The following is a 60,340-nucleotide window of genomic DNA, read 5'->3' on the forward strand; positions in this document are numbered from 1 at the left end:
ATTAATTATTTCAAAAGGGAAAATAATGAAGATGAGACACGACTCCACAAAAATATTTCAAAGCCAAAAGCTAATGCAGAAATAAAAGCAACAGTATTAAAAAATGATCTTTTCTTAAATATTGTATTTAATTATATAAATAATCGAAAATCTAATTGCATGTCTATGAAACCAAGCGGACTTAATGTGTAAATCAAGAATGCATCACAGGTAAAGAATTCAAGCCAGGAAGAACTTAAATATTGCGAATAAATTCCCCTTAGAAACTAATAGGGACTTTTATTTTGGTAAATCTCATTATCACTATAGGGCTTTATTGAATTTTTATTTTAATTACTTTAATTATTTTATTTACTTCAGTTTCCTGTATTTCAGCTGAAAAAGAGCCACAGGAACGAGAGAAAAGGAGCTTAATTTGATAGTTTAATGAGCAGCTGATGCGTCTAGAAAAATGATTGTGTTTAATTTCAATTAAATCCCTTTAGCACAACTTAATGCCCGTGATTTCTTCAAAAAAAAATTTTTTAAGAGTGAAATTGTGACAAATATTAAATTTAAAGCCCTTTCGCCTCTGTTTTAGTACTCTTTATGCTCTTTATTGCGGGCATTAGACTATCAAATAAATTCGAGTTCAACGATATCGTAATACCATTAAAGACATAACTCTCCGGGTATGTATTGCAGATTACGTGCTGTCTTTAGGGATTACTCAATTTCCCTTTCTGGTTCCTCCGAAAATTGCACAAAGAATTAGCAAAATCCTACTTTTTTAGATCACATTTGTTTAAAAAATTAGGTTTAAATATTTCATGAAAGAATGAAAATTATTTTATATTCATTGCAACAATAAAATCGATTTTTGAAAAATAAAAATAAAAAAAGTTAATTTTTTAAAAAATTAGAACAAAATCGCGTGGCAATTAAATAAGTATAATTGCAAATATTGTTTTTTCTTTAAATTTTAAAATCGTGTTAAAATCAAGTTTTGTGCAATAAAATTTTCTAGAGTTATGACGTAAAAAGGCAAAATTCTCATTCTTTGATATATATTCAAAGTTTCGTAGCTCTAGGTCAAACTGTTCATCGACACATATATTTTACTTTATTATTAGTAGAGATAAAGATATTGTAATAATAAAGTTAAAAATATACATAAGTCATGTCACTGACTCTCCGACCCTCCCGAAGATACACGCATAATAAATACTGAATGATCGGATCGCCGCAACAGCAACATTGGCGGGAACTGTAGTTGAGTCCTAAAGGCCCTCACCGGCCACGTTATAACCCTTCCCGAAGGGAGGAGTCAGACCCCCACCTTTTTATGTACCTTCCAGGGTGGCGAGATCTAACCACCGTGCCAGAATCATCTCATCCTCTTTTCGAGGTGTCCCACTAAGGGATAAAAATAAGTCTTAATTAAAATTTAATAAAAAAATCTTTTTAGCACACTTAAGGATGTAGATTTCTGAAAACGACTTTTTGAAAATTTACTTTGCTAAGTCATGGTATATCATTAAAAAAAAAAGAAGAAGAAAAAAAAGGGCAGAGTGAGAAAGAGAAGGAGAATAGTTATATTTCAAGGTTGAAAATTTATTCTGAGACATATTGACCTCAGAGTTTTCAATTAAAGTTTTTAATCCTGATTTATCCGCTAGGTAACTATTTCAATTTTGAACTTTGGATTTCCGGTCTACGATAAGAATTTTCAACCCGGAATCTAGAGTGAGGTAACTATTTCCAACAAACGATTTTAAATATGTTTTTATCTTCGATAAGTTATTTTTTTTAAAGGTAATTGTAAAACACGCCGTCATTTGCATGAAAAAAAAGCAGCAACAAATGCATCGTCATAGAGACCCAATGACATTGATTACAGAGCAGATAGCGAAAAAAGAATACCAGTGCTTTAGCACTTCTACACTATAAGATCAGCATTTCTCACAATTGCATCTACGCATTTGCTTTGTAAGCACTTTTGCCTCAGTAGAGAGGTGTGATATCTGTAAATTCATGCGGTCACGTGATATATTTGCTCCAATCTGCTTTTGAAATCATTTACTCAGTTTTATTATTATTATTATTTTCTCCCATACAAAGAAAACATATTGCATTTCGCAAAAAAATTTGACCTTGAGACTTGACGAATCTCCATGTTTCAAACCTCTACTAATCCAAAAAATTCACTTCTAAAATTGTATTTGTCGACTTATTGCTCTATGAACATGGTAGCTTAAGAATTTAATAAGCTGTAGGCATGAAATTTGGTAATTCGCAGATATCTATCAAATTATGTCCATCTGCGAGAAGTCCGTACGTTCGTACATATCAGCACTACAGCTGAAAACTTCAAATGACTAGATAGATGAAATTGAGAATACAAATTTATCATTGTAGAGTTGTATCACATTTAGGATCTAATTCCTGAAAACGTCTGTCGATCTGTGTTATAAATGAAGACAATAATTCAAAGATGCAGTCACTTGAATAAATGAATTATGGTATGTAGTCTTGCTGCCAACATTGCATATTTGCATGAAGTTTTAGATCAAAGTGGTGGAAAGGAAGCCTCACAACATCCATATTCATTTTTTCTCCCTTCATAATACTATACTCCAACATAATGCACAAGACTAGAGATTGGAAGGGTGAATATTCACCTTGGTTAAAAAAAAAAAGAAAAAAAAGAAAAAAGATTATATATATGAGGGTCATTTTAAAGATATGAAGTTACTACCATGAGTTGAGAGAGGCTCCATACAAAACTTAATATCAACATTTTCCTTTTAATTTTGAGTTTAATTTTGAGTTTAATTCCCAAGCTCAATTTGGTAAACTTTTCAACAGCGGAACGGCTCTGATTTCTCGAGCCCCTCTCCCCCCGAACAGTCACTACACAATTAATGCCCGTTTTGAAGCTAGATGAGAGCATTTTTTTTTTTTTTTTTTTCAAGAACCTCATAATTTTGAACCATGATCGAACGACGAGGACAACATCTGGGTTAAAAAAAAAAAGAATTTAATGAAATGTAATGTCGGGTATTCACAACCACTGCGCGCTCCTCCAATGGAGTGATGGCAATCTAAAGTTATTTGTTAATATGAAAATCTAAAGAACTGGCATTGAAGTGGGATGGAATATTGGTTATTCAATCCGCCGAGTTTCCATCAGTCTCGGATAGGGCATTCAGAGAATGCAATTAGGGAGAGTCATTCTTGGAACATGAGAAAAGGGAAATTGCTGTGTACTGTAAGAATGCCAAATACTTAGGAGATGCGATCAGCCTAAAGCCACGTTCCAACGACCTGTGCGCGTCTGAGGATAGGCATACTTTCCCCTCTCTTGGGGTTTTCCGGGGTTCTTTGATGTCTGTTCAGTATACCGACAATTAGCAGGAAACTCCGGACCTACGTCCACAGGCGAGGACGGTCATACAATGGGTCAGTTGACAGATTTATGACCAAATCCGTAAGGCCACGGGTCGTCGGAATGCGGCTTATCAAGATCCTACACCGTGTTTATGTTTATGCACCACGTCTATGGATTCGTATTTCGAACCCACGTTCTTGCCAATAGTAACAAAGACCCCGTGACATGTGGAAAAGATTCAAAAATGCGGATTATCTGTAAAATATTACAGAGATCTTTCAATATCAAATTAGATTTCGGAAAATACAATATTGCGCATGATCTTTGACACTGCTCTCTTTGCAATGATAATAGAATATTTTTTCCGTTAAATAACAATATATCTTCCATTAACTCTATTGATATATTTATCGCTTACTTTTAAACCCTTGTGTCGGGAGTAGTTCCCCTTCCTAACCCTAAAAGGCAGCGCATTCCTGTTGTCTTAAAAGTTATACAGAAAAGATTTCTTGTTTGCTGGCAGTCAAGAAAAGTAGACGTTCACGTGGAGTGTGAGCGATGAGTAACTCGCGAGGAAAAGCTGAGCAAATTTATTTTAACGATCACGCGGAAAGCCAGCAAGTTTCTTGTGAAATTAGTAATTTATGAAGAAAGTAAGTTTTATTGTTTTGAAGAAATATTCGTAACCGTGATATGAAATTGCTTATCGGAAAATGTATAAAAATAAGGAGTGTCTCGATGTGAATAAATGGATGACTCGTCACGAAAACTATTTTCAGATTTTCATTGCGTAGAATCTTCCTATTTTTTATTTATTTATTTTTGCAAACAGAAGCACAGGGTATGTGCTCATGAACAGTTCAGAAATACTTCGTTAGGGAAATATCTCCTATATTCGACACCTTGTTTTACGTATTTAATCTCCTAATTAGATGATACTCCCTAGTTGAGAAATTTATTGTTATTGCAATCCCAATGTTAACATAAAGGGTTCTTGAGATACTGGAGCATTTCTAAGTGATTTTTGTGCTTTAAATTATTTAATATTTCCACTTAACTCCAGATTTAAATACTAAAGATTCAGTAATTTGCTGTACGTGTCATTTTCAGCGAAGGAGTTAATGTGGTAATTCAATGATTCTTGTAATATGCATACGATCTGAAAGAACGAAATGGTATACTCACAAAAAGCTGTAAATTTTTTTATCGGTGTTGTTCGCATTCTATTAATATTTTTTTTTTTTTTACTCACTTTTATTTAACTTGGATTGTCTCATGTTTTAAAGATGGAATTTTATAATCCAATTTTCATTCACATCTTCATGCACTGAAATTATAAAACATTTTGTATCTGTATGTTCTAAATGAGAACACCCTACTGCATTATTTTCAGATATTAATTTTCAGTTAATTGATTTGAATTTTGTTTACATACAGGTGGGACTAACTAGAAGAAAATTTGACTAATATTCATCTCAAGATTTCATAATATTTTTGATACTGAATTGTGAATTAAAAAAACGGGATAGATTTAAAATTAATATTATATATATATATATATATATATATATATATATATATATATATATATATATATATATATATATATATATATATATATATATATATATATATTTCTTTAAAAGGCTCTAGCAAAAATGTATTTAAAAAGTTCCTTTCAATAAATTTATTTTGAAAATTAAAGTAAAAATTTCACATAAACGCTCTTCTTATTTTATCAGATGTTACATTTTTGTCAATTATTTTTTGCATTTCTTTAATTAAATAACTTCTTTAATTTGTTTTTGGTCAATACGTCATGCATTTATCTCCAGTTTAGCACACGTATTTAATAATATGGCATATGGGACGAAATATGGCACTTTTAACTTTTTACTTCAATTATTATTTTTTAAATGTTTTAAGCGAAATGAATAAATATTTTCATTTATCCATTTTTTCTCCACGAATATATTTTTATAATAATTATTTGAAGAAAACGATTTTTTTTTTTTAATTCCGCTCTAAAAACCTTATGATCATGATTTTTTTAAAATCAATTAATCTTTTCTAATTACTTTACTTCGAGCAATCTCAAATTTTTTCATTAAAGTAACCTTTTACCTTTTATAATAATATTGACTATTTTAAGAGTTATCAGCTTAATGTGTGTTTTCATTCCTTTATTATTATTATTCTTTTGAGAATATGTCTTTATTTTTGTTTAAATCAAACGTCTTTTTCTAATCCTGCTTTAGTATAATAATTTTTTTAATTTAATTAATTCTTCCAAATTTACATTAAATTTAATGTGTGCGATGTCAAATTTTCTCATTAAAATTCATTTCACAGTTTTTACTTCAACTATTATCTATTTTGAAAGTTCCACTCTACATATATCTTCATTTTCAGATTCCTCTGCTTTTCCCGCCTTCTATAACATGTTTTTTCTTATTATTATTATTTTACGCGAACATTTTTTTTTTCATCCCTGTACTACCTTATGAGCAGGAGTTAAAAAAATGGATTATTCCTTTTTTTTTTAATCTCGTGTGTAATATCAGCAGCGCCATTTTTTTACCAAAACAAACTTTCTCTTTTTATTTGAATTATTAACAGCTTTGAAAGTTATTTATACATTCCTCTAAACTCCTCACCACAGTATACTTTTATTATTTTAAGCAAACGATTTTTTAAATCCTGCAGTACGTTATGATCAAGATTTAAACAAAAAAAAATCCATTGTTCCCTTTTAATTTATCTCATATTTATTATATGAAATGTCAAATTTTCTCATTAAAAAGAGATTTCACATTTTCATCGCACTTTTCGGCGAATTATTGACACTGAAATAATTTAGATATGAGATTCCAGGGTCAAAACGCGACTATCACTCTCGAAGAATAATTTACGACAAGATGACACACGCACGTATCCGGGCGTTTATTTTGTATACCTCACAACGGTCAAAAGGAAACAGGTAGTAGAGGGAGTGCGTAACGAACTCCACACAAAACACCGGAAAAGACGCCAAACCAACCGTACGCATTACCCCAAAATGCACCGGATTACATTCTATTTAGTATCACATCCAGTTTTATCTCAGCTCGCAGTTGTTTACCTTCTCCTGCCTCGGAACAGGACGAAACAAAAGATAATACCGTAAGTTGAGTGGTCCAGCGCAAAGTGCAAAATATTATCGTCTGCTGTTCCGAATGACTCATTCGAATTATAGAAAAAGAATTTATCTGTTAGAATAAGAACAGCAAAAGAATCGGATTCCTTCTTGAGGGTAATTACGATTGACATTTGTTGGGGGATTAGCCTGAAGGAAAAACCGCCCCCCACCCAAGATCCTATTTTTGGGGGTGATTTTGTCCTATTGGTGGAGAACGGGCGTTGCTAATGTGAGGCAGATTGTGCGTTCTCCTCTTCTAACCGCGAGGTTTTTATCACCAAACGATATACTATGTCAACAAGCGAGGAAAGGAAGGAAAGACTGTAGTAGAAGTTTGTGGTTCTGAATATTGCGGGCTCATTGTAGAAAAGGAATTCTGAGGAAATGTTTTGGGGTTTGTGTCTGCAGTTTATCGTTTGGACTTATGTGACGGCACGTGCAAATATTCTGATTGATTCCGATGGAGGATACAAGAATGTGGTTGTTGCAATTGACTCAAAAATTCCAGAATCGAAAATATCAAATCATCTGAAAGAACTAGAGGTAAATTTAAAATTATTTTATTTTAGAAATTTATTTGCTAAGTGTATTTCTTTATTCTATTCTGTTTTATTCTATTGATATTTTTATTTACTGTTTCAATAAGCATTCTTTAATAATAATGATAATGAAAAATATAGAAGTATTGATTTGCTTGATATTGAACCTGTGTGGTCTCTCTCACTTATATAAGGCCAAAATCTAATTATTGTTTGATTCAAATCCGAAACTTTCATTTATAACAACACCGCACCATATAAAATATAGTTCTATAATAAAAATTAAGCATAATTTGTATATTACATCAAAAGAAAATACACACTAAAAAATTTAAATAATTTTTTCAGCACCCAAGTAAATTTTGTGTGTCATTGCTTTAAATAAAACGTAGAAGAGATGCTATGGTATATTTTCTACGGTTGAAAAATTTCAACCGTAGAAAAAAGAAAATAAAGAAACGTAGAAATTTCAACCGTTCTAACTTATAGGCTTGTCTGAACTTTTAAAAGATGATTTTAGTAACTTTCTTCCAAATTTCATGTTGATTTCTTGAAGATTTCAAAAATTACTTATGGTTCACACGAATATTTAGCGTTATAAACGCGCGCATTTGAGAAAGTTAAATTTAAAAGATCTTTACTCAAAAGGAATTATGAGGCAGCGTTTTATTTGTCGACAGTTAGATGTTTCAATTTTAGTACTTAGTTAATATTTTATTGTATCGTTATGTACACATAATTCATTCAGAAATTATTGTTTATGAAGATTAAATTAAATTAATGTTAAGAAGAAAACTGTTTATTAGATTTTTGCTTAGATCTGCTATTGTTCTCTTTTCTTTACCAATTAGATGACCGCTTTTACTTCGGGAATGCTTTTATTCAAATAAACGTTTCAGAAAATCTGATTTATTTATGGGTTCACAGTAATTTTTGTCTAGAATTATAATGCCTAAGAATTATTTTTAGTTATTTTATTTTGCTTAGTTGTTTTTTTATATATATTTTTAATTTTAGAAGTAAGATTATTCCATGTACAGGAATGTCGGAAATCGTCGCCACAACGAATATCAACATCGAAATCTTAAACATCAAATTTTTAATAAAAATTTTGTAGTTTAATTTTTTACATTTCCAATTATATATAATTATTATTAAAGAACCTCAACAATCACCAGCGAGTTGAACTGCATCGGTCGAGATAACTGAAACATAATACCGATGTCAGATTTGGTTACAAAATTCTGTGCAGCTAAGAATGTTTAGCTTTTATAAATATTTGCAAAATAGATTTGAAAACATTCGCAAATTTCTATACGAAAAGGCATCCATTTTTGGAAGTTATTTTCAACTATAAAGAAAATAAGTATTCTGCCTGATCTAAAATTACTAATATTCGTCATGAATCAGTTTTGAAATATATAATAGTAGGAAGGAATACAGACATAATAGAAATGTCGAAAGTAAAGAAGAAAGCATTAGTTTTGCAATTATTTTAGAGCATTTTTATGTTGTTTTCGAAATCCGTTTCTAATTTCTGAATTATACATAAACGTGGATCTTGCTTATATGACCCAAGCTATTATTAAGTTTGACATTTTCGATGTGCGACATACTGTCAAAAAGGGAAGAAAAAGTTGTATAAATAAAGGTAACAAAATCTTAGAAATATTTTTAACGAAAATTTAATATGAATTGAAACACTTTTTAAATATCTATATTAATAGACATTTCTTTGCCTGTTGAAACAGCTTCGAGGTCGTTTTAGCTGTCAAAAATAGTTTTGATTTCAAAATCACGAATGGTCAATTGAAAAATTGATTTGAGGAAGTTAGTAAGTGACTCAAAATATCAATGTTGATTTTATATTGAAGAAATTACAATCAAAACTTGTACTACGGTGAGGCTTTCATAAAACATGACTAAATAAACGGATTGCATAATGCGAATTTTTGATTTACGTTGATTTCACTCGACTGTAGATACGAATTATCAAAGACTCATTCATTTCAACTCGGAATGAATTTTAACCATTTATATAAAAACATTGAATAAATTTTATATAGTTTATATTTTTGTATTTTCTCGTTCTTTAATATTCTTTAATGATAACTATTAATCTAATTTTTAAAAAAACACTGCCCCCTTTGTTTTCTTATTCCTGATGCAAAATTGAAATCAAGGATAGTTTCGGGCAAAATAGCCAAAGAAAAAGCATATATCTAAAAAAAAAAAAAAACAGCTCATCATTATTGTAATTATATCTGTTACAGTAATATAATTAACTATTAAAAGGTATGGAAACCTGCTGTCTATGAATCGGTCAAGTAAGTTTTGTTTTCCGAGCCTATAAATACTTAGAACACAAAATATTTTATCTAAAGGTAGAGCTTCGCTGTCAAATTCGTCCATGAACATCTTAATACAGTGGCGTAACGAAAGTAAATAGTGTCCAGAAAATATACCCCCCCCCCTGCCATCTTTGTTCGTCCAGTAAGGGTAAATGTCATTTTTTCGTTCCTTCATCGTATTCAAATTCAAAAATTGGCCTGTTTGTTTTAAGGTTTTGTCCTCATGGTGCCTCTTCAGATATGCATGGACATGTTTAATTCCCTTGCTCGTCTTCGTCGATACATCACATTGCTGCATCGTTTTAGACTTTAAATCCATACCACATTTGGGATCAAATTTATCAAAGAATTAACCGTCTGTCGGTCCGTCCATTCGTGTTCATGAGTATATGTATGTTAAATTTGTTATCCGTTTTAACCCGAAAATTGTATAACTGCATAAAATTTTATTCCTATCAGAAGAAAGGAAAGAGTCCAAAACACGTATGTTTTACACATATAGAATCAGATTGAACCGTATAGGGAATGCAAGGCCGTGGTGGCCTGCGGTAAGGTCTCAGCTTCGGAATCGGAGGGTTTCAGGCCCAATTCCATCGAAGACCCAATTCCATCGAAGAACTGCGGTGTAAGCTGATGTGGCGCATGTTAAATCCGTTTGGACCAAACGTCCTCCCGCTGGTGCGATGTGGAAGTTTGGAGAAGGGAGTGCCAGCTCGGATGCCTTCCTCGTCATCTGACTGTGATTCAAAATTACGAGGTCTGTCCCAAAATAGCCGTAATGCTGCTTTAAAAAGGGAAGTTAATATAACTAAACTATAGCAAATGCAAATTTCGAGGTCATTTTTTTCTATCACCATTTTACAAAACCAGCTATATTTTTTTATTTTAAGTTATATTTTTAGTAAGTTTATTTTTTCAGCTATAAAAAGTATCCAACTATCCAAAGTAAAACTCGCTATTCTTTTATTCGTATACCATCACAAATGTTTCATTTGTTTTAATAAATGTTGCTCATACTAACATTCATATATTAACATACGTTAAGTGTATATTATAGTCTATGTATTTTCTGTAGGCGGTTTAAGGTCAAATTTTCTACTGCGTTACTAGTACCAGACAACCAATAATGAGGTAGAAAATGTGACCTTGAACCGCCTACAGAAAATACAGACTATAATAGAAAATTGAACATTTTGTGTTAGCATACGTCAAATCGCACAAAAATCATTCCAGCTGGTTGTCTATCGGAAGTCAGTACAAATAGAGATAAATCAAATAATCAAACTATTACAAATCAAGGATTTAAACAAATGTTTCATTTTTTTTTTTTTCTGAAAAGAGACTTTTTCCAAGAAAGGAGGGAAAAAAAGGAAATTTTTTTGCTTCCAGTGTAGAATTCCAGCATTCGTCATTCGAACAATTGTCAAAATGTAGTTAGAATGATTTATCCACCACACCTTGGGTTGGAATAGAATCCCGGCTTCCTGGAACGACACGTCCAACCCTTTAACTGATCCGATTTATTGAATAACGCCTCCCTGGTAGGAAGTTGCTTTATTTTCTTGTCATTCCGATTGAGGGTTGTCATTTTGAAACGGAAGATATTCCCCACCCCTGTGTGGTGGGTGGTTTTGCTCCTGTGTGGTCATCTCTTTTGTGTAAACTTTCCCAGGACATCTCAAAGTAAGATGAACGATGTATTTCCGTGAAATCTGAGCTAGGGAATAGTTTCGATTGCATATCATGGAATAATTTTGCAATTCTCAATTTCTAATGCTTTTAGCAACCAGCTGATTTGTCGAAAAATTGATTTAATTTTACGTTAACCTTTTATATATTATGTTCAGAATTCTCTCAAAGCATATTTAAACAGAAAATTGTACCGGATATTTAAATCGTCTTTTAATTGTTGATATGAATCTCCGAAAGGGAATCGAGTCCCATGACGTCATAGGGCAATTAAAAAATTTAGTATTCGTGCAATCCATTTTATATTGCCCGCTTCTTTTGCTAAGATGTCATTTAACTTTCTTATTCTACAAAATCTCTCTTCCACAAATCTTTCAGCAGTAGAAGAAAAATCTTGAGTTTAAATATTTGATGATTCGATGGAAAGGGTTTGTATTTTATTGCAAGGATGTATGTACTATCAAAAATTACGCAAAATAATTTTTTTTTTAAAAAATGCAAAAACTAGGAAAAATGTACGAAATTTAAATTGATAGCAAAAATACAATTTTTCAAATTTTGAAATAGAGTTAAAATTATATTTTTGCAATAATATTTTTGGTAGTTATTAAAAAAAGACGCCAAAATCTCACGTGATTTTTTAATTAAAATTTCATTAATATTTTAAAAATCGTTTTGAGTTATATATTCACATTCTTTAAAGTATTTGTGTTACAGAATACAAAATACACATATTATTTTTTATTAGTAGAGATTTATTAAGTCTATTATAATTAAAATATATTCTTACTGCCTTTTTTTTTTTAAATTGATGTTTTCATTTTTAATTTTAAACCGATGTTTTCTTAATATGAATTTTTGAATGAATCATATTTCTATCATGATTCCGTCAGCTTTGAATTAGTTTAGTTCCAACATTGATGCAAATGTGCAAAGATGATTGATTTTCATAATAATAATAAACGTAATGTCTATGACTTTCATAATATTATTAATAATAATAGGCCAAAATATGAAACTCTTTTTAACATTTAATCTCCAAAATATATGCTTATATGCGACTGAAATAGCATTATTAAATGTGTGGTTTAATACAATTAATATTTAAAAGATCCATGGGACTAAAAATATTTTCTTTTCAAAACGATGCTTTAATGAGATTTAGATATCTTTGAAATGCGTCTTAATTTTTGAGGAAATTATATAAAAACTATAATAAAGATTTCAGTTAAACATTTAAATAAAATTTCGTATACATCTTATGTATAGATACTTGAAAGTCGATTTTAATTTTCATGAAATTCTAATGCAGATTCCTTGTATGAGCATACACGTATTTCTAAAAAGTTCACATTAAAAGTGTAATTATAAAATAATGCCTTGTTTTATTTCAATTGCACTTTTATGTGATAACATGGAGGAAAACAAGAAAAATGTAACACTTCTTTTTGAATGTTTTAAAATTTAAAAAGAAAATATAAACTTTTAAATATTTTTAAAAATAATAAATTTTACTTTAAGCTATTTTAAAAGGTAGTTAACGCATTTATATTAGAAAAATGCTTTAAAAAATGTCGTAACTATAGGTTAATAATTTATAAAAATCCCTGAACGATTATCAAAACTTGTGTACAGTACATTTTCTGTACCAGTGGCAAAAACTTTACCATTGTTGTACTAGGTACCATTTTAACTGGCATCATAATTCAGCAACCCCACTTCAACCCCAAAGCAAACGGAACACCTTCTAAGTATATCCCGTGTCGCACACATGGTCGTTCTCGAGCACCCCCTCTCCAGATGTCCCAAAAGGAAGAAAAGAGAAGGGATGGAGGGGGAAAAGGGGAAGAAATGAAGTGCATTTGTCATTTGGGGGTTGAGGAAGGGGCAGATGATAAAAATACTTGTTTGTAGAGAAACGCCACGTGGTAACCGGCACGTGACTCTTCATCATCGCTGAGTTCATCAAGACTCGTAATTGAAGAAGCCGACTCAATGACGAAAAAAAAAGGGGGGGGGGGAGCAGGTGTAGAAGCTTCATCATGAGATCGTTAGGAGGGCTAGCTTGTTTGGGAGACATCATGCTGTGTTGGGTTGTGCTTACAACAAATGAAATGCGAGAAAATATGGTTGTAATTATTTTTTCTTGGGTGGTGAATTGTTTAGATAGGTTAGTAGTGAGAGTTTTTCATGGCAACCTTGATGAAGGTGACCTTGCAATGGAAGGACAGGGGGAGGGAAAGAACTAACCATATAGCTAATTATCTCTGCTAATAACAGAGAAGAATGTGTCTTGATTCTTTTACCAGACTGTTTAACGAAGAACTATTAAATCTGACACAATTATATTTTGGACAGAGAAAATGTGCACCCCCAAGTGATTTTTTTTAGATATTTATTAGTATTTTATTTAATTAAAAACTAAGCGAGTTTTTGACGTTTTTAGATGATTATTTCCGAAAGTACCACACGAAAATAATTTCTACATCCCTTGAATATTTTCTTTAAAAAATTATCTTTTTAATGGTATTAATATGTGTAATTCTTTCTTGAAATTAAATTTTTTAAATATTTTTTTTTTCATAAATGTCTATATATTTCATTCATTTATCAAATATTTAATTTATGTATATTGATTTATCAAATATGATTTTCTTCTTTTAAAGAAAGATTTTGCTTACATGAAGAATAATAGTATAGTGGGAGTTCATTTAATAATTAGCATTAGTACAGATTAATGGCATTATGAGAATTACTGCTAAAAATGAGAGCAAGTGTAAGGTTAATATTGAGGCTCTAAATAACAAATTTATTGTCTATTAACTCTTTGCACTCGGATGGTGACTCTCGCTCACCATTCAAGACGTTGCATCATTTTGACGTTTTATTTATTTAATTTTGATTGTTAAAAATACCTGCCGAATAGTAAAAAGATGCGAATTAATTAACCGGGAGAATTCAACTTAAAACAAGTACAGTAGACTCCCGATTATCCGCGCCTGCCGCACAAAGTTTTTTTTTTTTTTTTTTTTTTTTTACTAATTTCTTCAAAAAGGTGCAGTTTTACATTTATGCTTTTTTAATTACATAATACATTACAGTATTAAAACAGTACATATATATTAATTTTTCTGTGTATTCTTGACGCCTCTCGTAAATATAAAGCACTTTTCTGTTTTCTTTAACAAAATGCATTTTAGGTTAGTTTTGAGTGATATACTAAAATATTAAGCGTTAGTTAAACATTTCCTGCTGTTTATTTTACGTTTCATTGTACATAAAACGATTTTTCAAAGTTGGAATGACTGTTTTCTCTTTTGCTATACTCGTTTTTAACTTTTTTCGGATTATCCGCGATTTTTGTTATCCGCGGCGGCCGCGCCACCCAATTCCGCGGATAATCAGGAGTGTACTGTATATATATTTATATTTCGGAGCAATAAACAGGTCTTTGTGAACCGCGGTGGCCTGGTGGTAAGGTCTCGGCTTCGGAACCGGAAGGTTTCAGGTTCGTGACCCGATTCCATCGAAGAACCGTCGGGTCTGTTGCACGTTAAATCCGTCATCACCAAACGTCTTCCCGCTGGTGTGGTGTGGAGAGGGGGTGCCAGCTCAGGTGTCGTCCTCGTTATCTGACCGCGGTCCAAAATAGCCCTAGTGTTGCTTCAAACGGGACGTTAATCTAACCAAACCAACAGGTCTTTGTAGTAGGTGCATCGAATTATTTTCAAAATTAATTAATTATGCATAGGATTAATGAGGCATTAATAGGCTGAAAAATGCATTTTTAAGGGAATCATGAACAGAATGAAAGTAATGCTTAAAATAATTAATTGAAACTCAAAAGTATTACTGGCGAACCAGCTGCTAGGGCTAAGGTGACCAATTTGCAATTTAATATAAAATGATAGAACAAATTATGTGTGGCTATCGTTTTTTTAATATTTGTATCTTTTAGACAAATAATCAAGATCCGAATGATTAACAATTTTCCATAATCCAAGATATAAAAACATAAGAAATAATTAATAAATAAAAAATGATAAAATAAATTTAATTCATTTCTTCTATGAAGAAAAACAAACAATATCCAGTGCAATAGTGTTCTTTAAACTGTGATTGTCGGACTGTCAAATAATAAAAAGGAATAACTGCTTAGTTGTCCGCAACTTTAACCCTATGAGCTCTGACCACCCGACGCTTTGCGGCGGTTAAATGAGTTTAATGAGCGCTCGTCGAAAGATAACTTTCACCTCTTAATCTCATTTTACCGCCACAAAATCAGAACCCTGTCGAACGGGGCGGTCAGGGCTCATAGGGTTAAAAAAAAGTTTTTAAAATAATTACAGGATTATTTAATTTTCAAGTTCCTGTATTCAAAACTGTTCAAATTAAAATCAAGTATATTTTAAATTTTAGAGCATTATTCCTATAATATTCGTAATTAATTTTTGTTAATTTTATAATTCTTAGAAAAAGTGATGACTTGTAAAGTTTTTTAAAAAATATTTGTTCCAATTAATTAATTAGCATTTAAATAAAAATGCTTGGGACTTTTTTAAAGAAATTATTTAAAAGCATCAAAATTTGAATTTAAGACGCTAGACAATTTTCTGCAAATGCAACTCATTATTGTAAATTCCGAAACAGCCGAAAATTCATGACCGGCTGTTTCAGCATTTCAGTAGGCGGGTCTGGTGGACGTAAAATCCGTCGGGGCTGATCGTCTTCTTGCTGGTGTGGCACAGAAAGCTCAGGTGTCGTCCTCGTCATCTGACCGCTGTTCAAAATTACGAGATCCATCCCTAAATAGCCGTCGTGTTGCTTAAAAAAACAGAACTGAACTGAACTTATCATTTCAGATTCAAAAAGGTTTCAAATACTTTGTTGAGGAAGTCTTGAACATTAAGTTATCTATAAGAATTTGAACAGAAATTGAACTCTGTTTAACATTGCCGGCGAACAAACTCTTATCCAAAGGTGGCTAGCTGATAAATAAAGGGAAGGCGTAAATCATAGCATGACTTAACTCTATTGCAAAGTAACTTTCAAACCTAAAGATAGAAGGCATTAAAATAGAATACCCTATGTTGTACTTTAGAACGCAAACATGTCTTTAATGAGATAAGGCTTTTTGCTCCCTCCCAGTCAGCTCGTAGAACTGAGTTATTTTCTAATAATTCCCTCATTCTAACTGTTTTGAGCCTCTTCACGACGTGCGAGTTTTTCATCGTCACTCAACGCATAACAGGAATTTTTTTTGTGTGCGCGTTAAAAAAACGTATACAAACGCAGCGAAATTATCTTTTTTTATATATATATAATGAAAATATTTCATTGCGTGAAGACATTTAAATTGTTTTGGAAAGCGAGCGGGAAGAAGAGGGAAAAAGTTAATGGTTGCCGAACATAGTAAATAAACGAGAATACTGAAAACAATAATTATCATCTTTCTCTCCCATCTCGCTTCTATTTTGGTGAAATTAAAACCAACTGACGCATGCGCTAAAGTGCGAAGAATGTATTAGGATATGCCATGAGGGGGAGGGGGGGATAATTCTTTCCATGTTACTGCGCAACTAAAATTGGTGTGAAATATAGTTAGGGGGGGGAATTGATGTTTGATATTTCCAACTCTCGCATAGAGTTTAAAACACGTAATAAGTAATAAAAATCAATTAATTTTTGGTCATTTTTTAAATGTTTTAAAATTTCTTATTGTAAAACTGAGTTTAGCGGCGATCCTACGACCGGAGAATCTTCAGACGGACCACGCATTCCCCCTTCGACCCCCTCTTGCGGTTTACTGGGATGCTTTGATGCCTGTCTAATTTATCGACAAATTGTCGGTAAACCGGACAAACATCAAAGCACCCCAGAAAACCACAAGAGGGGTCGAGGAGGGAACGCGTGCCTCATCTGCCGTCTGGACAGGTCATAGGAACGCCGCTTTAGTTAGACAATGTGTTAAAAGCAATAAGATTTATTTTATCAAAATTAGCCTACATTACGTTACAGTTATGGAACTTATTTTTTCAATTTACAGTAAATAAAGAAAAAGCATAACGTTTATACTTTTTAGACCTAAATAGCCTTCTGTTATTCATAAAAATGTAATTATTATAATTCATTAATGAAATTATATATTAAGATTACGATGATATCAGAAACTTAAACTGCATATTGAATAAATTTCCCGTGTTTAATTTTTAATTTTTATTTGTTTTATTCCAGTAAAATATGCGACCAAAAGTTACAGACACGAGATAAAGTTACTTGCCTTTAGACAAAGTTCCTCTGAATGAATTGGATTTAAAATTTGATGAAAATCTATAAAATTTAGTGTAAAAAGACACTTAAAAATTTTTCATCCATCTAGCTTAAACCTCTTTTGAATCATCGTGTTCACAGACAGTTGTAATTCTAAAAGTGTTTTTCGAACTCGGGAGGTCTGTAATGTTGGAAATTCGTGAAATTCTTGAGTTCGAATAACGAGTTTTAACGCTTACAATACTTTCTCTTGGTGTAGGAGAAGGTAAAAATAACTTTTTAGACTAAATGGTTTAACATTCTTTAAGTTGTACGGGAGAATGTTAATAGAGGAGGGGGAAGGGATCGAGAATGGAAAAACATTTTCCGAATATCTGGTTTAATATTTATATATAAAACATATTTTTTAGCAGTTTCGTGGCTGAAGAGGGAAGACACTTTTGAACATTTTAAAACTTCGTTTTATTCCACATCGGGAGGTTTAATTTATGTACAAGAAGGAGGATGAAACTAACGTCCGTTCACAAGCGATTCAAGAGGAGAAGAGAGAGAAATATTTCCTTCAGTGGTTTTATTATGAGATTCTGATAGGGATTTCGTGTCGATTTAGGATAGGGAATTTAGGTATTTGAAAAAGAATGTTGCAAACAGTAAGAATTTTTATCCCTTTATTCAGAGCGTGGGAACCCGCTGATTTCAGCAGTTTTCAAAGCGCTTGTAGGGTTAATTAAATAAAAGAAGTGGACTTGAATCAGGAAATAAGAGAACGTTTTAGAATGACGTTAATATGGACTAAATTAAAATAAAAATTTTGAAATTAATTAGGATATAAATTAGATAAAGAGATATCACTATATATATGTAATGATATTTTAAACTTTAATTTCAATTTAATTAATTTTCAAGGTTTTATCTTAATTTAGCCCATAGTAACTTCATTCTAAAATATTCTCTTATTTCGTGATCCAATTCCACTTTCGCTACGTAATTAATTCAAGAGAAGCCATGTAAAATTGCTGAATCGGCTAAAAGCCTAACTTTTCCACACTCCGCGTGAAATGACAGAATACCGCTGACGAGACGAATTCTTTTTTGAAACCTCCCTATGTTTCCTTTACCTCGTCGACGCGTGTAACGAAAATCCCTATCGAAATCTCATTATATATTAGCACTATAAAGAAATATTTTCCCTATCAAATTCTGTGGTTATATAAGACCAGGGATAAAATGTTCGAGAGCTTTTTTCCTCATTTCCTTTCTGTGTCGTTCTGTGTGCTCATCGCTTGTAGATATGGCTGCTTTTTCAAAATGAAATAAAACGACGTCACGAAATCAAAAGTATCTTCACTGTCTTCAAACTGCATTCTGCTTCACATAAAATAATGCTTGCTTATATATTATTATCACGACGTTTATTAAAGTGCATTTTCCGCTCAAAATTTTATGTTGCAAGACCGAAAACAGCAAGTTCGAGATAACTTGCTATCGTATTCGGAAAATGTACACGGATACAAAACAGTTCTAAGAAATACGAGATATATTTCTATTGAAACAATTTTACAAACATGACGATTACAACCTGAAAGAGACATTTCCTGTTCTTATATCTGGAAAACTAACATTTTCATTGAATTAGATAAATGAAAATGGTAGCAATAACAAAAATATCCCGAAACGGTGAATGGAGCACTTTTATGCCTAGCAAAATTGGGGAGAAAGCGAATGTTAATTGAATGCTATAGTGAAACAAAAAGTACAATGGAGAAGACTGAGTGAGCTGCTAACTAGCCATTCGACAAAAAATGAGTTTTATGAGGCCATTGTATCCCTTTTGCCAAATGGGGGGGAGGGGGAGGGAGAAAAAACAACAACAACTAGGTATTGTTTAGTGAATGAGGTCGGTAACATCCACATATACTAGGTCGTCAAACTTTAGAGAAAAATGGGCCAAATTAATAATTTAAACATTAACTGGAGATAATAAATTAATCCGAAAATCGCTTTTTTATATTATAAATTTGGAGAAAAAAATATGCCAATATTAATAAGAAAAGATAAAGTAACATTGAATGTAGAGTAAGTAACATTGGAAAATAGCTGGAATCGAAATTTTCTCGCACACTCTAATAGAAATGTCATTCCCTCCCCCTTCCCCTCCCTGGGTGGTAAGGTCTGGGCTTCAGAACCGGAAGGTTTCAGGCTAGAGACCCGATTCCACCGAAGAACTGTCGTGTAAGTGGGTCTGGTTCACGCTGAATCCGTCGGGGCCAAACGTCCACATCCCGCATGTAGTGTGGAAGTTTGGAGAGGAGGATGCCAGCTCATGTGTCGTCCTCGTCATCTGACCGGGATTCAAAATTACGAGGCCCGTTCTAAAATAGCGCTGGTGTTGCTTTAAAACGGGACATTAACCCTTTCTAGGGCCGTGGGAAGTATGCTTCCCACCAAATTTATCAATCTTTGTATGAATTTATGTAGGTTGGCATAAGTTCTGACAAAGACAGAAACTTAGATGCTTCAGTTCTTTATCTTACACAAAATGATGTGTCTTGACTTGTTACTTAATTATTAATTAGCCAAATTAATTAATTAATCAAATTAAATTTATTTAATAAGTTAAATAAATCCCTTTTCTTATTCTAATTTCAAGCCTAAAAATATTTTAACATAATATGACTAGAAAAAAATGGCCCTTTAAAGGGTTAATACAAATTAACTAACTCCATCTCCCCCACATAAAAGTTTCTGACCTTAGTACTGACCACTATTACTGAATTCTTATCTTCAGTCCTACACATGATCACTTTAAGCTTCGTTGTACAGACAAGAAAACCCAATGCATCGTTGCTGTCTAATTGACAATCAATTGACTTCAAATTTTACACAGAATTATAATTTTAGTAATAATATAACAAACCAATTTTAATTTTCAAATCGTAGCGTTTTTGAATTATTATGTTTACTTGAATGCATATCAACAGATTCACAGAACTATTTGATGGATTTGGCTTAAATTTTGATACTTATTTACACTTTAGGTGCTCAAAACTATGCAGCAAATTTTATCAATCTTGTAACTTTTTATAGACATCGTGCTCTCTTGCACTCTGATAAACAGTCACATAAACTTTCTAGAAATGGATTTCATTCAAAATTAGACAAAAATTCTAGAATTTTGATGCAAAGATTGCATACCAAATTTCATCCGTTTAATTCAAAGCTATTTCGTATTTTCGTATTCAGATATAGAGAGAGAAAATTCCAAAATACATATTTTTTGGAATCAGGGAGATCTGAACAATGTAAATTCGAAAAAAATCTCGAAGTTCGATTTTTTTTTGACAAATTTTTTCGTTGCATATTTTGCATTTGAAAGTAAAAACATCGAGGATGTTTTTTGGCATCGATTTAGTCAGCGTGAATAACAGCGATCTATTATCTAGACAAATTTCTGATTTCTGCTGGGTTATTTTCATTTGGTTCCTAAATATACAGATGTTATAACTGCTTGAGGACGCAGATTTTAAAAATTTTGTTAAATAATGTTAAAAATTTTGGTATGCTATCCTGATTTTCAAACAGTTATCAATGAAATATCTGTCAATAAAATTTAGAATAGTATCTGGTGCAAGCTTATAAGCCAGTTAACAGCTACGCTGCACGAGCAATTGCTTTTGTATCCTGGTCATGTTACTCGGCTGCGAACCACAAGGCCCCAGGTTCTATCCTCGCTCATTCCGATCCACCACATATCTTCTTATGGATAAATTATACGTTTTGTTACATTCTTTTGCACAAAATATACAAAAAGAAAGTATTGTAATCGTTAAAAAAATGTAGTTATTTTGCTTTTTGACAAATATCCACATTTCGAACTTTTCCGTAACTGAAAAACACATTTTTAGAATTCTATCTTTTTGTGAACATAACACTCAAAAACACTTAAGTTTTGTGGATGAAATTTGTTATATAGTTGTGGGGGAAAGGCAATGACGAGCATTAATATTTAAAATGTATTAAGAAACGACATATAAGTTAATACAGGGACAAAACATTACTTATCTAACATAAAAAAATCATTGTTCACATTTTAAAAAAGACATTGATAGAGAAATTCATAAAATTATCTACTTTGCATTGTATAAATGAATATTTTTAAAATGAACTAAACATTGTTAAATGCAGACTTAATTCATTCAAAAATTATTTAAGCTTTTCTAACTGATCATTCATAAATGATTCCATTTATTTGGAAATACAGGCCAAAGATAATGAATCAAATTTAATAGTTATTATTGAATCGTTATTGACTGTCATTGGCGTAAGCTTGTTGACCCAGGTCATATTGAATTATTCCTTCATTTTTACTGAAGTTATTTTAAACTAGATCTGATAATACGAAGACTGGATAATCGAAAATGTTAGTCTTAAGCTGCAGTAGTGTAAATAGAGTATTGTTTCACCATTCATTTCGCTATCGGAAACAGTTTTCGTAGATAACATTCTTGTTTATTCATTCACTTTATTTGTATGTTTGCTACTAACGCTGTAAGAATTTAGCAAAAAGTAAAGAATTTCGGAGACAAAAGTGGTTTCATATGCCTGAGACGGAAGGCTTAGTTCATAAAATAAGGCGCATGTATTAAATGTTATTTCACTTCCTAATTGCCATTTTTTGTTTAAGTGGGTAATAAATATTAGTATCCCCTTGGTATTTATTACCCCAAAGATATTAAATATAAATATAGATATTATATTTTGGATTAAAATATTTATTACTTCCAAGAACTAAATTTTTTAAAACATAATATTAGCTGTGAAAGAGGCGTGTTCTGGAAATTTTAGCGCTTTTGAGGAAATTTGAGGCACCTTTGAGGAAATTGTAGCGCTTAAAAAAAATTTAAGGAACTTTTGGTGAAATTTGCGCACGGTTGAATGAAATTTATGTAAAATCGGATTTAAACTACATTATATCGTAGCTGCTATTGGAACTCAATAAAAATTTACTGAAAAATTTGATTGTAAAAAAAGTTATAGTATGAGTAATACTATATACTTTTGTAAGCCATAAAGAAAGAATTTGATTTAGATATTTAACATTCTTATTCAGTAGTAAATAATACATAAAAAACACGTTGAAATAAAGAATTTTATTAAATGAAGTAATAATTATAAAAAAAAATTAATCGTAATAAATAAATAGTAAAATTTTGAACGCAATAATTATACGATAAAGCGTCAAAATAATAATAATAATAATAATAAAAATAATTCTCAACTAATATGTTTACTAAATTACTTTTATCCTTTCTTAATTGAACGTAAAAACGAAAATTCTTTAATTTTAAGCAATATTTTAACACTGCAAAAAAATCAAAGGAGTTGAGAAAAATTTCGAGTAACCGGCGGATTCGAATTTTAAATGTTATTATATTTTTGATTGCCGGTGTCCTTGCATAGGGGTAGCGCATCTTCCCTGCTATCTGGGCGTCCCGGGTTCGAATCCCGGTTCGGGCATGGTTGTTCTTCATCTGTGTTCTATCTGTAAGGTGTTTTAATGTGCCCCCCCTGTAAAAAGGGGTTGTACTAGCGAATGTGCGAGTTTCATCTTTATATGAGCTAGAAGTCAGACTTTTGCCCTCGGGTGCTCAGGGGTCTTTACTCTCAGAAGCTACTGCACCCCCTTTCCGTGGTAACGCGGACGACATCATCATCATCATATTTTTGATTTAATACATAAACTAAAATTATAATTATAGATGATGTTTTAACACTGTTGAAACTAAATTCTTGGGTATCAAAGAACTGGAGGGTATCAAAGAATTCTTGGGTATCAAAGAACGTTTCAAACTACCGACGAATTTGAATTATACATATTAGAATTAAAAAAAGTTCTACTGTACATTAAAAATAATGCTTTATTCTATACATCACGCCCGCACAGAAAGCCCATTCAGTGATAAATATTTTTTTCTCAATCAGATATTGCCTTAACAGATGGTGCTTGCTGTACATGAAATATGTATACCCTGCAAACGTGACTCCTTGTTGAATAATCATAGACTTAGGTTTCGGGATTTCCTCAGACTTAATTATAACATAAATAACAGTCATAAATCTTCACGCGAGACTTCTTTCTTCCTGGTGACCGGTGATTCACACTTTCTTAGTGACCCCCAACTGATACTCTCGGCTGACTCAGTGTCCACTCTGTCCACTGTAGTATCAAATCGGCTTATCTGCCGCCAAGGCTTTGGTTCCATTCTTCCCAGAATATCTTTGAAAAACCTACAGCAGTTTCTGTCCTCTGATAAGGTTTTGTATGACGAACGGCATTTTTTTCTATCTAAAGGTGGAGCCGTGTCAGCAGTTTTGGTAGAAAGACGGTACTCTGAATAATTAGAATTTCTGAGATATAGAAAAAAAGTAGAATCTCGTGTTGATTCTCTGTAGCTGCTTGTCAGCTCGAGAGGATTGCGAACGGTGCGATTGCAAAAAGATCCAGGGCCATTAACTTGTTTTGCAAAAGAAAATGCTTTTATTTTATTTTAATCTAACAAAACATAATATTATCCACGTTGAAACATTGAATATTATCCACGATTTGTGCAAATTTCACGTGCACAGATTAAATACTTTGAGTCTCACTACATTCTTAGATAACATGATTAGATAGCACCAGGTAGCATAATTCGAATCGAATTGAAAGTGTTATTTCTTTTTAAAAAAAGTTACGGAATTTTTTGTGAAGATAACTCTATATGATTTTTACAAAAAGATCTGAAGGCGTTCTCTCAATTATTAATAAGACTTTAATGCAATTCCACAGAATTAAAAAAAAATTAAATTATCATGGAGTTTTATTTTCAAGTTTCGAAATACCACAGATATTAATCGCTATGTTTATTTAAAAATTTATTTGGATTATGTTTAAATACTTTTTTTCTGTTTTGAAATTATATTGACCATCTAATCACTATCTTATATAAGGGGAAAAAAAAAAACTTTTTTAAAACTAAGAATTATAATAAAATGAAAGTAAGCTTAAGCTAAAAATTATTTACTTCTTTATTCTTTTTATTTATCCTATCAGTTAGTCAAAACAAAAGTTATGAAGACCTTAACAATATACTAGCGAAAAATTAAACAAAAATTACATACCACCTGTAATGTTTATTTGTACCTTGTAATTCGCATAAGTTGTGTTAAAAAAATTTATTAAACAATTTTTCTTCCTCGCATTTCAAAATATACAAAAAGAAAATTTTGTCATCGTCAAAAAACTCGAATTTGACGAATTTCTATGTTTTAACATTAGTAGGGTTGAAAGCTGTTGTCCTTGGCGAACTTTTTTGGCTTTCTATTGGACCGTTTAGCAGCGTGCCTTATCATAATCTCGAACTATTTGTTGCAACTGCATTGTTAACAGGTAAAACTCATACACCTTGAAACTGTGATCCATGGTAAAAAAGTTTTCACACTTTTAAGGTTAGCTTCAAAGGTTAATCTATAAAGTTTATGTTCGACTTAAAAACACCATATAGGCTAACTACTCAAATTACGATGTGCAAACTATAATATAATGAAAATGCTCAAAAAACTTTTGAAGTTTATTAAGATATGCAATTCTACAAAACTTCCTTTTAGAAGAAACACACACACATTTCAATAATTTTATGCATTAACAAGACCTAAATGGTAGAGAACAGCATGTTTCTGCTTGTTTGAGTGGGATAGTTCAATTGGCTGTTACAAAATGGCCCATTCCAAGATAAGGTTTAGTGATCAAAATGTACTGTGTTCGAATCTCAGTCTTTCTTGCATCTGGTTTCAGTTGACTGTAAATTAGCCAAGATTGCTCATTTTCTTCCTGCGTAATACGAATTGCTGAATTACATCCTATCGATTAGTCTGCAATTAAAAATTTTAAAATTTAATATCGAAAGCAAAAATTAAAAGTGCTTGATTTTTTTTTTTTTACGTTTGAAAATGATGAAACTGCAGAAAAAAAAAATAGTAAAATTTAAAAAGCCGAAGTATGGAAAAAATGTCTTATTCACTGTTAGAAACTTTTATATACTGAAGAAAATAAATATGAGATAAATCAACTAAATTTTAAAAAATCTGGAGGGGAAAAAAAAAGATGAAAAACAGTTGTAAAATATTCAAAAGAAGCTTGAAAATAGCCCATTTCATTAAGACAAATGATGGCTTTGAATGTGAGCCATATTTACACGTTGAAGAATTAACCATGAGTAATTAATTACATAACACCGGAAGGACGAGAAAACTCATTTAATCGATTATACCAAAGATAATAAAAACGTAGATAAATTAACAAATAACATACTATACATTTTTTTAGTATGTAGAAATAAGTACAGAAGCATTCCAAACTTTTCGATACAGCTTGATATTTCTAATGTTTTTATCCATAAATGTTTAGCTTTCTCAATAAATATTGCTTTTATTTCGAAACTAGTCGTCCTTGGCGACCAGCTTGTTCACCCAGAATGTTGATTTTCCCGGCTGTTTAATTATTAATATGGAATGCATTTATTTAAAATTCCGCCATGTTATTTAGCAGTATTGTATCAAAGAAGACAGTGGTGTTAATTTTAACACTGGCAAAAATGCGTTTTGAATGAAATTTAATTGAATATCATAATTATAGAAGCTTAAAAATTAAATTTAAAAACTAACCAAACTAATCAAATTAAAGTTTGAAAATTTATAAGGTGAGAAAATTGTGCGGAATTGAAATTGGTATCATTAAGCAGCGAAATAAAGCCTTTTGTTTTAAATTATTTAAGAGCAAAAATCATTTTGTGAACTAATATCACTGGAAGATATAGATTTTTTAAATAATAAATTTGAATTATTTTTGGAAATTGTGTGGATATTAACCTTTTTGTCGTAAAGAGCTCTTGTGCCATATTTCATCAAAATCATAAAATCATGCAAAAGATTATATCATCGCTTTGGTTTTGTGTCAGAAGTTTTTGGTAAATGATTGTGTTCATCTAGACTAAAGGTACAATTTTGTTCAAAAATGAGAACTTTGTTTACAAAATACAGAAACGTGTTGCTATATAATATGCAAATTTGTTATAAACTACATACATGTTAGCGTATTTAAAAAATAATTTTTTTATAGTTTATTTTTTAATTTCAGAAAATTAGTCATACATAATTATTTTAATAAGAAGAATGATTATTTTTCAATATGTATTTCTAAATACAGAAATTTCTTTTTGTCGAATTTTTTCCTGGAATCTTTGTTTAATTTTAATTAAATTATATAATTACTTTTGTAATTAAATTATAATCATCATAGGATACTATGCGAGTGTAACTAGATAATGGGGGAAAAACATTTCCTTTCCGGAATATTCCAGAAAATATGAACCTAAGTAATAAAAACACAGCCAAGATATGTACAGGGAATAGTACTAGAGGAAATTAACAACATGAGCAGATAGCAAATCACTAATCCGATAGCGTTCAGTATTCAATAACTTGTCAATCCGCACTACAAGCAAACTCTAAGAAGATATTAACACATTTCAGCATTATATAGATTTTCCGGCAGGACATGATGTCATATGGAATTCTACAAAAGAATCTCCAGATCTCAGTTCCTGAGGGAAACAGGATCATAACTCTTGCATTTTCTAGAACTTTCGTTTTTGCCTCCAAATAGGATTAAAGATTAGATTCTTGGCTTGGCATCTATTAAGAATTTCTTTTCTGCCATTTAGATTAATGTTGGAGGGAAACGGTATTGAAGATTCTTATGTATATTAATAAAATGATTTTCATTCCAGATCCTTTTCAACAATGCATCTAAGACACTTAATACCGCTACCCGTGGCCAAACCTTTTTCAAAGAAATCGTTTTCGCCGTCCCCAAAAAGTATCGATCAACTCTATCACAAATACAGTGGATTTCTGATGGTAGCTATTTCGCGAATCCAGATGTGATCCTCACCTCAGAAGACCCGTTCAGCGGACCGTACACTCTGCAGAACAAAGGATGTGGCAAACCCGGATTGAGGATTCATGTGCCGGAAGAATTTCTGTCCAACAAAGGAACGGAAAGAGGTACGAATATTTATTTGTGACTAGCCGTCTTTGACGACCCGTTGCTTCGCCAGCATTAATAGTTGTTACAAATTTCAATTATATATTTTGTATAAATTGGTTTTAATAATTTTTCTCAAAAAATATTTTTAAACTTCCAAATTTTGATAAAGATATGTTATGGTATTTTAGAATTCATATTAATTTCCCCAGTTTTAACATTATATAAGTGAAAAGAACGGTAATTTTTAAAAATGAGTGTGCTTTAGGAATTTATCACTACTTAATTCTGAAATTTTATTAAAAGCATACTTTATACTGAACCCTACTTGGAAAAATAAACTGAATCTTCACATCTTGAGCATCAAGAATGAAGGAAATCTTATATAAGTGAAATATCAGTGGCAACAAAGCAAACAATTTGAGTTTTTCAACAATGAAATATATCGTTTTAAAATATGCTAAAAATATTCATTAAAAAACAGAAAAAAAAAATTATAAACTCAAAAATTTGGAATCATTGAAACGATATATTTATTTAAATTTTAAGAGAATGTGTAAAAAAAATTATTTCTATTATATTTTTTAAAAAAATATGTAAACATTGCATTTTATTCGCTTTATGATTAGTAGATAGCAAGTCACCTCATCCATGACATTTGAGGCTTGTTTTGCCAGTATTTTTTGAAATATTTAATGAAAATTATTATTACGTCGTAGTATTTATATTGCACTTGATGGTAAAAAGGTGACAAGAAAAAAAGTAAAGTTTTAACTAACGCTAAATTAAGAATAAAATATTTTAAAGTTATATTATTTATTAATTCTATTTTTTGATACTTGTGGCAACACTGGTGAGTAGCTTTCTGGTTTACCTTTTCGAGTCACGAACATTTTGCCTCTCTCGGCCAGCAATCGTCTGAATACCTAAGCAATATGTGTGTTAACCCTACATTATTTTTTTAAAACAGTAATGGAACTTCCAAGCGATATCAGATAAAGAAAAAAAAAAAAAAATGCGAATGATGTTAAGTCTTACTTTGTTTTAAATATGTTTTTATTTAATTTGCTTAACATTTTTTTATTTCTTATTTTAATTATTTATACTAGCGTGAAAATGTAAAATTATTATGAGATTTCTTCTGAATTTAACTAATTCTAAAATATTTTTTATATGGAATTGCTTTTTGTTCATGGCAGTTTTAAAGCAATTTGTTTCCTTTTGCATTTGTTTTTTGGAGGAAGGGAACCAATCCCTCAGGAACCCCCCAAACACACACACAAACCTGAGGTCACGCAGTATCAGAGTTGGCGAGCGAAAGAAAACTAGGTACGAAGCTCCCTGGTTTGCAATATAAGATTTTTGGAAGTTATTTCGGTAAACACCAAAATCAAACCCAGGACTCCATTCGGTTTGCTTCTGAAGTTATATTAGCAGTCTCTCTTATAAGTCAAAATTAGTTTTCTTTATTTAAAATACCACCTTCCACCACCCTTTTGTTACCAGCTGTTTAGGCGGGAACGTTTTTCAGTTTCTGTCAAAAAACGTCTTTTTAAGCATCAAATTGCAATTGGCATTAAAGCAGCATTATTTTTGTAGCCTACCACCTATTAAAATGAGATGTTCTATTAGAAACGAGAATCATGACATCATATCATTATTAACGTAACTCTCTATATAATTTGCTTCAAGTTATTTTGCGATATTTCAATTTTGATATCTTATTCCTCATGTATGCTATGCATAATATTATTAACAAAATTCTTTTTTGAGCTTTCAACACGGAAATAAAATCACACGATTAAATAATTGATAAACAATGAAGTCTTGTTGAAAATTAAGCGAAAAAATAATAAATAATTAAAAATGTCAATTTAAAAAAAATTACTCGCCAATTAATTTAGTTTCATTAGAAAGGCAATTTTTTAAATTTTAAAATGGTGTAAAATTAATTCTTGTGCAAAAATAATTTCAAGAATTATCGGAGAAAAAGGCAAAAAATCTTGCTTAATTTTCAGTTAATTAAAATTTCAAAGAAAACAAGTTCCCTGATGTGTACATTCTTAACGACCAAAGTATATTTGTAACAAATTTGGTAGTTCCTATTCAAAAGATTTGTATTTTAAAGTGTCAACCTTAACTACACACACACACACACACACACACACACACACACACACACACACACACACACACACACACACACACACACACACACACACACACACACACACACACACACACACACACACACACACACACACACACACACACACACACACACACACACACACACACACACACACACACACACACACACACACACACACACACACACACACACACACACACACACACACACACACACACACACACGTTTCTTTATTATCGATAAAAAAAACTTCAAATCTTCAAAACTGTTTTTTCCCCCCGAATTATAATGAATTTTCATATCTGAAGAGATTTCAAAAACCTGTACTCTAGATTTGACGGTAAATCAATCTGACAAACCTTACAATGGGCACTTGCAAAAATGACAATGATTCGCACTTTCATCTTATTTACTTTAGATAAAGTAAGTAGTTGATACTAAGTTTCCATATCTTTGTCTTGTATTTGAAATGGTATAGGGGTGCATGAAAGGCAAAGCACAGCAGGTGCGTGCTAGGGCCTTGGGATCAAAAGGGACCAGACATATTGATTTTTCAAAAGTACCAGTATATCTTATTTTTTTATGATTTTTTTTTATTATTTCAACTTTATCATACTTTAAAATATAATATTAAATTAACCATCTTTTAGAGCTGTAAATCTCACTGTACAGGAAATAATATTTAATGTACAGAAATAAAATGTTATCAAAATGTTGTATAGAAAAATAATATTTATTCAATAATAATGCAGAAAATAACTATACTAAAAACAATTGAATTTTCTTTCGTATAAAAAATCCTTAAATTTTGATAATAGTGGAAGCCGCTTAATGCGAGCGCTGTTGTTATTCGCTTTGTATCAATGAAATTCTCTGATCTCATTTTCCCGATGAGATGGATTCATATTCTATTAGCTGAACTAGAACGATTTGGATTGGTTTAAAAGGATATCATTCGATTAATGTTATAAAACCCCATGCTGAAGTGATCACATTAAATGGTAGCTACAGTAAAAATGTACACATATTTAATATATAAATATATATAATGTAAACATGTTTTAATAGATGCTTCGCCGAGAAGAGACTTTTGAAATTTTAACTTTGATTTATATCATCCTGGGAGGCATAATTTGTACAAGAAACAAACGATTATAAAAGATACATCAGTCTACATTGCTACATAAGATCAAAAGAGATGGAAATTTTTCCCTTCAGTGATTTTACTATGAGATTCTGGCAGGGATTTCTTTGACATGTGTCGATTTAAGAAAAGAGATCTTGTTAATCTTTTAAAAGAATGTTATAAGCATTTTTAGCCCTTCCCTCGGAACGTTGAGGAAATGCAGAAATCAGCAGTTTTATAGAGCGCGAGTAGAATTAATTAAATAAAAAAGTGAAATTGAATCGGGAAATAAGAGAACATTTTAGAATGAAGTTAATATGGGCTAAATTAAGATAAAAATCAGGAAAATAATTAGGTTTTAAATCAGATTTTAAAATATCGTTACATATATATATATAAACTTCTGAAATCAAAGAGTTTTAACAGAGATTAATCAGATTAATTTTTATAATGAAGTGATATAGTAATAATTCAATGAATTCTAATATACCATTTTAAAATGTAATTATTAAGAAGTTGTAACGTAGGCATATACCTAATGTGCAACATTTCAGATATTCTTTAAGAAATTTAGGGAAATGGGGCCTTACAAAAACTTAATCCGCCTTTGTCAAAGATAATAGATGAATTTTTCCAACTCTTACTTTGATACTGTATCATAGTGAAGGTTATTATTAAAAATCTTTTTCATTACATTCGGAAATAGGCAAGTAGACATTTTCTACGAATCTTAAGATTAGACAAGGAGTTAAACCACAGAGAAGGTGAAATTAGATTTGAAACAATAAGAAATTTAAAGCATCAAATCTATCAAAATAACTGATAAAAGAAACTGAATAAGAAACCAACGAAAAATAGTTAAAAATATTATTTTATACGACTAAAGTTATAAAATGTAACAGTAATTCAGCAGCACAAACGGAAGTTTACCATGTTCTCTAAATAAGTTAATTGTAATGTTTTTTTCGTTTAAATTTAATTTCTAAGTATATCTGCTCTCATCCGAAGAAATTTTGGATAATGTCAATTCAGGTATTTCGTACTGGCTTCTGGAACACAGACAGCATTTTAATTTATCTAGTGTTTTTTCCCGAGTTGCGGAACTTTCAATTCTCACATTCATTCTAAAAATATACAAAAAAAAAAAAAAAAAAAAAAAAAAAAAAGTACATAGAACAAATATATATAAAAAAGAGAAGCAGCAGACAGACAATATAAAAGAGAGTATGCAGAAAACAGATAAATCTAATCAAAATAATAATTTCTAATATAAAATATAAATCAATAAGGAATTGTATCAGCCTTCAGCAACAATAGGCAGCACACAAAGCCATTCAATATGGCGATGAATGACGGTTTCGTTTCGAAAATTCGCGGCTTTTGCTTAGTTCTTGTACAAGCAAAACAACTGAGATGGCGCTGCAATCGTTTACCAAATTTCGGAGTGTATTCTCTGATTTTTCATTCTCTGTAAATTAGACGAATGGAATTTTAAATTTCCCTCTTAAATATGAATCTTTTTCCCTGGATTATGTTTCTTTGATTTAAAACAAAATTTTATTTTAATATATGAATTACTTAAAGTTTAAATTGAAAGAATATGCGTCATTTATTTAATTTTTTTGATATATTAAAGATTTATTGGCAGCGTTGTGCAAATTTATCAACTTCAGAAACTTTTAGTAGCTTTTGTGTCATATTTAAATTTATGCGCATGCTGTAATTTTTCTGAATTTATATTTTGTTGATCATTACCTTTGAATCTTTTGATCAAGAGCATTTTTGTTTTTCTCTTTAGATTTGAATTTTACATCATTTGAAAAAATATTTTATTTCATTTCTTGAAATGAACATAATATTTTCCCAAAAGTTATAACCCCCAGGGGGGCACCTCGAAATGAGGATGAGATGCTTCCGGCATGGTGGTTGGATGTCGCCACACTGGAGGATACACAAATAGGTGGGGGAATCTGACTCCGCCCATCGATGACGGGACGTACTTCCTTCGGGGAGGGTTGTACCGTGGCCGGTGATGGCCCTTAAGACTCAACCACAGTTCCCGCCAGTGTTGCTGTTGCGGCGGTCTGGTCATTCAGTTTTTATGGTTTAAATCCGCGTGCCTTCGTGGCGGGTCGAAGAATCAGATGGCTGACTTTCCCAAAAGTTATTATTTATTTATTTATTCCCTCTTAAGAACAATCAACTGAATTTTAGTTCGAAAATATGATTATTACTCAAACCATGTTTGGTCACCACCAGTAAGTTAATGTGAAGTTAATTAAATGTATGCAATAATCCTTTCTATTATGGATCATACAACAAATGTAATTTATTATTATATTTGTAATATTTATATTTTGTATTGTATGTTCTGTAACTTTTATTATTTTGCATTTTCTTGATAATTTTGATTTAATCTTTTTCTATCATCTATTTACAAATAGCAAAAGCATTCGTCAAAGAATGGGCGAAATACCGATATGGAGTCTTTGATGAAAATGGATTCACTGGTGACACCCTCTATCCTGCTTGCTATACCATTCCTGGATCTAATACAACCAAAGTGAATGATTGTGCTGATAAGAGTATCGTCTATAACTTAAGGTATGAAACTTGCCATTGTATTATCAAAAAATTCAATACAATGTGTTATGTACAATGTGTAAACGTTTGTATTTTTCATTAGACAAACATCTAAGGAGAAGCCAGAGTTCTGTAATCCGGTGCCGGTCTACGGCAAAAATAACCAAGTGACCTCGTCATTGATGAGCCGAACAGACCTTCCTCAGGTATAACTTGCTATCTTATCTGTGTAATGCTGTTTATTTTTAAAACAATCTATTTATGTTCATGGGAACACACTGGGCAATGACGTAACGATGGTGAGTATTCGCCGGGGAAAGATTATATTTTAATCAGGATATTGTTGTTGTTGACATAAGAGCACTAATGTTTATCTGCAGGGCGTTTATTTGAGGTCACATTGGTCTGGTGATAAAGTCTCAGCTTCGGAACCGGTGAGTTTCAGGTTCGAGACCCGATTCCACCGAAGAACTGTCGAGTAAGCGGGTTTGGGGCACGTTAAATCCGTCGGGGCCAAACGTCCTCCCTCTGGTGTAGTGTAGAAATTTGGAGAGGGGGTGCCAGCTCAGGTATCGTCCTCGTCATCTGACCCAATTCAGAATTACAAGGTCCACCCCAAAATGGCCTTGGTGCTGCTTTAAAACGTGACGTTAATAGAACTAAAGTAACTCCAGGATCATCTGTACCTCCGCTTGTCCCTTAATTGCGATGCCTGACAAGTGCGCAGTGCCAGTTGAATTTTTAAATCCACTGTTTTTCTCGTAAGAGGAGGGGGGGGGCATGGTACTGTAATGCGTTCCTTTCATTCTCTTAAAAAAGTGACGTAACAGCACTAATGTTTGTCGCCATGATGCCTATACCATCTATACCTCCCCTTGTTGCTTTGTCACTATGCCTCTGACAAGTGTGTTGCGCCAGTTTAATTTTTAAATGCATAGTTTCTCTAATAAGAAGGGAGAAAAAATGACGCCATACTGTAATACGTCCCTTCATTCTCCTAAAAACGTGATATAAGAGCACTAATGTTTATTCCCAGGGTACTTCCTAAGATATTTTCCATGATCATCTGTAACAGCGACCCATTGCCCCTTGATCACTATGACTGGCAAAAGCGCTGAGTCAGTTTAATTTTTAAATCCACAATTCTTCTCGTAAGAGGAGAAAAGACGTGACATTGTAATACGTTCCTTTCATTCTCTTAAAAAAGTGATGTAACAGCACTAATGTTTGTCCCCATGACCTCTATACCATCCATATATCTACTTGTCACTTTGTCGCTACTCCTTTGACAAGTGTGCTGAGTAGTTTAATTTTTCATCTCGTAAGAGGAAAAAAAGACATGACATTGCAATACGTCTTAAAAAAAAAACGGTAAGACCACTAATGTTTGTCCCCATGGTGCCTATACCATCTATCCCTTGTTCCTTTGTTGCTACGTCTCTGACAAATCCATCGCACTAGTTAACATTTTTGAAGCTGTAATGCTTTATATAGCACAGTGCTGTACGATGAGTCGAATCTTGATTCAAATTAGTGATTCAATGTTTGAACCAAATGATTCGTCTGTTGCGGAGAATACAGAATATTTAATACAGTATTATGAATGTTTAATCTTGTTAAACTCTGATCCACGGCTAATGAAATTGTATTTAACACCTCATATTGCTTAAATTAATACAGTTATTTTAAACAAAAAAAATTTAAAGTTTTCAAAAGTAACCAATATTTACTCATTTTCAGGTGATTCATTTCTGTGACGATGACAATCATCCTCACAATAGAAACGCCCCGTCGAAGCAAAATCTCTTATGCAGAGAACAGAGCACGTGGAATATAATATCACAGCATGCGGATTTCAAATTGAAACCGTAAGTTGTATACCCACGTATGATGCATTAAATATTAAATGTGATTCACAACGTTTCTTATTTTTTTAAACTCGAACTAAATTTTCATTAAGCATCGCTTTTTTTTTTTTTTTCTCCCTCTCATTCTTTTAGAATAAAGAGAGTAAGAAATGTGAAAGATACAGTAATATTCAAGTATGTGATAGAACCTGAAGTGCGCTTAATTGTAGCTGTTGATACTTCAAACGCCATGCTTCTGGAAGTAAGTATTTATTTAGTATAAATGATATCATCATACGTAGCGGAACCAGCATGGCGTTGCCCATGATATAATGAGCATCTGCGAAACTGAATCAAGAATAGCATAAAATAAAGCTATGAAAACGAAATATATATGTTGAATTTTATACGTTTATTTTCTTCTGAGAATTGATATCGTATGGTGAATTGCAGACGATAAAAATGGAAATAAATAACTGAGAAATGAAAGTGCACTAAAAATAATGAGTGGGAATTGTCTGCCCAAAATTGCATTATTCTGTAATAAAAATATTACTCCCCTTAAAATTTTGGACTTCGAGCAAAGTCGTGAAAGGCCCGAATACTTAGATTTTTATTTTCAGAATCTTGCACGTGGGAAATGTATGCTTCTTTGTATAATTATGAAAACCGGAACCTGTGCAATAACCTAATTTCTTTGTCGAAAAATAATTAGCAAAATCTATAGAAAATCTATAGAAATAATAGCAAAATCTATAGAAAAATCTATTAGCAAACAATCTTTTGCATTTTTTTTTACAATTAATCATTGGCATGCGATTAATATACAAGTACCAGAAAACCAAATATATATTTTAGACGCTTTTTTTTTTCCTGGTCGATTGAAACCAAAATTTAATTGTTCAAATAATATTTGACACTTCTCGAGAAGTTTATAAAAGAAAAAAATTAGATTTCTTTTTAACCCGTTCTAGGGCCATGGGAAGTATGCTTCCCACCAAATTTATCAATCTTTGTATGAAATTATGTAGGTTGTCATAAGTTCTGACACATTTTTTTAAATGAGTCAGAAACTTAGATGCTTCAGTTCTTTATCTCAGACAAAATGATGTGTCTTGATTTGTTACTTAATTATTAATCAAATTAAATTTATCTAATAAGCTAAATGAATCTCTTTTCTTATTCTAATTTCAAGCCTAAAAATATTTTAACATAATATGACTAGAAAAAAATGGCCCTTTAAAGGTTTAATTTACAACTAAAGAGCTCTAAACGAAGATTGATTCCTCCTCTTATCAAATTCATATAAAATGCTATTTTTCTTTTTTCTTTTCCCCTCGATAATATAAGCATCTGAAAAATGAATTTCTTTTCAGGATAGATTGGATATGGTGCGTAATGCTTTTTCGTATTTTGTGCTCTACAATCTTCCAGAGTTTTCAGTGGTAGGACTGAAAAATTTGAAAAATAGAAACAACCCCTTACTCGTGACTGTCAAAACTCCTGCAGATGCCGAACAACTCATCGATGCCTTCCCCGAACAATACGGCGAAGAAGAGGTTTGCATACATTGTGGAATAGAGCAGGCCTTACAGGTGGGTCTTTTCATTCAGTGCCAGTTATTTTAGACTTTTTATAATGCTTCTATTCATTGACCGCGGTGACCTGGTGGTAAGGTATCGGCTTAGGAAGCGGAGGGTTTCAGGTTCGTGACCTGATTCCACCGAAGAACCGCCGTGTAAGCGGGTCTGGTGTACATTAAATCTGTCCAAAAGTCTTCCCGTTGGTGTGGTATGTAGGTATGGAAAGGGGGAAGGTGCCAGCTCAGGTGCCGTCCTCGTCATCTGACCGCGATTCGAAATTACAAGGTCCATCCCAAAATAGTCCTAGTGTTGCTTTAAAACGGGAAGTTAATATAATTAAACTAAATTAATACTTCTGTTCGATTGAATATTTTACAGAGGAGGCTTTACAAATGAGCTTTAAATTTGATATCGGTTATTTTGGTCTGTTTTTTAATTCTTCTGTTCAGTGAAAGAGTTATATACTTTTTTTTTACAACTTTACTTACTTTCTTTACTTATATACTTTTCCTTACAAATAAGTCAACTCAGATCTTGTTTACACCGGGACAACCGTTGGCTGTAATGGAAGGTTGCAGAAGTTCAACGAAATCTGTCGAAACACGGCAACGACGTGGTGTTTCAGAGTTTCATATCTTAACAAGCTGGACTCTATCACCTCCACATCCTAATTTCGCATTGCAACTTATAATGTGCGGATTTAAGTGAAAAGAAACTTTAATTGAACTAGTTTAGACAAGAGCATAAAGCTCTAACGTCGTAATTCGTAGAATATTTTTGATCAAATTTAATAATGAAATAATTTAAACTAATTAGGGGAAGGGGGTGGAGAAATTTATTGAGAACTGATTTATCCTTTCTATTGAGAAATTTATTTATCCTTTCTATTGAGAACTGATTTCTTTAATTTTTAATTATTTAAAATTAAAAAAATTCCAGAAATTTAAAGTGAGTAGCAAATCATAGCTAATCTATATTCGAAACAGGGTTAATTTTGAATAAACTTTAACCCCCCCCCCCCCAGACTGGCATTAGTGCAACTAATTCTCTGTCTTTTTAAAAACGGAAAATTAATATATATGTTGTCAGTTGCAACTCTAGGCCTTTTCCTAGCTGGATCATAAGCTGGTCTTCGCAGAAACTCTCTCTAAACGCTGAATTTCTACACTGTGTTATCATTTAAGTTTACCTGAATATTTCTGAACCATAAACAGATATATTCCAACTTCACTTTTCAAATGAGTTAATTCCTTTTTTTTTTAATTAATATTAATTTGCAGCACTAATGTATGAAACATTAAAAACTCATTTATAAATTTTTTCTAACATTGAAATGCTTGAATGTGACATAATTAATACGAAATTAACACCATTTCGTTTAAGAATGCATATTTCTTTTTTTTTTTTTTTTTTTCAGACCCTGAAAATGAACTCAGAAATTTCTCAAGGTCAAATAGTGGTCATATCCGCAACGGACATCGACGAATCTCGTGTGGCGAACTTGGAAAATGTTCTCCAGAAAAACAAAGTCGTGCTGCATGTGTTGTATTTTAGAAAACGATTGAAAGCTGCCCCACTTCTGCAGAAATTGACCTTTGTTTCCGGAGGTTCTTTTTTCTATATACCCGAAGATTTTAAAAGTGGCAACAGCATGTCAAGTCTTACTTTAATCTATGAGGCCTTTCGATCGATTTATGAATCGTTTTCGTGGACAAATAAAAATCACGTTTTGGTAAGTAACTTATTATTTATTTTCAAAAACTGTTATTTAAATTTTTAAAAAATTTCCCTAAATTTTTGTAATTTTTTTCATTTCTGCGATTGTGTCGTGTACACGCCTATGGTACACGGGTTCTTTTACTGCGATTGGAAACTACTCTCCTTGAAATAACTATAACATTTGTTTCTACAACAAGACAAGTTATTTTATATACATGTTAGATTTAAATGACTGCATTTCCGAAAGAAAAATAGTTCAGAGTCGTTTCAGTTGTTGTTCACAACGTTTTTCAATTTTTAATTCCGATACCGAATTGAGTTATCACTTGCTTCTTCAAAGATCGCGGATTCACGTAACAGGATGTGTAAAATAATTTTCGCCTTAAAAATCACATTTCTATCTGACATGTGACTGATTTTTATACCACTTACATTAAATGTATAGATTTAGAAATTTCTTCATTCAGAAAGATACACACAGAAAATTTAATTTTCTCTGTGTAACTTGAGCTTTTGTAAATCATTTTTAAAATTTTTGTCAAGAAAAAATTGTTTCTTTTTAGAAGTAGTAATTTTTGGCACTTGTGTATTATCCGCGTACCAGCAATCACTGAAAAAATCGCCAAAGATATCATGTTAGCATATTAATTAGGTTCGCCAATAACAAGAACCTAAGCCAAAAGTTCGCCAATGATATGTAGTTATTACATAAGTACGTAATTTTCTTATGTAATAATAAGTACGTACGTATTTATATTTCAGTCTTATTGAATAACAAGATGAAATTTTAATAAATGTATAACAAACATATTAACCCTTTAACATCCAGAAAAGTTAGTATTTTCGGCGGACAAGCTGATTGTCAAAAACAATTGGTAGATTAAAAATTGCGACACAGTCTTAAAGGTGTCTCTTGTTTGTTGGCATAACTTGTTTATAATTTTAATTTATTTCTTTGTATATTTTTCCTGCTTGATATCTTAAGAACTGAGAAGAAGTTTGAAAATTTTTTTCAAATCTTTAGGTAGAACAGAAAACCTTTACTAAGGATGATTGTACCACATGTTCCTTATCTTTCCAAAGTGACCCAAGTATGGAAAACTTCCAAGTTCTTCTGACAGGCCCGATGTTTTTATTGGGTCCCCCTGTCATTCGAGACAAAACAGTTCTCAGCAATGGAAATCAAAATTTTTCAGCTGGGCATTCTTCGTATTCTTACAAGATAAAGATTCCTGCTTATGTTTTCACCATAAAAAATCCTAAGGTAAATGTGCTTCGATTTTTTTTTTTGAAAAAAAACTGATAGTTTGTTTTGAAAAAAAAACATTATATTACTAACGATATTAAATTATATAAATCATAAGCGTTTTATGAAACCAGACATACAATGCTTTTATAATTATTTACAAAAAAAAAAAAAAAAAAAAAATTAGACTCAAGAACATACTATGACCGTCATGTGAAATTATTATAGTTAACATATAACATAATTTGGTATTATTACAGTTAAAGTATAAAACATGATTAAGATCTAACGGTTAGCGAAAATATTTTATGAATTTAGAGATTTTTGTTTTGGTTCAATTTAAGGTTCGACCATGTTCTTAATTATAATCAAAACATATATATATATATTATTTATAACGGCTTGAAGTATGGTATTTCAAATATTCTTCATCTGAGATTTATAAAAAATGTTATAATTAACTCACTATTATTAAAAGTTTTATGATAAATTATTTAAGTTTCCTGATTAAAAAGCTCTATAGAATAAAATGAGTGTGTATGTGTGTGTGTTGAAGGGCAAGTTATCATAGGAATATCTACTGAAATGATATAGATAGGAAACGAGAATATATACCTCAAACCGAGTTTTAATTAATTACAAATTGATCATAATATAGTCGTTTTTCCGTCGTAAATCCCGAAAATATCATAACACAAATTTGGCATTAACACCATTTTAAAATTTAAATTATAGAGACCCCCCTCCCCTTTGCGTAGTTTTCAACAAAAGTTTGCAATGTCGCGATGAAATTTAAACTGTTTTCATTATTTCTTCAAATACTTAATTAGACCTGATTTCTTTTCATCACTGAAAGCTAGGTAGGAATAATTCTGCTATTCTGCTAAAGCTCAGTTTACTTGAGGAAACGGAAAGTGAAATTACTTTAATGCAAAATACTATGTACAATATGAAATAAATAAATCGGAAATTTAAGCTCTAAATGTCACACTATGACGTCGTGGGATTCAACTCCATTAAATAAATTTCTCTCTTTGTTGAGAGAATCATAAACATTTAGTTCAACATACAATATTTTAAACATAATCAATGTCCCTGCAAATTGGTTGGTCTTTAAAAGCGGCTAGTATGTAAATTTGAAGCACTTGCTTTAAAATTAAACATTAACATGTTAACCGGGCATAACGAAATATTAGGTATTATTGTGCTACGAAGACAATTTCAAATGTACGACTATTTCTTTCGTCGTGGAAGATGTTTAGCTTTGTTTTTCCTTCTACCTTTTATTATACTTAGACAATCTGTCATTTTCTTCTCCAAATTTTGATAGAAATTTACAAATTTATTTTATAGATTAAATATTAAAATTTATCGCTGTAATTAAAAAGCATTTTGGATTTATCGATTTCACAGACAAAAATATGTCCAAAAATGTTTTTTAGAACACCAAAATTTGATAAGCATTTACAATATGGATGACGAAATATTGTACCAGATTTTATCACTTCGGCTCATTATGTTTCTGAATGAACGTGTTCGCATGTATTTGGAAGAGAACATAAGCAGACTTCCAATAAACAAATTTTATCTAAAATTTGTGAGAAATCTACAATTTTGGTGCAAAGACCATATTCCAGATATTCATTTTCTAACGTTTATGGATTATCTTGTTTATAGATAGACATAATTCCAAGCTTAAACTTCCCTTTCAATGAAATCCTTAAACTGTAAGAGATTAATCGAAATCTTGAGGTACGAAGTATAAAAAAAAAATATTGTAATCGTCAAAAAAATTTCGAACTCGAGAATTTGATGAATCTCCACGTTTTAGATCTGTCCGAATTCGAAAAACACATTTTTGTTGAATGTCCCTCTGTTTATCTGTGACAAAGATAACTAAAAAAAACTTTGAATTAGACGTTTGAAATTTGGTATATGGTACTTACACAAAATTTGTAGAATTAAATTTTGGGCAACACCCATTCAGAGGAAGATTGTCTGTTTCAGCTGTTCGAATATAACTTAACACGATAAATGCAAAAAGAAGAGAGTTCGATGGATAAAATTTGATAAATAGATTTAACATATTTAGTAAATACATATCAAATTTTGTGCCAAATCCAACAAGGGCTGGCCATATGACGGTCTGAACTTTAAGAAACATGTAAACGCGATAGTTCAAAAACACAAACTCTTAAATACATCAAATTTGGTTTGGCATTTTGTGATTAAAGAGCGCAGTTTTGTGTCAAATTTTTTTTTTCTCAATCGATTGGGAAAAACGCGTCTAAAACATAAATTCCATTTCCGCTTGTTACTGGGTAATCGCAAAAAAAAAAAAAAAAAAAAAAAAAACCCTCGCCAAAGATTACTCTATAGATTCAGTAAAAATGATAATTTCACACCAAAGATTAATATTTCGTAACTATTGTAAGATAAAACCATGCAAGGTGTTCTCTTTCTCACAGCACCTTTATTAGAGGATATGCGAGAAATTTTTTCGGAAACCACTGCCGCTGATTGATGACAACGATACTTTCTCTTTGTATACTTCATTCCTGAATCAGTAAAAATCAAAATAATTTCCCATGAATGGGAGTAAATAATAGTTCGAGCTAGAATATCTAGAACATTATTACTTCCTATCTGTTGTGTTGATCCTATGTGTTGCAACAAAATTAAATCGGTCATTTTATATCGTACTGTCAAAAAAAAAAAAAAAAATAATAATAATAATAAAAAAAGGTCGTACAGCGGAAATTTAATTTTGAGCGAAATCTAAATACCCGTCAAATCGCCAGAGCATATCAACTATGGCCAGTATTATAATTCAATCTACATTATTGCACTGTTGACTTAGCAACCATCTTGCTTTTCGATCTTGGCGGGTTAACATCCACTTTCGATATGAAGAAGTACCAAGTAGTCGATTTCAATCATATGAAATTTTGAACTTTTGCATTTGGCGATAATATATGGATGTCTCGCAAACATTTAATGTTTACTATAAAATTCAATTGGCCCGATTTAAGAATAGTGTCTGGTCGCCAAAGTCAAATTTTTCTTTTGAAGATTTCTCGCCAAATATATTAAACTTGACAATATATTATATAGTGGCCATTCATGTAGGTGGAATTTTGGCGACTTTTTTCAGAGGATTAGCCCACATTTCATAGTGCTTGGAGAGAAACTGGATGCTGTTCTTAGTATTCAATTTTTTTCAATGAAAATTTATTAAGAGCTATAATAACTTATCAATAACCTATTTTCTTTTTCTCCATCAGTCCAATGAATGGTCTTTAACATTTGAGAGAAGAACCGACTTTAATAAGCCAACTGTAGTCATTGTCAGAGCTTCTGGTTCGAAGAAAGATGGAATTATCAATATGAAAACTTGGATTAATATAGAGGAGACCTCTAAGGTTTGTGTGATATTTATAATATAAACGTTTGATTAATATAGAGGAGACCTCTAAGGTTTGTGTGATATTGATAATATAGATGTTTAATCGATACACATTATATAATTTCTGTGACATGTGATAGCTATAGTATTATGGGAAAAGCTATATGTTGTATCATAAGACTATACATGTCGGTTGTAATGATGACCAAAAAGGGCCAAGAAAAAATGTCGCCAATTTGACGATTTCAATTATCAAATTATACAGCTGAAATTTTTTCAAAATTTTTCATAATAAATAATAATGCACTTGAATATATTTTTTATAATTTGACGAAATTGTTTCTTGGTACTTTTTGGTCGTAACCCATTGTACCCATTAGCAAAGGTAAGGTGTAAAACACAAAAATAATAAAGTGTCTGAGTATTTGCGCCTACAAAACAGACATTTTAAATCAAGAATTTCCAGATTTAACACATATATACTTTAAAAAGTAGAAATATGTACTTTGGAATGCTTTTTAAAAATTTTAATTAGAAATGAAACAAATTTTTTTCTGCAGTAACTTTTGAAAATTTACTACATAAAACTGATTTTTAAAACATTTTTCAATTAAAAATTTCTTTTTAATGACAATTTAATGGCTGTACAACGTTTTTCCGATTTTAATAAATTCTAATTTTTTTTTTTGCCTAATTTTTAACAAAAGTGCATTGTTGCAATGAAATTAAATAATTTTCATTTTTTCATTAAATATTTAATTGTTTTTTCTTCCATTATTAAAAGTTTAGAAAGACTGTACAAATAATAAGTATAATTTTTCTATGTGAAGAATTAGAAATTTATATTATATTACTGTGAGGAACAGCACATAGTTTGAAATAGAGAATCTAGACACTTAAACCTTTAATGGCACAATATTGTCACAGGATTCGATTTCACATAAACAGAATAGGAGTAAGATTATTAAGATAACACACCTTTTAATCTAATTCAGAATTTGATGTTTGAAATATTTTGAGAGAATCGTAAATTATGCATCAATGATTTAATTGAAATTAATCACAGCCGCTATTCAATGTAAAACAGCTGGCTTCCAAAGATGCACATAAAATTACAAATAAGAGCACAAATAAAGCATCATTTAAACCCAAATCAGAAAGTAAGTTTTCAAAATATAAAAAGTAAATTGAAATAAATCATTATTCTATTTTTTAAATGTTAAAATGGAAACTAAATTTACCAATTTCATAAAAGAAGAGCCTCATAAAGTACATTACTTAAAAGCCATGAAATGCTTAAATCCACCACTGAATGGACTATCATATGGATGTGTTGATGAAGCCAATGGAAATCACATAGGATAATTATTATACAAGCAAACAAAACTTTCATCTTCTTTCTGTACCGAGTTCAAAAAGAAGAGAGGGAGTGAAAACTAGAAGAATCTCCAAATCTGGATTCCATAATAGAGATAGGCCATAATTCTTGTATTTTTCAGAAACTTCATATTTCTTGTTAAACAAATGCTAAGCATTCATTATGAATCAATAAATTTCTTTCTTACTACAAGACTAACATGACGAGAAACAGTTTCACAGATTCTTAACAATATTATTTCATTTACTATACCTGATTCAAAGAACAACAAAATATTTTTTATCCTTGAATAAAATTAAAGGATAAATTTCCTCTAGGATATGCTGCCAAACCGTCCTCCTATAACTTTTTATTCGGAAGTGAAGAAGGAACATTTACCTGTTTTGAATACCACAGTGTCTGCTATCCTATACCATCCTGAATCAGGGGAAGAAGTCAGATTGGATCTCATGGACCAGGGAGATGGAGGTGAATTTTAGTAATAATTTGTATTTCTATTTTCGTTTTTATTGTTGAATGGCATTCTAACAACCTTTACCCCTCACTTTATTAGATCCTGATATAACCGCCTATGATGGACTATTTTCTCGTTATTTTTCTGAAGTGCCAAGAAGTGGATATTATATTTTAAGTACAGTAGCTGAATCATTTACTTCCGGCAATCAATCTGGAGAATTGTCAGCAGGTAATCCCAAAATAAACTGCTGTGTTCCAAGAAGCCTTTATTTTTTTTATTCTGAGACTAAATGATATATAGCAATGCCTGAGATAAAATATTTTATTTAATATTTTTTAATTAAATTTTAAATATTTTTTAAATACTTTTACATAAAATATAATACACAAATTTTTTTTATTGTTTGCAGTTTTAGTGTTTTAATTAAAATAAAATTATCGATTGCACCAAACGATTTTTACAAAATAATTGCCAGTTTATATAATTTATGGGAACATTTAGTTTTAAATTTATCTGAACATAGTGAGCAACAGATCTTAAGCAAATAAATGATTGAAAAATCTTTTTTTTTTTTAAATTCAATAGATATGTAAACATTTAAAATATTTTCTGTTCATAAAAACATAATTTTTTTATCCATAAAATATTAAATATTCAATTAATTATCACAAAACTACATTCAAACTTTCCTTACTCTTTATATCATTTGCGAGAACAATCTGTTCAATACTTTGGACTTCAATAACATAAAAATTAGTTATTAATTTCATTTTTAATTATAGAACTAAAAGGATCAACAAATTAAAAAGTTATCATTGTCTATTAATTGCTTCGTTGTCGATGAATTTCGACGTCTAATAATAATAATAAAAATTGAATTCGTATTGAATATTCTTTGTTTGAAAAGATCACGGCGGTCTAGTGGAAAAGTCGCCGATTAAAGTCTGGCCGCATTAAAGATTTGAAACTCGATTTCATAGAAAACCACTGTGTATGTGTATGCATACCAAAATTTCAGTTCTTAAATTCTTTAGAGGAGAAAAAAAAAGTTATTTTTATAAAATTTACTATATATATACTATAAAAAAAATCAAAAATAAAGTTTAAAAAATTTTAAAAATTCGGTAAATCATATGAGAAGGGTAAAACACGTTTTTTTTAATTAAAAAAAATAGTTGTTTGTTCTCTTTAAAGGTCAGCAGACCCCCCCCCCTCCCCCCACCCATAATCTTTAGATATTATTGATATGTACCTTTTAAAAATCGTGAAAAAGAGAAAAAAAATTCCACATTAAATTTTAAATTAATTTTGAAGTTGCATTGAATCACTATTACGGTCATCTGTCTGACAATTTCAATGCGGTAAATACTAGATTTATTTAGACATTGTAAATACACATTTCCTTTTATTAAGTATAGATACCTAGATTTATTTTAACCCATTTCTAAAATTTATATGATCATAAAACTTAATCAACTGAAAACTTAGCACTGATTATACACTATTTAAAATTTCCATTTATACTAGATTTCGTTTCTTTCCCTTCAAACAATTATTCAGATAGTCATGGGCCTCGGTGGCCTGGTCGTAAGGTCTGGGCTTCAGAACCGGACGGTTTCAAGTTCAAGACTTGAAACCGTCAACCGTTCAACCGTCGTGTAAGTAGATATGTTGCATTTTAAATGCGTCGGGGTCAAACATCCTCTATATGGTGTGGTGTGGTGTGGAAGTTTGGAGAAGGGGTGCCCTCTCAGGTGTCATTCTCGTTATTTGACCATGGTTCAAAATTAGGAGGTCCGTCCCAAAATAGCCCAAGTTTTGCTTTAAAAAAGGAGACGTTAATATAACTAAACTAAATCAGACCGTCATATTATGTATTTACGAAATAAACCAATTACAAGTAGCCAAAGAATTCAGAACGAAGGATAAGTACATTCTAATCACCAAAATACACAATCTATTCTTATGATAACCATTTCTATTGTTGGTTATTAATTTCATGATAACCATAGATAATAAAAATTTAAAAAGCCACTGTGTCTTTCATTGATTTGTAACTGAGGTAGAGGTTTTGTTGACTGAGTTATATATGCATTTCTGTTAATTTCCAATCTGAAGGAATAAAGCTGTATGAATGACTAATCAGAGAAATGAAAAAAATTACTTATCTTAATCTTGAAAACATCTGCTAAGATTAAAAAATGAATTTTTCAATAATTCATAATTGTTTTCAGTTTCAAAATCTTTCCGGTGCTGTGGAAGTTCTTATCCTTCAGAAATTACTTACGATGCTGGGCCGTTCAAGCGCATTGCAACCTATGGAAGCTTTTATGTAGCAGCTGAAAATGCAAGGATTAGTTTTCCACCAAGGAGGATCAGTGACCTACGAGTGGAACAAGTGTTGATGTTAAAGAACAGAATGACCTACCTTTTAAAGTGGACAGCTCCTGGAAATAATTATGACCATGGGCAAGGTAATGACTGTATTAATGAAATTTTAAGATTTAAAATTCTTAAACTGCAAATAAAATGCATTGTCAAGTGAAAGAAAACACAGAAATTAACACTTATTCTTGATTAATCCTTTATATTTGATTTCCAGTTTTCAAATACATTTAATAACCACAATGACTTGGTGGGAGAGTTTTGATTTCTAGATTAGATGGTCCTATATTAAGATTCAGATTTTAATAGTATGTCTGAGACTGATCAACTAGACTCATGGCTCAGACTACCGAGAAAATATTAGATAGATCAGAAAGGACTAGAAAGATAATCCAACTTAAGAACTGGCTAAAATTTCTTTCCACTGAAAATATATTATGCGGAAACTTAAAGTGAGATAATAAAGATGGGAAATTAAATTTATATTATTTTTCCTTTTATGTTAAAATCGGTAACCCTATTACTACAAAATGTCCTATAATAATGTTAAGATATCTTCGTGATATTGTAAGGAATTCAGAATACTGAACTCGCAGCACAATATATTGTAAAATATATTATGCTAATAGGAATAAAATAAAAAAAATGTCACTATTTTAGTAAGAATAATGTTGCATATATTCCTAAAATTTTATTTATTTAGTCACTTTTAAAAAATGTGGGCCCCATTTCATATTTTTGCCTGAGCCTCAATATCCAAAGGGTAGAACTACTCAATTTACCTTTATATTTAAAATCCATACATGTAACTATCTTCCTACTAACGTAGAGTGCAAAATTTCAAGAAAGAAATGCTGGGCTTAGATGCCCATCTTGTTATCTAGCAAGGACTCCAAATTACGATGTGCAGTCTGGTATTGTATAGAATATCTAGAACTTGCTTGCTTTGCCCTGATAACACCCTTTAAAACAGGATCTCCTGGCATCAGTAAACCCTCGCCCCTGAATATTAAGCTACCAATTTCTTTTATGCATTTTGAATAAAAAGATATTAAAGGCATCATTTATTCACTATCATCATTTCTCCTTGCATCAAATTGGTGCATGAAGGAGACCACAACTGCATTAACCTGCACATTTAACCCGGTCTTTTGCTGCATTCTAAGCACATTCCCAATTGACTATCCAAAAGACTTTATTTCTTATATAGCCATGAGTTAGTTGGACTTTGGCCTTCTGCTTTCCACCAAGTGCCTAAGTCAAAGTAATTTTTGTATTATCATTTAAAGACATTTTAAGTATATGTCCAATCCAGTTAAGTTTTAAGTTATGTCCAATCCAGTTTAGTTTTTTTTTTTTTTTTTTTTTTTGCAGAAATGTTGTTATACAATTCTGTATTAGAAATTTTATTTCGCTAATATATTTTAAGAACATGCTTTATGCAACATCCAGCAGTTTATATCAAAATATATATTTTATCAATTTCTATATTGATATTTGAAATTTGTTTTGAATACTACTATTTAAAAATTATAACAAAGTTTCAACTTGTAATTTCTTTATAAAGGAATAATAAAAGCTTATTTGATATTGCACAAAGTTACTACTTAAAACACATTTACTCTTTCTTACATAATTTTCTTTTATTTTATAGCCACTGACTACCAACTAAGAATGTTCAGTAGCCGTGATGATGCCTTGAATAATTTTGAATCTGATTATGTTTTAATTATTGACATTTTCCGCATTCATGGTCAAATACTGGAACCACTTGATGCTGGATCTTACCAAAGTCTTATAATTGAACCTATAAATGCAACGAGTGGAGTATATTATCTGGCTATGTGCACAGAAAACTCTGAGGGAAAGTTCTCTGAAATTTCGAATATTGTTGAAATCAATTATGATGCACCTTTCATGCCTTTTATTAAACCCACAACTCCTTCAATCACGGACATAACAGCTGACCCTACTGATTTTCATCAAGGCAAAGAACCAAACGGCGACAATTTCAGGCTTGCTATAGGATTATCTATTGGTTTTCTGTTTTTGTTTGCCATCATCGGAATTATCCTTTTCCTTTACTGTGCTCGTAGACGCAAAAATCAAAAAGAGGAAGAAGCAAAACGCCAAAAAATCCTTTCCCAATTTGGTGGGGGGGCGTCTTTGGAGGAAGTTCACAAAGCAGAATCACGTGATGCACTGTGTCAAAGCAACAATGCTCTAAATGTGTCAGTCATCAGTCCGGTCAATTCTTGGACAGCAGGTACCCTGATCTCACATTACGAGACCTTGCAGAAGAATAAAAATTCAGACTCCAGTGAAAGTTCAACAATTCAACCAAAGGATATGTCGGACACAAATTCAACAACATCAAGCAAGTACTCATATGTAAACAAAGTGGATCCAAACTCTTCACTTTATGATACAATATATTTTCCACCACAACACGAGAAGGGAGATATTAATTATCCATATAATCCAACCTATGGTCCATTTAATCCACCTTACACTTCTTCCTTAAGGAGGACTCCTGAAAGTCAACCTTATACATCACCTCGCCGTCAGACTCCAGAATATAGTCAAATTTATTCATCTCCTCGTCGTCAAATTCCAGAGGTTAGTTCAATAGGTCATGGCTATTCAACGAGTAGCATCAATTTCTACACCTACAAGTCAGATAGAAGTCCTGTGCATCAGCTTGGAACAGATTTGTGATAAATTTCACCTGCTTATTTAGTCAGTAGGCAGATCATATTTTCATTTTTAAGTGTCTGTCATTTATGTGTAGTCATATTTTTCATCAATGGATTGAGCATTTAATTAATATGACTTTTTTTTTTTTTTTACTAGCTTCTTTTAGATGAACTAATATACTGAAATATCTTATGATCCACTTGAGAAAACTGTTATAAAATGCAAAGAAAGAATGCACTAAAAAATGAAATACAGATTTTATATAGGATTACTTATGTATCATTTCAAGTTATATTTTTACAAGAAAATTACAATGAATAAATCTTCCGTACTTGTAATTATAGAAATCACCAGAAATGAAAAGTTTGAATATAAAACTATTTTCATTTTTAAATGTTTAATTTATATAATTTTATCGTTTATTTATTGACTTTTATAAATATGATTTTAGACTTTGATTTATGGAAAATAAGAGTTTATTATTTTTAAAAAATTAATTCTTTATTTCTTGGACAAATGCTTTAAAGAAAAGAAAAGAAAATTAATAAGTAATGCAATACATTTCACTATTTAAAGTGAAGAAGCTTGCTTAAAAGATATATGCATTTAATTTCAATCATATTGTAATTAATATTTTCAAGATAAAGAAAATACTATGTAAAAGTCAGTAAAATTAATTATATCATGAGAGAATTTGTAAATCTTCATCTGTGGCTTGTCTTTTATTGCAAAATACCAAATACTTGTTTTGTATAGTGTATATTTATAAATAAAGATATTTTTATACAAATATGCTTCAGTATTATTTTATAATAAAATACCAAGCTGAACAGTGTTAAAGCAATGCCATTGTGATTATAATTTGAAAAAACATAAATTTTGCATTCAGATAAGCATTAATGATAGAATACAAAAATATATTTATGAAGATATGAATAAGGAGATATGGTACACAAATTTATTTTTTAAACTTGCTGAAATTGGATAAAATTAGCTACATATAAACAGTTGATAATTCCACCAGCTCACTGAAAACTGAAATCTTCTAATGAAATTACAGAAATACGTCTTGAATAATTACGCAAACAAACCTCAAACAAATATTTTTAAAGACATCTTTTAGGAAGAACAGATGTGTTTAATAATTAAAGTATATAAAGATAAGTATTTTTAATTATTTAGATAGGAAAACACTGCTATTCTGATGGCAAAAACATATCAAAAGCAAAGAACTAATTTTTAGACTTTTCAGAAGAAACACAAATTTGAACACTTATTCATTGAACGATGGTGAATATAATGAAAACTGCAGCAGGTATTTGATTCTGTGCACGAAATTTAAAAAAAATAAAAGCAGATGTCTGAATATGATTTTTTTCTTAGTTTACTTGCCTGCATCTTATGGGGAAAAAATAACTAGATAATTATTATGGATAAAGCACTGCATAGTTCCAATGCCATGTTAAATTGGAAAATATTTGTCAGTTTTTGCTTAGAGCTAAATATGCTTTAAAATCTTTTCTATATGCATATATTAAAATAGAGAAAAGAGATATAGACTTAAAAGTTTATTTTAAAAAAGAAATTATTAAACTATTATTGACAACTAAAATTGATTTAAAAGAATTTGTGAGTACAGAAAGCATAAATTTCTACTTTCCTTCCTAAGCTGTGATAAATGAATTTAAAAAAAATTTCAATTTTTGAGATTGTCTCAATTTTAAATTTTCAATGAAAAAAAAATTGAAGTTCTTTTGAAAATACATATGTTATCAGTCTCAATTTTTTAATTTTATTAATTTCTATAAAAAACTAATTAGAAAGATAAAAATTAATTTCAAATATTAGGAATATCAATTAATTTATTGAAATCGCCAAATCCGTTCTCATTAAATTTTATGGGCAACTAATTTTTCTAAAAAATAATTAACAAAGAAAAAAGCAATTTGAAATTGAAATGATGTTATCGTTATGATCATAAATTATTTTCTCATTATGCTGGAGAAAAAGTACTATAAGATAATTTTATTGCATCTCATTGGATTACATTTTCTGCTTGGGTTCTTATATTAGTAGACTAAATTGAAAATAATTGTTGAAAAATTGAAGATTTAGCTCATGGCTTTATTTGCTTGCAGTATCTGATATCTTAAAATTCGTAAAAATTTGATAAACACATTATTACAATTTATGTTTATTAATGCAATTGTTTGCAAAGTCTACTAAAATGGAACTTTATATCAATTTAATGAATAATAAGTTTTGCTATTTTCCTTCAAATGCCAGACCATAATTTCTTTTGATTCAGCATAATTTATAACCATTTTTTCATATCATGTACATTTTCTTCTAATCTTTAATAATGTGAAATTTCACTTGCTACACATACTACTTTAAGCAAGAATATCATCAGCATTATAGTAAAATAGAGCAAATCCAAATAGCAAAAGCTTCATAATCGGTTGATATTATCAAAAGAAAAACAAATATGATAATTTTTATTAAAAATTTACTGATTGTTAATATTAACAACATAATATTCTTTTGCTGCAAAATGGATTAATAATAAATAAAAGTAATGAATATGGATATCTCTAAAAATTAGATATAATTTTGATTTTTTTAATGATTTTTGAATGAAGATTTTGTTACCAGTTTACAATCTAACAAGAATACAAATTCATTAGTAAAAAGAATCAGTCATTTTAAGAGTTTTGATATAAATGTTGTAATAAACAAATATTTATTTAGCAGAAAAAAATCAGCTTGTTTCCTCTATACTTTCTCTTCTACTCTCCAATAATGGTATTGCCTCTCCCTTCATTAAATTGTGGATCTTAAACAAGATCATGAATGCTCAGATTTTTATTAAAAAAATTCACATATAGAAGTTGTGTTCACTGTAATATAATAAAGAAAAACAGTATATTAGTATTATACACATGGCAGAAAATATGAAATGTAGATCTTTAACATGTACATGACGTTTTTACTTAATCCAGCAATCTCTGGCGATTAATCGTTGGCATCTGGGTAATAAACAAGCATTCGAAAAGCAAATATTAATTTTGAATACCTTTTTGCCAACCAATTGAAACAACACTTAAGATAAAACAATAATCATAATAGCAAGATAATATATGAAATTTACCTAAGTAATTACGATTTTGAATATATGAATGTACAAGTGATCAATCTTTCAATAGAGGTGGCTCTTAATTTGATACTGATCTTCAATTTAGATGAGTATTATGATGATGAGGACTTGTATTTCAGATTTCTTCTTGGTGAATTGCTTTAAAAAATCTAACAGAAAGATACAAATTTGGTTTCAAATTCATATACCAAATTTCATTTGTACAGCTCAAACAATTTTTTAGTAACTGTATTCACAGATAGAAACACATAATTCCCAAAAATACATTTTTCGGATTCAAGGAGGTCTCAAACATGGAGATTCGTTGGGTTCAAATTTTTCGACAATTACATTATTTTGAAGCAGAATTCTGCAATTTTATTTGAATATCTTTTCTGTTCATTGCATCTTCCAAGACAGAGGCTACAAAATAAATTTGCATTATGGATGAGATAAAAAGTCTCACTATGATTATTAAAAGTCTCACTATGAATATCTTGAAATATAACAGTTAAAGGATTGGGAAATGATATCTTCTTTTAGGAAGTAAAACATTAAACTCTATTAATCTTTTAGTTCAATGAAGAATTAGAAAAATACCAGCTAATTCTTAGGAAAACAGTCATTACTAACAAGAAAGCAGGTTTTTTTTCCTTCTTTTAAATCTCAGATTTAAACGAAATAAAATGATTTTTTTTTAATTGAAATATATGTGTATAAGAAAAGGGAAGAATGTCATAGTATTCTAAAGTCCATTGACTAATAGATCAATCAGTATATTTAGACTGAATTAATACTGGTTCATATATTATACATATATATTTTTATTAAAACAATTAAAACTTACAAGACTGTTACCAAAAGTTTTAAAGTATTTTTTTTAAAGTTTCAAATATATAACAAGGAATTTAAAACAGCATATAAATGCCAAATAACTGTTCAAGGCTCTTGAGCACTAGAGAAAAAAATTTGCAACAACTAAATGCTTTTCAACTGAATGCTTCAATGTTTTTCAAAAACTGAATGTATAATGTTTCAAGTGTTAAGATTAGATAGATTTATTTTTAAAAATTCTATATTCAGTTTTTTTAATGTACTGTCATATAAAAAACTTACTTTATAAATAAATAAAAACCCTTGAATACTTTTTGAAACAAACAGAAGAATTTAGAAGAATTATTTCTTTAATAGAAAAAATTTATAAGACAGACCAAGTAAAAGAAAACAAGTGCAAAAGAGTTACTAAATTATTAATTCAGTATTTTTTTCAATACTCGCAGATCTTTATTTTGTCAATGAAATCTAATTCAATATTAATTATTTAAAAGATAGAGGAAATTTTGAGTTCAAAAAGTTAGTATAATTGCTTACTGATTTTAACGACAGTTTAAATGTAAGAAAATGTTGGATTACAAAGTAATAAACATACTTTACATATTATAGAAACAAATTTATTGATCCTTTTTTATAAGCATGACAGCAAAACACTTCCATCCTTCTTATTCAAAGACATGTGTGGACTTTTGCTACCTTTTACTGCTGTACTTAGCCAGCGTCTGAAATTTAAGATTGTCATACTAAAGGAACTATCATATTGTTTCACTTAAAACTTAAGTTTAACAACAGTTGTTAACAACAACAACAGTTAAATAATCATAAAAATTATTATTTCAACAGATATTTAATTCAGTAAAGTAAAGAATTTGATAACAATCTTTTCAATGAAAAATCATAATTTTAGTGAATGCAATACAACATAAATATTTATCTTTCTGGTGAAGCAATATAAGTTGTGACAGAATAAAACAAATATTTTATTTTTACTTGGAAATAGATTCAATGAGACAAAAAAGTATTTCAAATCATGGTAATGAAAACCAAGATTCGAAGAAATTTTAAGATAAGATTGTATGGATATAAAACAATAGTTGAGATAAAATTACATTTGTATTAAATGCAGTGAAAAATGGATAAAATATTTTTCTCTGAGTTCTTTTTGAATACAAAAGCCTATTCATTCAAATACCTCAAAACGTACTTAAACATGTATAATAACATGCTTAATCTTGCATATCTAACCACAAAGTGTAAAATGGAGTAGTGAGGCAATCAGATTCACAAATTTGATAGAATTCCATAAGAAATTAGAAATATTGCATATAATTAAATCTTTAAATAAAATTTTAAAAATATGAGTAATAAAATTACTTATAATAAATGAAGAACAAAGTGATAAACAGATATAATTGTATCAATTCGAAAATAAATTTGGAAAAATTAAATTGACTTCCAAACTCATCAAATAAAGCTGGATTCTTCAATAAAGCAGATATGTAAAATAAAAGTAATCACTGAATTTTTTACATTAATATTTTGCTATTAGTATAAGCCATTTCAGTATATATTCATTGCTATTGTCTGTTTTTATTAAATGTTCAGTGAGGTATAGGGGGAAAAAATGGCCATCTTGTCATATTTAGGCACTTTACATCAATAAGCAATATATATTATAAGAACTTACCAAAAATAAATTGGTAAATTTTATTTCACATTTCAAAACATTTTTAACATAATTAATATGTTTATTTATTTTAGTTAATATTATTTTAGAAACTTTGCAAAAATATATTTATATATAATGATTAAATATTTATAAATAATGATTCCAGATTGTGGAATTTCCATGACTGCAACTAATGTTTAAGCAGATAGATGTTCTTATATCAAACACAATGGATCAAATACAAACCTAACTAATTATAGTAGAAAGAATATCCTAATATTTTATAATTCATAGAATGAATACTTTTTATAAATTTATTTACCTGAATAGGTCTGGCCAATAATAATTTTTTATCAATACGCTTTCAAAGTCTAAGGCAGCTGCTAGTCAGAAATCTATCGCTGAAGAAAGATACATCCAGTGCTATATGGGTTGTGAAAAGTCAATTCGCAGGTGCTGGCAGATCAATGAAATTTTTTTTATTAGCCTAGTAGTCGGTAAAATTTATAAAAAATATAAACTGTTTGAATTATAAAATATTGCATTGTCTTAGTTTACAATAATGCTCTGGATTATCCCAGTAATTTATTTATTATTAATTAATAAAGTTGGAAAGAATTTTGTAAATGCAATAAGCTTTAGAAATAAAATTCTTTAATTTCAAAATCTTTCTTCTAAAACCCTTAAAATCACTAAAATTTTAAAATATTACAAAATTTAATATATCACAGAAAATGCACATTATGTTTTTCACCTGTTATGGAGATCACTAATATAACTTTAAAAACATATTGTTAATACGAGTTTCACCATTACATTCAAAATTCAACATTTCTGAGTCCATATACAAAACATGGTTTATAGCAAATCCAAATGTGATAATTATTTAGACAACATATAAGAAAATTCTCAATTTATCTAAATTTCCTGAATTTATTACTTATTTATTGACAGAAATATTCTGAAAAGTAGATAAGAAAAGAAAATGTAGCTTTTAATTAAATAGCCAATGTAGAGTAATTCTTTTGCAAACATTTGCTAAAAAAGTAACCTTCTTGCAAAAGTTTATCTTAAAATAACTGTGATGTAATGCAAACAAAATGTGATATTTCAATTCATTTTATTGAAATTATGATTTCTTTTACATATGATATTTTGAAATTTAAACCATTCAATGTGAAAAATAAGGAACTTTTTTATAGTCTGTTAAATATCTGTCTTCATTTTCTCTTCTTCTTGAGTTTCATTATTTTCTGAATCAGAATGTTCACATGAATTCTCATTATTATTTTCAACAACATTTAATGAACTATTATTTTCAACTGCAGAATCTGCCTGAGATTCTTCCACAGTTGCTTTAGCACTCTCATCAGAATTTTCTTTTAATTCAATACCTTTACGTTTTGGAACTATATCCATGATTGCATCAATCCAGGTTTTACCTTGTGTTAATCGCAGAAAAATTAAATAGACTTGATCTATAGTGATCACTGTTCTTGTTTTGAATTTAAAATACATATCCAATGGTAAGCGAGCATGTCCAACATTATCCTCCACTGCTTTATCATAACAGATATTCTTCAAACGATTATGATCAACAAGTGCACCAATTATATAAACTTTATCATTATCTAGTTCATCAATAACATTAGGTGAATCACTGGTCAAGTAAATTATATTCTTCTTTTCAAAAATATCTGTGTGTCGAGAAGAATTGAAATTAATATCCCAATTAAAGCAACCAGACATTTTGCTCATTTTTTGTTTAGTAGCATCGGAATAACCTGTGATATACAGCTGCAATGGTGCTGGAGCTCGTCGATTTATAGAATAACATCTGTGTAACTGTTTGAATGCTTTCGAAAATTCCGGTTCTGTCATAACATCCGCAAATGAAAGATCGAAACAGATTTTTAATTTACATGTCGAGTCACACATTTTTTGTGATTTTAAATATTTTCGACTAGGTCCTAAATCTCTACCCATTTCTTTAGCTTCTTGTATTTTTAACTTTCGTTTTAATTTTTCCTTGGCTTTACGTTGTGCTTTCGTTTCTAACCACCGTTGATGTTTTTTAAGTTTTTTCAGTTGGTTTTTCGATATTACTGGTTGGGTTGAAGAAAGTTCCGTATTTACTTCCACACTTTCTTGTTTGTGAATTTCATTATCTGTCATGGTTAGTTAATTTCTTTAAAAATTCTTTATTTAATATATTTTACAAAAATTGCAGATCTCATTCAGCATACGAAGCAGCGTGTTCGAATTTTGTTTACATTTTCATCGCACATGCTCTTCAGACCAATGCCAAAAAAAATTTAGAAATTATTTCTTCATTTTTCAATAGATAATCCATGAATTGTTAACTAGTTACAAATCTTTTAACAATCAATAATATAAAATTAGTCTCACTGTCACAAATTTCCATACAATTTGATTGTAATATTCTAAAATATTCTTGCTTAAAAAAATTATCAGAAAATGTTTATCACACTTCTGCTGGTATGTTGGCACAGTGATTAGATTAGTTATGATTACTCCTATATTGACGCATTACTCCCTTTGGTCTTTCCTTTTTGAGTGAATCTGAGATGTTTATTGCCTGTAACATAAATTGTAAGTCTGTAACATAAATATAACATAAACTGAGGCAAAAAACTTTCTAAAACATTACTTTCAATTAAAATACCATGCTTTCGTAAAAACTTGCATTTTTTTAAAGTAAAAATTTTAAACGAATGTTGTGACTTAGAACAAATAATAATTGGATCCAAGTGAAATCTCCGAATTAGGAAAGAGAGATAAAAATTTCAGTTTCTTTGTCTAAAGGAATTTCTATCTTGCCCTCCTCCTCCTACGTTGTCAGAATTACAGTTTATTGAGAGCTAAACAGCTGCCACATGTCTGAATAATAAGATAACATTAAAGCATAGAATTTAAATTGTAAATAACTTAATATCACCAAAAACATCTTTATGCTCACAAATTAATGCATTAAATTTATTAATGCCTTACTTTTGTTTTCTATTGAATAATAAAGAATATCCGTATGATTTCTTTTTTTCTTGCCACTATAATGAAATAGGCAATATTTGTTTTCGTAATATTATGTATTTAAAAGTATTAATATGTATTAATAATTAATATGTAAAGCTATTATACGAATTGTAACTTTTAAGGGATTTTCTTTATTATTATTTTGGAAATTATCCTAAGTATTCATGAATTATATCCTGAGAGTAAGGATAAATTTTCAAGGTTTCTTGTTTCTGTAATTGCAGAAATTTCGTCCTGGAAGAATCCAAATAATTATGAATATCTTCTTTGTTGCAGAAATATTTTTTTCAAAAGAATTCATAATTGCGTTTTTACATATGAAAATGGAATTAAATGGATGCGAAAATAAATCGATGATTAACATCATATTTAAATTATTTATCTTTTTTTTTATCATAATTGATTGTTTTATTATGGTGGTATAAATTACATTAGTTAAAAAAATATCAACATTTAGAGAAAACGTACGATTGAGAAATTCTTTTTACACCATTCAGAAATGAAAACCAATAAAGATTTATGTTAGCTTAAAGAAATGTACTTATTCTTAAAAAATTATATTGATGTACTTTTACATGCCGGCCACCTTCAAGCATTCAGTAAAAAGAAAAAAAGCAATATTTTGAGTGAATTAGAAATTAGAATTTTAATATAAATAAAAGCCATTATGGCTATGTGTATATATGTATGTATGTATACAATACACCTTCTAAATAACTTGGCAAAATAAGCCAAACTTTACACACTTATTATTTAAAATAAGATAAAGAATATTATCAACTTTTCAAAGTGAAAACTGAATTAAATATTTAAATAATTGGAATATAATCGAAATGTTACCATTTTCTGCAGTAATATTGAAATGAATTAGTCCACTAGAAATATGTTTTATTATCTTAAATATTCAAGCGTTACCTTTTTCAGTCACACAATTTTCATTTCAATGCAATGTTTTCTTTATTTTTTTTCTAAATTTAATTAATTATTTAATAGAAAATTATTTTGAAATAAGAAATTTCATTAGTTTTTAAAATCGCTTCAGTCAATTGATATTCTCAATTTAATTAAAAACCTGTCTGACCATATAAAGATTTTGCGCATTACAATATGTCATGAAGAATTATTTTCTGAATTAAGAATATTGCAATTGAGAATATTATAATTCCGATATATAAATTACCAATTTAATATATATGGACAGACAAGATATAAAAATGTACAAAAATCTCTAAAAAACATCAATCCTTAGGTATTAAGTTAAGTGGGGAGGGGGTAATGTTACTATCTTTTCCAGTGATAGAAGTGTCGAAGGCATTTACTGTAAAAGTAGCAAACCTTGGCTTCCAAACTGCTGTATCAACTTTTCCCCATCTTTATTTTGTGATAACACAGAGAGGTTTTTTTTCTACTTCTTTAATTTATGATAGAAAGGAGCCCTTAAATTTACTGGATTGCTAGGCAGTTTCCTAAACTGTGTATTTCATAATATTTCAAATGTTATTGCTTGTTCTGTGAGGATATTGGACACAGGAACATTTTTAGAAGAGTAATATAAAAATAACATTGGTAACATTTTTAGAGCTTTAA

The 60,340-nt window shown here is 30.3% G+C and overlaps 2 protein-coding genes and 1 long non-coding RNA gene across 3 annotated transcripts; 1 reads left to right on the forward strand and 2 right to left on the reverse strand.

Annotated features, from left to right (window-relative positions):
• Positions 1 to 6,517: 6,517 nt before the first annotated feature.
• LOC129961771 (calcium-activated chloride channel regulator 1-like) lies at positions 6,518 to 50,769 on the forward strand. The gene is made up of 14 exons (XM_056075334.1): positions 6,518 to 7,091; positions 27,225 to 27,501; positions 33,204 to 33,363; positions 33,446 to 33,548; positions 35,083 to 35,210; positions 35,343 to 35,451; positions 36,566 to 36,784; positions 38,190 to 38,504; positions 39,516 to 39,755; positions 43,022 to 43,159; positions 44,839 to 44,989; positions 45,075 to 45,206; positions 47,213 to 47,452; positions 49,018 to 50,769. The coding sequence occupies exons 1-14, from the start codon at positions 6,933 to 6,935 to the stop codon at positions 50,079 to 50,081; spliced, it is 3,435 nt and encodes a 1,144-aa protein (XP_055931309.1). The 5' UTR covers positions 6,518 to 6,932; the 3' UTR covers positions 50,082 to 50,769.
• Positions 50,770 to 54,631: 3,862 nt separating this feature from the next.
• Positions 54,632 to 56,595, reverse strand: LOC129961676 (uncharacterized). Its single transcript, XR_008783812.1, has 2 exons — positions 56,022 to 56,595; positions 54,632 to 54,752 (listed from the first exon to the last, which is right to left on the reverse strand). It is a non-coding gene; the product is annotated as an uncharacterized LOC129961676 (long non-coding RNA).
• Positions 56,596 to 56,706: 111 nt separating this feature from the next.
• Positions 56,707 to 57,981, reverse strand: LOC129962111 (tRNA methyltransferase 10 homolog A-like). The gene has a single exon (XM_056075843.1). It carries the CDS (start codon positions 57,872 to 57,874, stop codon positions 56,906 to 56,908), a length of 969 nt encoding a protein of 322 aa, XP_055931818.1. The 5' UTR covers positions 57,875 to 57,981; the 3' UTR covers positions 56,707 to 56,905.
• Between the last annotated feature and the right edge of the window lie 2,359 nt (positions 57,982 to 60,340).

Source organism: Argiope bruennichi, chromosome 2 (genome assembly GCF_947563725.1).
Source record: "Argiope bruennichi chromosome 2, qqArgBrue1.1, whole genome shotgun sequence".
Lineage (NCBI taxonomy): Eukaryota > Metazoa > Arthropoda > Arachnida > Araneae > Araneidae > Argiope > Argiope bruennichi.

Bases quoted from the DNA above. Each gene is read 5' to 3' on its own strand.
- LOC129961771 (XM_056075334.1), top strand. From the start codon at position 6,933: ATGTTTTGGGGTTTGTGTCTGCAGTTTATCGTTTGGACTTATGTGACG. The intron at 27,502-33,203 runs GTACGAATATTT...ATTTACAAATAG, and splicing joins CAACAAAGGAACGGAAAGAG to CAAAAGCATTCGTCAAAGAA. The intron at 47,453-49,017 runs GTAATGACTGTA...TTTATTTTATAG, and splicing joins TAATTATGACCATGGGCAAG to CCACTGACTACCAACTAAGA.
- LOC129962111 (XM_056075843.1), bottom strand. From the start codon at position 57,874: ATGACAGATAATGAAATTCACAAACAAGAAAGTGTGGAAGTAAATACG.